The 72,089-nt window shown below is 39.3% G+C and overlaps 1 long non-coding RNA gene across 1 annotated transcript; it reads right to left on the minus strand.

Moving 5' to 3' along the window:
* Positions 1–6,993: 6,993 nt before the first annotated feature.
* On the minus strand, positions 6,994–35,342 carry LOC124277750. Its single transcript, XR_006898915.1, has 2 exons — positions 35,200–35,342; positions 6,994–7,493 (listed from the first exon to the last, which is right to left on the minus strand). It is a non-coding gene; the product is annotated as an uncharacterized LOC124277750 (long non-coding RNA).
* Positions 35,343–72,089: the final 36,747 nt, after the last annotated feature.

Here is a 72,089-nt window from a genome sequence, read left to right on the forward strand (position 1 = left end):
GCGATTAGGTGCCTGACTCTGAGGGTGAGGGTTCGAATCCCGGATGGGACTCAACCCAAAAAGTACTTCTTACTAAGAAAGTGTAATCCCAAATATAACATATGTTACATTTGACTACTTTCTAAATGACATTGTGTAATCACATGACATTAATTCCGCTTATCCCAAAACTTTCTGCGAATGTTGAGAAAGTCCTTCCTTGAGAGTATTAAGGCTTATGGTTAATCCTTGAGACAGGGATTTGGTGGTGCAGCAATCTAACTCTCCTTGTACGGATTTTATGTAGTTTTGGAATCCAGTACAAAATAGGAATGGACATGGCTTCAGGTTTTAGAGTCAAGACAAACGTCGATTGCACCTTTGAATGGTTTGGGCAGATTTCTTCCACAGTTAACATACTGACCTTGGCATTATTTGATATGTCAAGTATACCAAGCGCTTTGATCAAACCGTTTATGTAATTATGTTTACATGTAATGGTTATGTTATTTGAGGCCTTGTCAGTGAGAATAAGTACAAACGTATTATGCAGGGCAACCAGACACTGGATGACAGCTGGCTGGTACAGAATGAGTTTATTCAAAGTCTGTTTCCTCTTTTTTGTAGTTTGTGCATGTTACCAGTGACAACATCACATTGTGTGATTATATCTATGACATAACCAGGTGATTATAAATCATGTTTTTTAATACCTTCCAGTAAAGTTCTGAAATTTACACTCCAACAGATGGAGCTGAGTGAGTGAGTGAGTATGTACATTGTACCCATGTGGGGAATCGATCCCGGATCTTCAGCGTGACGCACTACAAAAATGACTTGGTTTCCTGAAACCTGGAAACATCCGTATAGTGGGTAATTGGGGAATCCAGTTGGTTTCCATTCACTGAAACTGAGTAACTGAGTTTCCAACTAGATTCCATTTTGGATTCTTTGATTTTTGTATTTCTGTAAATGGAAACCAACAAGAAACTAAGGTTATAGGTTTCTTGTTGGTTTCCATTCCTGGAATTTGCAATTGAAGTTTAATTTTTGCATTAAATGGAATCCAACATAAAACCAGAATATGTAGTTTCATGTTGGTTTCCTGTGCACTGTTTTGAACTAAGTAACTTCAAATGAGCAAGTACTTGGCATGTAGTTGACCATCATGGCATCCAGTTGGTATCCTTTCATTGAAACTGGGTAACCTAGTTTTCTAATAGAATCCATAATGGATACTGTAAACGTATAGTTCCGGTAATGGAAACCAACAAGAAACTACGGTCATGTGTCTACTGTTGGTTTCCATTCCTGAAACTTAGTTTCGAAGATGAACTACTTTCATATGACATTATATTATCAGTTATTGCGTACTAGAATAATTATGAGGTCTTAAAATTCAAAATGAATATGCCTGGGGAAGGAATAGCAGATTAACATTTGAAAGAGTACGTAATTTGAAAGATTGCTTAGATGAACAAGAAGAAAGGTTACCGCAAATAGTTGTTGACGCATCATTCGGCGGATAATAGCATAATTTTATAATGTGTCTTTAAACTGATGATACAAATAAAACCAAAAGACACATTTCATTTCTTCACATTCTTTTTATTCACTATCAACTCATACATGTGATAGGCAGAGAAATGAAGCAGTATCATGTTCCGCTGCCATACACACAAACTTCACAATAATCATACTGAACATACAAATGGTGGGATAACGGAACAACGACTATAAAATGGCCTTTGTCCAGCGCCGGACACACTTCTCAGTTTTTTGTTGTTGTTTTTTGTAGTAACACCACTCTTTCAACAGTTCTATTTCTTCTATTTTTCCCCCCTCATTTCTTAATAAGTGTACTACCCCGTCGCCGAAATATCTTAGGTCCAGGGTTCAATTGTCTGCTTTGCCGAACTGAGGATGAGACACTTTCTTTATCTAAAAATAAAAATTTAAATAAAACAATTATAATATATACAAGAATAACACTTTGAAAGATGAATTGACTCAGCATTTAAAAAGGTACATTGGTCAAACTTTATATTTACATGTACATGTTTTTGTTGAACCAAGATGTTGAGTGTGTGGAAAGAACTGATATTGTGGGACACCAAATCACTATACTGTTATAAGTTTGATATATATGACACATGAAGTGTTTCACGTGTGTACGACAATAACTATGAAGTCTGACAAGCTTAGATGAACAATAATCAGTTATCAAATTTTATCATTTATTTCAATCTTAATTGTTATTAAATACCAATTATTTATCGTCATTATTATGGGGAATTTTGAAAATCTAAATAGATGGATGATATTCTACGATGAGTAACAATTTTCACTGTAGTAAGGAAAAATCTTAAACGTCAAAAAGTGAAATTTGAGGGAAAAATCGGTTTAATTATGTTTGCTTTAGAATGTGAAAGAGTATAAGCATTTAGAAAGTTTAGTATAATGTGATTCAAACAATTGTCAATCCGGTACATACATTACGGATTACGAAGTTCAATTTTAAAGTTTGTTATTGAAAATTGCTTTTGATATTTGTATTTATTCTTCTAATGTCATGCCTTGTTGATATCAAGAGTACAATATCACTTAGAAAGTTCCTGATTTTCCCCTTAATTTCTACATTTCCAGCATTCCATTGGGGCAGTGTTGGAAAAACTGAAGATGACTAACTGATCTTGACCTGCAACAGGTATGTGTAATCGAAACCCTTCAGTAAATGATGTACATAAAATTATCCAAATAACTTAAATCCTATGAATCAGAAAAATACATACAAATTACACAACCACTATTTTTGTAACTTCCAACTGGAAATATTTTCCGCTTAAACACATCTCCTTTCAGAAGCAGTTTGGCGGTTTTGGACGAACAAGAAGGTTCGTTCACCTAGAAGACAAAGAAGTGGGAAAGCAGAGGCCTTTGTCCGCAAAGAACAACAAAAGATTCAGATGTGTAAGTAAGCAAATTCTAATCGTTCTCAATTCTAATCTTAACAATTTATTAACAACACCCCACTAATTAGTAGCTGCAAACACATTGTCAATAGCAGTATGAGATATTAGTTATGGAGGTCCGCCTATGGCCCCATTCAATTTCTTGTCTGCCAAAATTACCCCACATTATTGAAAAAAATTAAAAATCTTTTCACATTATTTTCAAAACAATGGATACTTCGTAGTTCTATACATATAATATCAAAGCATAATGTATGTAACATTCAGAAAATAAGTTATAGCTTTCACATGAGAATTTCTCAGAAAAATAGGCAATGACAGTATGAAGTTAGTGTGCATGTCAATGTTTTCTATAAGTCACAACTATTATTTTAGTGAAAGAAAATCTTCTTTCTCAGTCATCAAATGTCAAACCTAAGCTAAGGAAATATGTCCTTCTCTCGCTTGGGTGTCCTCCCAAAAGTTAGACGTCCCAATAGTTAGACGCGTTAAAACAATAAAGGTTATGGTTGGTTGCACTAAGGTTCTCTACACTGTTACCTTCGTTAATTAATGGACTAGTCCAAATGTACTAATCCAAACACAAAGAGACGAGATTTTGGATAATGACAATAACTGTGTTTTATATTGTTTATGTTGGAAAAACAATGTTAGGAAGGAAGTAACTCCATTAGGTTAATGAAACTCATAAACAAAATCTAAGGACAACTAACTTCACAACTTCTAAAATGCCTCTCAAAGAATACAAAATCTATAATCCTGTTTTGATCAAAGTGAACATCGTAACAACAAGCATGCAAAATCTCTGATCCTAGTAAGAATATTTCTGTGTTTCTTATTTGTTAACATAGTTAAATATTTTTCTGGCTCTAAAAGGCTTTTAAATTGTCTATATAGCTTACACCTTGAACTTTCTTCAATTGTACTATTCCATGACTGTATATACATGTCAACTGCAATTTGTTTAAACATTTGAAGAAACTGAGATTCATTACCAACACCTTGAAATAACCAAACATAACTAAATCCATTTGAAAACAATAAATTACGCACATATGAAACATAGTTATCATAACCACAATTATCGAAATGCATTTATTTAGCATATCATAAGCTTTTCTTGGAATTCTTTGTTGATGCATATTTAGAAGTTTAAGCCAGTATTTTATGAAACGTCGTTGTGCATTTATATACATTGGGTAACGTCCACATTCACCATAAACAATTACATTTGGTGTTTGGGGACCAACATTTAAGAACTTCTTACATGCAGTTAAATGTACATTTATTAATACCCCATACTTCGGCACCATACATTTCATTAAGTTTTTCTGCGATTGAAACTTTTGTCACTTTTCAGGTCAAATGATCAGTTTTGCTTTATTGAACTTCGTGCTTATGTGACAGTGGTTTCAGTTTATTTTTCCTCAAGTTTAAGGAACATTGGACAGTTTTCCTTTCTCTAGCTAGCGATATTGTTGACGAATGCTTGTTTGTACTGATTGTTTTATTGTTTTCTAACCTCCAGAAGCTGGAAAGCAGGAAGAAAGTCCTGACAACGATTGACTGGCCGGAGAAGAAGAAGCAGAAAGTTCTTCCTCTCTTGGGGAAAGAGTTCACATTTCTCAAACTGGAAAACCAAATAACATGGATTCATCTACATTGATGAAGAAAACATCCCATACTCACTCCTTTTTATTCCCTTATTGCTTTTAATTATTTATGCATTTTGAAAATTCAGTTTTTATTAATGTGAACATTCCAAATATCATTTGTTTATCAGCAAATTGTTGAATGTAAATAAACCTATCATGACTTTGTGTTCTATTCTGTTATTGGTCATCCTGACGGTTTTACCATTGTACAGTTGTATAAAATAACTGATTTGGTATGTGTGTTGCATGAAACACAACCTCTCTTCTGGAGGAGCGGGTAAGGGGCCGGCACAACAGATTCAGTTTCATGGAAACCACGTTATAAGCTGGGAACTAGGTTGGAAACAACAATAAACTAAGCAACAGCAGGAGCCTTCATGGACGAGAAGGTAAAGTCCCGACATGGATACCATCCAGATACTGGTGCAAAATGTAGTTTGGAAACCAGGTTGAAACCTACAATAAAAGGAAACATGGAAACCAGGTTGAAACCTACAATAAACGAAAACATGGAAACCAGGTTGAAACCTACAATAAACGAAAACACGGAAACCAGGTTGAAACCTACAATAAACGAAAACATGGAAACCAGCTGGATCCTGCTTGGAGGAGTGGGTAATGAATCGCACTGGAAACCAACCGGAAATGGTGCAAAATTCAGTTTCAGTTTATATGGAAACCACAATGAAACTATAGGAAACTACATGGAAACCAACTGTAAATGGTGGTTTCCATGTCGTTTCTTCTCATTTTCAGTGTTCCGGAAACCAACTTACGTTTTTTTTGAAATTTGTAGTCAGTCTCTTGTAGGGTGATCGTATTGACAAGTATGTGGCAAACTTCCAGTTTTAACTCAGTTGTAGGCTGTATTGAAACCTGTATTTTGAACAACGTTCATTTTAAACCTCTTGTTTTCACAATGTCCGATAAGAAACAAAATGTCCAGTAAAGGCCGAAGTCAGATTTGTATTATTTTCTCAAGAAATTTGAGGAATCTTTTGCTTTCATTTTAAATACAATGTCCTACATGTCCAGAGGCCGAGATGTATCTGTATATATGGTCACCACGGTAATTGCTAAATGACCCATGGATCAAGGACTGAAGTTTTTCCTGAGGTCAGATGTGTAAAAAGTTGAAAATCAAATGTTTTGAGTGAGTGAGTGAATTTGTACGCCGCTTTTAGCAATATTCCAGCAATATCACGGCGGGGGACACCAGAAATGGGCTTCACAGATTTTACCCATGCATGTAGGGAATCAAACCAAGGTCTTCGGCACGCAAATGTTTTGAGATAATTGAACTGTTCGAACCATCAATCCATGTTATATGTCTTCTGATTGTTTCGTACAGAGTTGGATTTGCGGGAACCATCAATATGTTCATGTCTCTCTTCGTAGAGAGTTTAATATAGTAAGTAATTACAGAACACTACTTACTCTATTGATAAACCCCCGAAAGCTTAATATATTCAGCACATACACATTTACTGCAGTGCCCTACATCCATGTATATTCATGACTTGCAATTATTCTTCTGACATATTTTGAACAATTAAACTCCTTTACAAAGTATTAGTATATATCACACGCTTGTGTTTATGAATCAGTGATAAATAGTGATGGTACCATGTATATGTTACAGTAAATATATATAATCAGTAAATATGTATATTTACTAATAATTTTCAGTGATTGTGTATATTTACCGATTCCGTCAGGCATTATGTATATTTACAGAAATTTTCAGGAAATATACATATATACTGAAATCTGCATGTACATGTAAAGAAGCTGATCAGACGGAGAATGGCAGACGCAAATTCGACTTACTTAGTTTCAATGGAGGAAACATTTGATGTTATCAAGAGAACTCGGAGGTCGTGGAAGTCCAACATATATTTGTTCATGGAGAGGTGAGGTGCAATTGGGTTTAACGTCGTGCTTGAGAATATTTCGCTCATATGACGACGTGCATGCGTGTGTATGTGTATGTGCGGCTGCTTGTACTAGCCCAGACTTAAGCTGGTTTTATAGTGCTAGCCCACTGAGATACCATGCCGCAGTGAAGCATGAATACCCCACTCAGACACATTATACTGACTCCGAGCCGACCAGTCCTTGTTGTACCCATTAATGCCGAGCGCCAGGCAGGGACCAACAAGAACCATATTTTAACGTATTTTGGTATGACGCGGTCGGGGATCGAACCCGCGACCTTCCGCTCTCCGGGTGGACGCTCTAACCACGACACCACGGAAGCGGTCGTTTGTTCATGGAGAACAAACAAGGGGATATATGGTAAAATAAGGATATCACATTGGTGACACGAGTGTTTTGTTTAGAAATCCTTTCCATTGTGCATCTGAACCCGACAAAACAAGAAATCATTAGATGAATAGTCGATTTATTTCACGATTGATTTGAGATAGTACAAAACAAATTGATTCACATTAACTGTTTCGAATGCTCATGATACATCTTTGTGTGGTGCATTTGGTCTAAAGTCATTATTTGTCTCGACAGAAGAAAACAACAACCTAACAACACTTCCAGCAACACAATAGCAAGTTTCTTGGAGATGCTCCAGAAAGGCCATATTGTCTTTAGAACACATTGAGAGCCTCTCTACCTCCTCCTCCTTCTTTCATTGGCAACTTTGCACAAACGCAAGAACTCATCGTTACACAGGCAGCAGTGTTCTACGATCGGGCCGTACATATGACCACAACCAATGCAGGTGCCCATTCTCGCCATAGCCTTCGTATCAGAAAAGTCCTCTATCACGCATGCCTCGCACGGGTATAGAGGAATGTGCTGTGCTGTTGCCGCCGTTGCCATCATCACCATCACTACCAGCAGGGTTGCTTTCATTGTCTGCATGTTCTTTCTGGGGAAAAATAAAAGATTTAGTCATTATAAATGTATTTTATGAATAGAATTATTAAACATAGTCATTGAATAGTCCGTGCAGCGTTACCTCCATTACTCATTGCAGGATCCGCTATCAGAGTCGAAGATATGACCTGTGCTCTTTTAGCACCACCCTTGTGAGTTTCAGCATTCTGGTAAACGGTGAGGACGTGTTGTATGTTTGCATTCAGCATGTGGGTTGGTCATTCAATATGGGGGTTGGTCATTCAGCATGTGGGTTGGTCATTCAGCATGGGGGTTGGTCATTCAGCATGGGGGGTTCAGCATGGGGGTCATTCAGCATGTGGGTTGGTCATTCAGCATGGGGGTTGGTCTTTCAGCATGTGGGTTGGTCATTCAGCATGTGGGTTTGTCATTCAGCATGGGGGTTGGTCATTCAGCATGGGGTTTGGTCACTCAGTACAGGGGTTGGTTAGGGTTTGGTCATTCAGCATGGGGGTCGGTCATTCAGCATGGGGGTCGGTCACACAGCCGAGGGGTTGGCCTGGGTTGGTCATTCAGCATTGGGTTTGGTCACTCAGCACAGGGGTTGGTTGGGGTTGGTAATTAAGTATGGGGGTTGGTCATTCAGAATGGGGGTCAGTCATTCAGCATGGGGGTTAGTCATCCAGCATGATGTTGGTCACTCAGCATGTGAGTTGGTCATTCAACATGTGGGCTGGTCATTCTGCATGTGGGCTGGGCATTCTGCATGGGGGTTAGTCATTCAGCATGGGGGCTAGTCATTCAGCATGGGGTTTGGTCATTCAGCATAGAGGTTGGTCATTGAGTATAGGGGTTGGTCATTGAGTATGGGGGTTAGTCATTCAGCATAGGGGTTGGTCATTGAGTATGGGGGTTGGTCATTCTGCATGGGGGTTGATCATTCGGCATGGGGTTTGGTCACTCAGCATAGGGGTTGGTCATTCATCATGGGGCTAGTCATTCTGCATGTGGGCTGGTTATTCAGCATTGGGGTTGGTTGGGTTTGGGCCATTCAGCATGGGGTTTGGTCATTCTGCATGTGCGCTGGTTTTTAAAAAACATTGGGTTGGTCATTCAGCATGTGAGTTAGGCATTTAGCATGTGGGTTGGGCATTTAGCATGGATGTTGGTCATTCTATGGTTACAGCGTTCAGCCTTTATGCCTGAGCCATGTGTACAGATTATCAAGCTCGAGAAACGTCTACCCTCACTCACAGGCAAGGCAGTAATATATCTCGACCACTATTACAAAGGTAAACCTGTATCAATATGTGTGATACTGTTTCCTATCGGTTGCTGGTTGACTCTTGTGTTATTGAACTAAATGTTTGAGCTAGTTTTTTATACTCTAAATTTCAAAGTAATCCGTGTAAAACCAACTTTCTCGTGATTGTCTAGCAACTTACATTCATTTACTGTTGGGACTCAAGTTACTCTTTTGTTCAAGTACCTTAGTGAATGACTGTCGGAAAGTTTAGAATTTCCTTGCCAGTCAAATTTGCTCAGTCGTTAGTCTATAAGACATGTTTGAGATCCAGGCGTTTTCCGTCTATATCATTACCGAAGAGGTTTATTTTAGGGTCAGGCCATCAGTGTTTATTTCCCGCTATTTAACACACCGAGTTTATTCTCTCATTGATGTGTTGAATTAATTAACTTGCCGTCAATCCATCTTGTCAATATCTACTTCTGTTATCCAGTTACCTAGCTAATCAGTTAGCGCAATCAGTGATCATTGTCGGGGTTAAATGGGGTTTTGATCTTTTATATTGACGCTCTTTGATGGGAACTATGAACGTTTGCCACGTTTTCAATTGCTACGTTTTTCTTATTTAAGGACACCCGGTGTCAGGAGCAGACACTAATAACGTCATCTGTGGACAAGTCAGCTTGTGAATGTGACTGTGTTTTGGGAAGTGTGTACTGAACGACGGTTTACTAAAACGGTATCTCCCTCGATATATGCGTTATTCCCAGGGTTTTTTATTTCTCAAAAGAAGGAATCAATGCTAATTGGTTTTAATGCTAATTCTCATTCTCATGACTCAATGACTCATTCTCTACACATCAGCCACAGTGTTCACGTCCAGTATTTACGCGCAGTATTCACACTGTCCATTCTTTATACATCAGCCACAGTGTTCTCGTCGAGTATTCACGCGCAGTATTCACACTGACTCATTCTTTACACACCAGCCACAGTGTTCACGTCCAGTATTTACGCGCAGTATTCACACTGAGTCATTCTTTACTCATCAGTCACAGTGTTCTCGTCGAGTATTCACGCGCAGTATTCACACGGACTCATTCTTTACACATCAGCCACAGTGTTCTCGTCGAGTATTCACGCGCAGTATTCACACGGACTCATTCTTTACACATCAGCCACAGTGTTCTCGTCGAGTATTCACGCGCAGTATTCACACGGACTCATTCTTTACACATCAGCCACAGTGTTCTCGTCGAGTATTCACGCGCAGTATTCACACGGACTCATTCTTTACATCAGCCACAGTGTTCTCGTCGAGTATTCACGCGCAGTATTCACACGGACTCATTCTTTACACATCAGCCACAGTGTTCTCGTCGAGTATTCACGCGCAGTATTCACACGGACTCATTCTTTACACATCAGCCACAGTGTTCTCGTCGAGTATTCACGCGCAGTATTCACACGGACCCATTCTTTACACATCAGCCACAGTGTTCCCGTCGAGTATTCACGCGCAGTATTCACACGGACTCATTCTTTACACATCAGCCACAGTGTTCTCGTCGAGTATTCACGCGCAGTATTCACACTGACCCATTCTTTACACATCAGCCACAGTGTTCACGTCCAGTATTCACGCGCAGTATTCACACGGACCCATTCTTTACAGCCACCTGAAATATGGTTAATTCGGTAGGAGATGATACATTAGATAGGGTAATTAGCATCGAAGCAATGATCTTGGTGGCTTTAGATCAGGAGTGTCAGAGTGATGAAGCTCGGCTCATACGATTATGGCACATCATTAATTACTTTCGACTGTCGAGTTGGATGTGATCTTCTGTGTGTTCAACAGTTAGTTGAATTAGACTGACAGTGAACCCTACATTTGAATGAACCAACCGTCTGAAGCACTTACGATGACTGATTGGCCTCGTCTCGCCATCGTGCTCTTCCTACAGAGCTTCACGTACATGCCATTTTGATGGAGAACTTTGAATGTATGGGAGTGATTGTTAAACCCTGCAGTTATTAACGACTGGGGCGGTGGGGTAGCCTAATGGTTAAAGCGTTCGCTCGTCACGCTGAAGACTCGGGTTCGATTCCCCACATTGGTACAATGTGAAGGCCATTTCTGGTGTCCACCGCTGGAATATTGCTAAAGGCGGCGTAAAAACATAATCACTCACTCACCCATTTACCCCTGTGTATGTTGCACATAAACGTAAAAGATATGTTTATGTATTTCTTAACGGGAAATGCCCACACGCCACTAGATAGTAATATTTCTTATTATTTACGCGTCAGTTTCACAAGGTATGGTAAGAATCAATGGTACAGATTGCCATTTTGACTGACGTGTAACCTCTGTATATCATGTCATTCATTCCAAGACGGATACACTGGAGGTGTAAATAATTTGCATTGTAGCCCTGGATCCTGCGTTAACTTCTGAATGAAATAGTTACTTTAATAAGGTTGAACATTGCATTTTTCTTTTATGCGTGATTATACTTGAAACTTAACGACAGAGTGGTTTTAAATTGAATAAGTTGCCTACAGCTCGTGATTTTGCATTGCAAATTGTGTATTACTTTTGACTTTAACGTCCGACGAGCATTTCAGTTCCATGACATCGGTGGCTATTTGCGAAGCTCGTATTGCAATTTAATTTATTTTACTCACCAAGCAATCTTTTCATGCCTACGCTCTGTCAGGTATGATGGAAACTACTTGCATTGGTAATCCAAAATGTATGTAATTCAATAGCCATCTTAGAAAATGGAAGGAAAAGGAGTAAACACAATTATAGATGGACATGTTTCATATTTATGACGTTACATTTCGAATCACACAAATATCATGAAAAGATGGAAGCTGTTGCGAGCCTGCCTCGAGCTGGGCGTTAGAGATGAGACAAGGTCTGGTCGACGAGGAGTCAGTATGTTGTGTCTAAATCGGGTATTTCTGTTTAAGCCCGACATGGTATATCAGTACAAAACACTCATGACATATTAGCAAAGTTTTGTTGTTTTATATATACAACTCCTCTGCCATGATAAGAGGTTCTGCAGTCGTATTGTAGCCTTGTCACACCCAAGGAATGAGTTCGATTCCCAACACGGTACACGTGAACCCACATTATTGGTATCTGTGGAGTCAAATGCTTCACAAATTGTCAAAAGCTTCAAATTTGCATATTCTATCTATCTGCCAAAAGTAGAGACGATTGTATGATTCCTGGTATACATAATTATGTGTTTCTGAATAAAATGTCAGTTGATGATGACACCTTGTGTTCGTGAAGATATGAGCGCACCCTGCATGCTACTACCGTAAATAAATGGAACTTACAGATTTAACGGAGTTGTGTCGGGGACACATAGACTAACAACTAGTCTCTGAAATGAACATATTTTACTGAAAAAAAGTTCATAGTAAAAAAAAATATATAATGAAAAGGAGCCCTGAGACTTTCTTCATTTTCAGAAGCTGAGGAAATCTAGACTTGCCACATTTTCTAGACTTGTGTGGGCTTTCTTGGATGTATTTGCTTCAGGGTCTGTATGACAGACTAGGGGACACAGAGCCATCCGCGTTACATGAAGCCCATTTCTAGTGTCGCTGTCGCGATGTTTGCTGGACTAGTTCTAAAAGCGGCGTAAACCACACTGACTCGCTCACTAAATATACAGTAATTACAGCTTCCCATTAACTTCACATTAAGGAACATATACGTTACATGATGGATATATGTTGTTATGTCTGTGGACAATTTCGATGAGACTCCGCTGAATGACACGTTATGTATTCTCAGATGTGTATTGTTATCAATAACGGTAACCAATTATGGACAATTTCCGCTAAGGCGGATATAGTGTTTTTAATATACATGCGTATGAAGATGCCCTTTGCGAGACGCTTTTTATTAGTTTGCAAAAATAAGTATTTTATTATCTGTGCTCAGCACGCTACAGTTTCCGGGGTCCGTATATCGAGTAACATTGCCGTAATGGAGACTAACGAGGTTAAATGGCCCGTCGTGTGTCGGCTTCCAGGGGAATACAGCGTTACAGACCGTTGACAAGGAGAACACAGACATAATGTTGTTAACCAGCGTTCATAACAACAGATGGGAGAGTAAAGTCTGGAATAACGAGAACGATCTGTGTGTAAAACACACACTGTCACACCCATGAGATACCGGGCCAGCGGTACTATTGTTTACGCTTGTTTAGGCGGGCACACATCGACGTGGACAGAGGAAACGTGGTGCAAATACCGAACCAAGAAACTGGTAAATCACTCGTCACCTCATACCAGCGTACACTACTGGATATAGATTACGTTGTAGCACTCATGCATGGTATATACTAAACGGTTTGAGAGTCTTTAGCCTAATTAGACTTTATTTACATCATATAAGACGTTTTTTTGTTTTTTTCTAGTATATATTTATCCAATTATCAAACATCAACCTATCATTCCTGGCTGGTATCATGAACTTATGTTGAACCTATATATAGATCTGTTTTCCGCTTATCTAGTGAATGAACTCCAAAATTCAAGCAGAGTGTGTATTTTTTATGCAACTTTCAGCAATATTCCAGCAGTATCACGGCGGGGGACATCATATATAGTCATCTTTATTTCAGTACTTAACAAGGCCACAGGGCTATAGTACATTACAATACAAAATATACAATTAGACATAGTATAGAAATATAGATAGAATTGTAAAAGCTCACCCAGCTATATTGCAGACTCTCATTTTGCATTTATGTTAAATCTGTACATGGAGGCATGGTAAATGAACTTACCATTTGTATTTGATAACAATAAATAAATTTAGTTAAATTTTGGTATGTAAAGTAATAGGGTTGCAGGTATCCTTCTCTCAGTTGTAAGTAAACAGGACATACAAGTAGAGAATGATACTCATCTTCAACTCAACTTCAGTTACAAACGTTGCAAATTCTTTGGTCCCGAGTAATGTTTATATAACGTCTCGTTTCAATAAAATATCATGAGAGGAACATATAAAACGTGAAAGAGCTGTTCGAAACTTTTAACAGTAATCTTATAAAGGTAATCTTCCTGGATTATTTGTGATTTAAATTGTAATAGAAACACTTATTTGATAAAGTCATTGAAGCAGTCCATGTCTGTATATAAATATATTTAGCTTTATTGTTTGTGACAATACAAAATTTGATTTTGAATACACATTCTGATTTTGCCAAACTTGTCCATAACCACAACTAAAAAGTAACTCTCTAACTCCAGTACCCCAGTTTTTCTTTCCATTTTTATCAATAGCTAATTAATTTATGGAAAAGGGTAAATAGAAACGGACTAAAAATGCACCCTTATCTAAATCCTAACTGGCTGATAAAAGTTTTTGAAATTGCATTATTGTTACGTACACACACCTTTACATTCTCATAAATACTACATAAACGTTTTAATTCATTTTATTTAGAGTATTTGCCCAGAAAACTAACCTTTTGTTGATTATGTAGGTAAATATTTTGCCAATTAAACTAATGCTTCTATAATTGTTTATGTTACTCAGATTTCCTTGTTTATGTATTGGAACATTTATTCCTACTGACCATGATTCTGAAAATGTTCCATTTTCTAGAATGACATTGAATATAAGCTCAAGATAAGTCACAATAATATCTGATGAGTGTTTGAAAAACCCTGGAATAATCTGGTCTAAACCTGGTGATTTGTTATTTTTAAGATGGTAAATACTCTCCAGAATCTCCTCTCTACTAATAGGGGAATCAAGTACATCATTTACAAACTGAGTACCTGGATGTGGTTGAGTATCACCTTGTGTCTCTTGAGTCTGATTAGCACACGGAAATTAAGTATCAGTGAATGAAACTAAATCTTTAAAATAATGGTACCAGTCGTTAATGTTGATATTATTCACCTTCTGATCTTTACATAGACTGTTAAGTTCTGACCAACATTTTTTCGAACCATGAACAGTGTTTTGCAATAGTTGATTTTTCTCTTGAAAGTACTTTTGCCTTTTTTCTTTGCAAGTAGCAGTATATTTGTTTCTTATGTTGTGATAATATCTGAGAGATTCTTTATCTTTACATCTTCTAAAATGATTAAGTGCCCTGCATCTTTTCTTCTTTAAGAGACCACATTCAGCATCATACCATTTACACAATTGCAGAGTGAGTATGGTTTTAGGCCGCTTTTAGCAATATTCCAGCAATATCAGGACAGGGGACATCAGAAATGGGCTTCACACATTGTACCCATGTGGGGAATCGAACCCGGGTCTTTGGCGTGACGAGCGAACGCTTTAACCACTAGGCTACCCCACGGCCCTTCAAGCAGAGACACATTTTAATATATGTTATTTGTAACAAACAACTGTAATTTACGCACCGACAAGGCAACTTTCATGAAACTTTCATTGTTGTTCATCTTTTATTATTTCTGATAAAAGGAAAGAATTCTATCGACACGGTGACTCGATAGGGTTGCTTAACAATCAACAGACAGTCAGCCATATTTGACTTCCTCTTGAAGACAACATGCATTCTTTATTCATTCAAGGAAGCAAATATCTGACATGTGTTATTGATCGGAATCCTCCCTGAATCAGAGGTCTCGATTATACAGCCAATATTCAATTCTTTATCAGAATAGATTGATGTGTTACAAGGGCTTGAAGTATTCACTTGAATACAGAACTAATCAGAAGGGGGGACGCGATAGAGCTGACGTGGTCTTGCTCTGTGCCAGGATTATTTTCTACATCAGACATAGTTTTTGCCCGGCAAGTAATTGTTTTAAGCGTTGTTACTGCATGAACTTTTACAGTTTGAGTTGAAAACCCAATTTGTGATGTGTGAATGGTTTTGCTTATATATGAGTGTTTCTTGTACCTACCGTTAAATTGAGTTTAACATTTGGTTTATATACTTTTAGGTAAAGGGTGTCATACGTTCAGTCGTTAGCTATATGTGTATGTCAACGTTAAAATATTTTTCCACTTTTCACAAACTTCTATGCTGTTAACCCCATACAGATGCAAACATATATATTCAAGCAAATGTCTGCACTGAAGATGCCATGTTTATTTTTTTTATGTGAATTGAGAAACTTTGATAATAAAGTCCATATATAATTTGATAAGAAATACAATCCTTCACATTACAGAGCATCAGCCTTGAAATCACCTTATTTATTATACAGAGATACAATATCGGGACTTTATGACTTTATGACTTGGTAACCCGTGATGGTCCGGGTTAGAATACTGGCCTTCAGTAACTCATCCTTGTCGTAAGAGGCGACTAACGGGATCGGGTGGTCAGGCTCGCTGACTTGGTTGACACATGTCATCGGTTCCCAATTGTGCAGATCGATGCTCATGCAGTTGATCACTGGATTGTCGGGTCCAGACTCGATTATTTACAGACCACTGCCATATAGCTGGAATATTGCTGAGTGCGGCGTAAAACTAAACTCACTCACTCACTCACCTTATGACTTGGTCATCATAATAGGAAAATGATATACACATCATTAATGTTATTACATGAAAACGGAGAAACAACTGTGATAGTCAGTGATGGATTTGTTAACGTTAACGTTAAAACTCCTTTTGGCGTCATATTCCATAGAGACTGATTCACGTTCGACCATATATATATTGTCTCTTCATATCAATCACCATTTCGAGCTGTTATTATTGTCTACATATGTATCCTCCTTCCAAAAATACTACCGTTTTGTACGAATGTATTTGATTGCAATGTTGTACAGTTACTTTTGATGATGTTAGTAAAAACGTTAAAAGGCACTTAACGGTTAACACAAACGAAGTGGTTTAAATAAACTGTAAAGGGAACTGATCTTTGAACAGGTGAGTTTTGAATAAGCACAGTCCTACAAACATAAATATATATTGTTCGACAATAACAACGTTTATCCTTGTAAGGAACAATAAAATTTATCTCGTCGGTTTAATCTTCTCTCCGCTTACATAGATGCCTAAACATTCTACATTTCTTTTACACGGAAAAGAATAATTGGGGGCCTAGAGGAAAGAAACAATGAAATTTATGTTCTTTATTTGCAAACCTTATACTTGTGCCTAAAGCAGCCGTCTGTAATTTCAAAACTGCCTGTTATCCTTTCGGACAGGGACTCATTATTGTAAATGTCACAACAATAAACATACTTTGTTTAAACTATTTCTGTGAGTAAGAGAAACTCTCTCAGTAGGTCATCCTTTCTTTACAAAGCTTGATTGTGAATACTGAAAACGTAAACTGAATCTGCAACGTCTTTGTTTACGCAAATCGTGGATGAGTGAGATTGAACGCCTCTTTGAACAGTGTCTCAGTTAGATCACGGAGTGTCACCTTGATAAGAGGAAGGGATGAAGTGATTCAGGTCGCAGACGTGTACCTCTTAGAGTGAGTGAGTGATTTAACGCCACTTTTAGCAATATCACGACGGGGGACACCAGAAATGGGCTTCACATATTGTACCCATGTGGGGAATCGAACCCGGGTCTTTGGCGTGTCGAGCCATCGCTTTAACCACTAGGCTACCCCACCGCCCCTGTACCTCTCAGAAGATACCAATGTTTCGGGTATTGTGACAGCAAACCTTCAAACATATTCAGGTCAAGACGGAATTGCAATCAACGACCTTAGGTTGCCGTTACACGTAAGGGGCGCTGGATACAGAAGTGTAGCGTCTTAGAAGATGGATGGTCCAGTGTGTAGACCGAGCCATCATGCGTGTACTCCACGACACACACACACACACACACACACACACACACACACACACACACACACACACACACACACACACACACACACACACACACACACACACACACACACACACGTATATTACACGTCACGCCAACAGACACCGCATTCACAGTTCTGCCAACTTCAGAAATACGTCTTTTCTGTTAACTTGTGTGCGACAGCCAAACAGAAAACGCTTTTATTATGTCAGTAATAACATCAAACATCAGAAACTGAAAATGTCTAGATATCATTTTGTTTCATATCAGACCTTCATATAAATGGCACTATGATAGTGAGTGGTTATGAACTCTTTAGATCATGTGCAAGGACGATTGGGAGACACGCATCTCACTGAACCTAATTTGCCTATTACACAACTAGCTTCATCTAATAGTGAGACAACCAGGCAGGAATCAATAACCTTCCTAATGTAAACCAGCAGTGTGACATACCTACTCAAGACATAAAGAGATCGTTATGCGACGATGTCATATTGGCCACAGTCGGTTTACTCAAGAATATTTGCTTAAAACAGGTGCCCCTGGTGATGAAAGGCTGAAAATGCCAAGAATATGTTGCTTAACTGCGTGGACTTGTAAGGGACTGACATTTTCAAGCAGCAAGTCAGAGCTGGTAACTCATAATAACTTGCTTGAAAAAAATGGTCTTTATCATACACTATGAATATGTATGCGTATAACTAAATGCTTGTCCGTAAATTTGAGCTTATCAATTGGAAATTGTATCGTTATAGCCTATGTAGTAAAGTATAAATAATATTATAATGGTTTATATCGTGATGGATAGTGTGATAATGTGCTTTCGTGTGTTTTTAATAGATTTGTGTATACGTGTGAACTTGGCCGCATCTCTACATAGCTGAAATATAGCTAACGCGACGTTAAATGTTAGTTTACTCACTCACTCACTAACAGTTACAAAAGATCAAATAACAATGAGTTTCGACATTAGTGTCACAATTAATAGAACAAGTAAATGTATCTAGAAAAGTGCGACTAACCCCAGTAATAAGAGATCTCTCATATAAGTAATCGACGGTACGTTCTGCGTTAGAAGGAGTGATTTGCAACCCACTTCTAAATTCCGGGTCGAGAGACCCATTCAATGTACTTTTCACGATCGTGTAAAAAGAATTAACGTTAGAGAAACACGTGAAAACAACAAGACGCTCGAAACCCATCACGTTCACCCACGTTTGGCTTCGAAATGTACTGGAAAAGGTACAAGGCTTAGATACGAGGCTTAGATACTTGACGCTGACAGCCTCATCACCGATGTGAGTGATGCTCCTTCACCGCCATCGCTCGCACAGCCCAACGTGTGAAGTACATGGGAAATGTTGGAGTTATCTTAATGAGAGTCCGGTACCATTAATGTAGATCTGCAGTTTTCAGGATTTTGTGGGAGGGAGGTATTAGACATGGTGATGAAGGTACATACATTTGATGGTAAGTTTAACCAAGTTCAAATGACACTCTCAGACACTGCTTGGTCAGCGAATCTCATTGATCCCAAAACCCCACTTTACGATCGAATTCTGTTGCTGTTGTCGATGAATGCATGCACGATTAAAGTAACGGAGTTTGTAGATCTGATACACTTCAGTCAATACGGTGTCATTAGGATTGGCGAAATGTACTTTCTCATATTTTGTTTGCCGTTCGATGCGACATAGTCAGTCAAGTGATTGACTTCGTGAGCATTGAATTAGGTTATTTGGATATGAAGACAGGCATCAAACAAGCGAGCCTGAAAGCTCCTTCCTCAAGCCGCCTCTGACAACGTCTAACAACGGGAAACAAAACTCTGATCAATAAGCAAAAGTGGCTGGTTTCCTAACCCTACAAGGGATCAATATTTCGGTGTAAAACAATGAAGGATCTTTTAACCTGGTCAATTATCATTAATTTATTATGATTTAAAAAAAAAAGATATTAAATTGTTTGCAACATTTTGATGAATATATTTTCTAAATATATAAATGGCACAAATCGCCAGCGGCTGAAGTGATGGTGTAAATCCAGCGAGGGTCCATGCAGGAAGCAAACGCACCGTAAGACCCCAAGGTCCTTAGTATGGTGATCTACATTCAGTGGTTGATGATCTGCAGCTTGTTGTATGTGTTGTATTGTCTGTACCTCTAGATTTACATGCTGGTATGGTGATCTACATTCAGTTGTTGATGATCTGCAGCTTGTTGTATGTGTTGTATGGCCTGTACCTTCACATGCTGGTATGGTGATATACATTCAGTGGTTGATGATCTGCAGCTTGTTGTATGTGTTGTATTGTCTGTACCTCTAGATTTACATGCTGGTATGGTGATATACATTCAGTTGTTGATGATCTGCAGCTTGATGTATGTGTTGTATGGTCTGTACCTCTAGATTTACATGCTGTTATGGTGATCTACATTCAGTGGTTGATGATCTGCAGCTTGTTGTATGTGTTGAATTTTTTCCTTCCCTGTAGATTTACATGCTGGTATGGTGATCTACATTCAGTGGTTGATGATCTGCAGCTTGTTGTATGTGTTGTATTGTCTGTACCTCTAGATTTACATGCTGGTATGGTGATCTACATTCAGTTGTTGATGATCTGCAGCTTGTTGTATGTGTTGTATTGTCTGTACCTTTACATGCTGGTACGGTGATCTACATTCAGTTATTGATGATCTGCAGCTTGTTGTATGTGTTGTATTGTCTGTACCTCTAGATTTACATGCTGGTATGGTGATCTACATTCAGTTGTTGATGATCTGCAGCTTGTTGTAGGTGTTGTATTGTTTGTACCTTTACATGCTGGTATGGTGATCTACATTCAGTGGTTGATGATCTGCAGCTTGTTGTATGTGTTGTATTGTCTGTACCCCTAGATTTACATGCTGGTATGGTGATCTACATTCAGTGGTTGATGATCTGCAGCTTGTTGTATGTGTTGTGTTGTCTGTACCTCTAGATTTACATGCTGGTATGGTGATCTACATTCAGTGGTTGATGATCTGCAGCTTGTTGTATGTGTTGTGTTGTCTGTACCTCTAGATTTACATGCTGGTATGGTGATCTACATTCAGTTGTTGATGATCTGCAGCTTGTTGTATGTGTTGTATTGTCTGTACCTTTACATGCTGGTATGGTGATCTACATTCAGTTGTTGATGATCTGCAGCTTGTTGTATGTGTTGTTTTGTCATGCTGGTTTTACTACTGTATCTGTTATGTTCTTGTTGTTTTAATGTAGTTCTTCAACATGTTTATATATTCTCGATTTATATGTCATGAATGTATAACTTGATTTTGTCCCTGTATGGCTGAAATACTGCCGATGTAACTAGAAATCTTAACTCGCTCACTCACCTAAGGTCACAAAAGAAAATATATGTGTTCAGTGATAAAACAACTGCAAAGAAGACATTCAGAAAATAGACAGAATTCCATTCGTTTTACTCCGCTTTAAATCATACGTGTTACTAGCACTGAATTGTAGCCTGCACTTGTGTGAAATGAGAAAACTCGAACCATGTATATTGTGAAGAGGCAATACAGTGACAACTGATGTTACATTAGTGTTTCGGCAATAGAACAAAAACCACCGCTCCTAAGCCACTGTTACATACGTCCGTTAGGTTGCGTGTTACACAAGAAGGAGGATTAAGGACAAGACAATATGAAGTGTGTTCACAATGTATGTGTGTCACGATCCCGAGAGATCTAGAGTGTTCTTCATGTCACATTCTACTGTGTTTCTAGGAAGTTCTTGGACTGTTTGGCGCCCGCGGTTGTATTTCTCACCATATGTAACCTGTGCCCGGGCCTTAACATAGCACTGTAGGTGTACTGAACTGTTTAGCTTTGATTGCATACGGAATGTTAAGTATGATATGTAACATTTGTTTTACACTTTGCAATCGTTTAGAAATACGTCTGGGATCAGTTTCAGAGCAGCATTTTATGATGGGGTCACTCCAGGCTACCCAGATGATCGCAAGTCGAGGACAAAAAGATGCAAGGGTAGTCAGATACCTATCGTGGGTGAGTGAGTGAGTGTTAGTTTAACGCTCTACGGACAGTTTTGCAGTTATATGCTGGCACGTCAGTTAACTATCACTGGGTACAGTGCTGACAGGGAGAGAAACATAATCTGGATAAAGCGTGATTCGAAGTCTAGATCACAGGTTTCGGGCATTCCAAAGGGATGCAACTCTGCTCAGCAAATTGTGGCACCTCAGACGACTGGACCAATCATGCCCCTAAATCAGTACATACAGATTTCAATATGAATGTTGCATTTATAAATGTCTATGCAAGAAAAATTAATTGTGTTTCTTCATAACATGAAAATGGATATACACTAAACGCCAAAGGAAACATTACCCTCCTTCCTTAATGATGGAGGTACCTATCTTCAGCTGGCGTTGTGATGCGTGGACGTCCACTTCTTGGTCTGTCTACGGTGACCCCAGTCTGTCTGAAGCTCTAAATAAGTCTTATAACCGTGATACGGTGGCATCCGAGGGCGTTGACAACAGCATTGTATGTCGACCCCATCTGCACCGTTCCAATGGTTCTTTCTCTCCCTTCAGCTGTTAATCGTGGCATATTTCTCGTACTTGTGTATCAGATCATGTATTCTAGGGTCTCTTTATACCCTATAGAATCATTCCACATGTGAGACGGATGTAAATACCGCTTGAATATTGCTGCGTTTTGGCGATTGATATTGCTACGTGTAAACAGAAAATGGAAAAGGGTTTACTTTGCAAGCAAAAATATTAACAAAGATAATTTTAGATGTTCCTAAACATTTTTTCACAATATCAAAGATACGTTTTACTTGTTTCCACTAATGCAAATCAGCAGAAAATGTTTTAAAAGACTGAAATCATAGGAATGATTATTTTGCAATTTTACACACTCTACAACAGTTGTTTCTTGTTATAGTAGTTGAAAAATGGTGACTGGAAATGGTTTATCTTTGTCTCAAAGCAGAATTTTATTTCAACCTATCTTTTGGACATAAAAATTACTATTATTTGTTTATTTCGGCATGGACGAGTATAGGACAATTTAACTCTTCTGAAAAAAATGCATTCTACCTAAATATGAATGCATTTTAGAATTTGTTTTCGTGATTTGCATAAAGCTGTGTTGTTAAGCTTTCTTGTAAACTAAAACCTTCTAACATATCTTTGATAGTTTTTCAGTATTTCATAAAGGTGGGAGGGTAACGTTTCTTTTGTCGTCTAGAGTATAATGAATCACTTTTATTGTACTTGCGTAAATTAAAAAGTAGTTAACTTTATTCTTATTGTTTGTATGAACACCTTGTACAGTATATGATTTTGGTGCATTGGTTCGGTTACATAATACTCTACAACACCACTTTCTATTTGTGATGGAACTGCAAGAACCATGATTCAGACCATGAACCAGAGAGGACAAAAGGAAGTATGCACTGTGATGGGATAAATATAACAAGAAATGTGTTTCCATGATGACGTGACACGTGGTCACAGTTGTGCTCTGGACTTTAACAGGTTTGTAATGTTAGGACAAATCTTTCAGCCGAGGAACGGTTTGATAACGTTTGTAATTTTCATTTATTGAAATCCTGTGTCCAGGATCTCTTGTTGTTGCGAACAAGTCATGATGCCTGTCTGGTGTCAAATTAAAAACTCAAAGACATTGCCGGCAATTTGAATAATTTATATCCAGGCAATTAATGTCATGAAAATACAAGCATACTGTCTTATTAGTCTAACGACGCAAGCATCAGATGACATTAAACAATGCGAACATTACCTTAACGTGACAGAGATCTTGTATAACTGGCAACAGTGATACGATGTAGAGTATAGTGCATGAATAACCATGAACACCTATGGTGCTTACGGATACGTATTGTGAGTGGGTCTGGGTTTATTCCGCTTGAACATGTGTTTCTTGAACATATCCTGTGCATGACCATACCACTATGGGTCAGGCCCTTTGTTATTTGAAACCCTCAAGACTGCCCTGCCATGCTCGAGGTGAAACAACAGTGCAGCAGCTGTCAACCAACATTCTAGTTCTGCATAGGAAGTGCTAATGGCGTCAGAGACCATTGAGCCACCCAAGCATCTAGAAATAGATGATGAATTGAACATAATACCTGCTTACAAGTCACATGAGACTCCACGATTCGCAATAAAGGATGACCTTGAAGTGCGGTTGATGAGTACATATACAAATCATCTGACGCCGGCTGTTCCGTTACGAAATGAATCAAACATTGGAATTCAATAGCTTTTATTTGATTTCTATAATTTATTGCTGTGGGGAAATCAAACAAGGGGCTATTGCGACATCATCGTCCGTAATGTTGATTTAACCGAGTGGTTTACAGGATTTTCAGTGCTCATAAGTTTTAATCTCCCCTCGTATGGCATCCAAGTTGGATGTATATCAAATAACAGTGTTAATACGTGTAAGGCATAGGACTCAGTGTTTTCAATATGGGCAGAGGATGCTCAGAGTACATGTCCTCAAAACACATGAGTGACACCGAATAAACAACATGGCATTCTGTCTTGGATTGTCAAACTGCTCATAGTGGTGTAGAGAAACGAGTGACCTTGACAAACGTTTGACCTTGTTGAGGCATGACCTTGACACACACGGCCAGTATGACCTGTCTGACCTCAGAGGCCCGCACGACCCGTATTACCTGTACAACCTTTGTATCGTGCGTGGACATCCAATTCGTGAACACTTCTCTACACCCGAGGGGCGAGCTGAACGGGTCGAAACATGCCTGAATGGATAGAATACTTATTCCGTATTGTACGCACTAGGGGGATATATTTCAGAATGAAAACATAATCTGTAGCAAAAAGGGTTTTTGAATTAAAATAAACAGAGTTAGATTTTACTAATGTGTAAACTTTGCGAATTGTCATTTTAGGATGAAGACATGATGATGTAACCCGATGACTTGGCATGAAGTAGCATTGAAGCATCGCTGTGAAGTGCTATCTACATACAGTTTCTTTTTCTGTCGTTTCTAAATGCAGACCAGACGTATTTTCCATGTACCAAATACGAAATAAGATCAGTATGTTCTGGAGTCTTTGCATTCGCAGCTCAGAAGGAATAACCAGGGTAATAGTAAACAGTTATTGTAACATTGTTTCCTTGAATATTACACATCAACGCCAGATAATCAGTTACCAGCCGTTACAGATTCCACGAGGAGTACAAGGTAAACAGAGGCGAAGATTACGTGAAGGATCACTGAATATCAGTGGTAACTCTAGGTGGTCTCGGGAAAGGGAAGCATGTCCCACCCTGTGAGAAGCACCTTCTCTGCCTACAAACTAGTTAATCACCGATGGACCTGGGAATCCAATCCAATCAAGTATTGGTTTTAAAAATTATTTTTCAAAACATAACCAGAACACATTATGTAGTAGTTTCTCATAAGGGTGTTATTTAAAAAGAGAATATCATCCTCATGTCCAACTGACGAGTGTTCTTCACTCATTGTGTGCTTGTGTCTAAATATTAAGTTTCATTGAAACTGACAATAACACTCGCCAGATGACACGTATAGAACGCGGTGACGTCGAGCATTAATCAATTGCAACTCTTTCAATCATCATTTGGAGTAAATGACACTGCCAAGATCCTCTGTCGTGGATAAATATCGTTAAACATCTTGGACAATTCAAATCCGAAGATCTGCCTCGATCGGCATGTTTTTTTACAGAGAAAAAAGTTTTTATGAAGCCTAATTCACATGTGTTTTCTGTCTCCATTTGCCTCTTACACATTCATCGGACCAAGGTACATTGTCATGCCGAGCTTTATTATTGCAGTGCCTATCATGAGCAGATACAGGGGGTTGTATTGTGGACAGATACGATGGATACATCACACCGCTCTACACGTGCACCTGCTTCTTCACAGCTGGGTGGAGGATGCTGCCGCTAAAAGGAGACAGGGCATGCTTACCTTTCGCGTTTACTAATTTTTATTGAACCATTCAAATCGGTTATCGTTTACACCCAATGGAATCTGTTTCCCCAGACAACCGAGACTCGTTATCCTAAGGCCTTGACGTTTTATAGCTAAAAGACTTGTACTTTCAAAAGTTACTCGTGGAATAAAAAAACCTTCCAAAAGCACTTGCTCGGATCATATGCCGTATATATCTCGTAAATAATATTAATACACACATGGGAATGTCTAGAGTGTAATATTCCTTGTTTCCTACAAAGCTTTTCCTGTTTTTCCGTATAAAACAGAACACCGTCATTATATTGTGTAACAGACAGCGTGTTCAAGGTTAAAATCTATTAGTTTTCATAGTTGATGAAATGTCCACTTCAATTATAATCTATTTTTACAGCGCCGAGTTCCAGCATTGCTACTCACAAGCGCTTAAACTGTGCGAGCTTAAGAAAAACTGGCAACACTCAAATGTTCTTATAAATACCTAGAAAGATAGCTTGTAATCTGCCATTACACATCTTAAAGTCTCGTCAAGTCGCGGATCCTCGACCACAGCCACTTGATACGTGGAAGACAAGACCCTCAGTGTTGTGTGTCCAGCTGGACATTGATACATCACCACGAGCTACACACACACCGACAACAGGAACAACGGGGCGACGAATTTTGCCGACACGTAGTTGTCAACAGATGAAACGGAGAGAATGAGTTTCATCCTGGAGGTTAGGGAAGGGGAGACTTGATCACAGAACAGCGTATCGTCGGCATGTCCACGGGCATATATTAAGTCTTCTTCCTATGTTTGATTTATCATATTTCACACAATGCAGTCCACCTCAAGCTGGAAACCACGGTAGGGTAATGTCTTCCAAAGTAAGTGAGGTTTGGTGTCGAAGGGTGGGTTAGCATCATTGAAACAAAGGGTAAAGCCCATCCCCAGTTATCCCCGCGGCCATACGCCTTGGGTAACACTCAGTGTAAATACAAGCGACAAAACCCCTTTCCACATCCATAAGAAATCTCTGCCAACACATTTGTGACTATATCATGAGCAGATATTTGTTTCAGCAGGATTACTGCTGTACGATGTCGTAAACAAATCGAGTCTGGACCAGACAATCCAGTGATTGTCTCCATGCGATACGATGACAGAGCATGTGTTTATGAATTACTATGAAATAGTGATGATACCAGGTGTTCGCGAAAAGGTGAGCGTATCCTGCCCCGCCGGTGGCACCCGTCATAAACATATGCTATGTCTAGTTACTTCTTCACCTGAAATAATTCGGGAACGTATGGTACAAGTCAAACTAGGGAACCGCATCGGACAATTTTTAAATGTCATCCACATGTCTACCATGAAACGTCTTGAAAGCTTTATTGAGGCATTGAATGTTGTAACCTTGATCAAACATTTTCTGAGCAAGTGTGGCATGGCGCACTTTGCATGTTGTAACCTTGATCAAACATTTTCTGAGCAAGTGTGGCATGGCGCTCTTTGAATGTTGTAACCTTGATCAAACATTTTCTGAGCAAGTGTGGCATGGCGCTCTTTGAATGTTATAACCTTGATCAAACATTTTCGGAGCAAGTGTGGCATGGTGCTTTTTGAATGTTGTAACCTTGATCAAACATTTTCTGAGCAAGTGTGGCATGGTGCTTTTTGAAATCGTGGTAAAAACAGCATGCACGATTGTATCTCAAAAGTTGTGAAATGTGAACACCAAAGAATGGAGTTGTTGGAATAAATTGCTCAACATGAAAGTAAAGTTGACTGTTGTGAAGTTGTAATCATCCCTTTTGTCAGAGAGTTTTTATCACTCTGAAGCCTTATGCATATATCTAAATATGAACAGTCTCACTCGTCTCCTTAATTAAGCAAGATTCACTCAATCACTGATAAGAAAGGAATATTGAATCTTTGTGTCATGTTAGCCACCGGTGAGGCAGCACAAGCTAACCATTCCATGAACACCCGCTATCATCCCTGTTTGATAATGTTCCGTACGCACACACTAATAATATTTTCAGAATCGTACAACGGACTGATTTTAGCAGAGATCTATTACTATTGTGGAAAAGGTTTTGTCACGTTTTACATGGGTTAAAAGGAAATTGATGATTAATGACAGTCAGCATTATATTGTCTACATAGTGACTGCCTGTAAGTACTCAAATCTGAAACCAACTTATCAGTGGTAAGTCACTCGCCGTCGATTACACGCATTGCAGACAGTCACTTTGTCTGATCCTTCAAACCATGTACGACACCTCTTAATGGAAGTATAGTTCACGACAGGTGCTACAGACAAACGGAACAAAATCATCCCGATACGATGGCCATGCGCACACTGATGGTTTAATGAAATTTCAAAATCAAGTAATTCATAATCAAATACATAAAGAAGCCAAACAGTTTTAATGCACAAACAACTTTCAAAAACGCCAAAAAGGTTTATCATCTTTTTGAATTCGAAAAGAAATTGAGGAAATATATAATTTGTGTTGGTGCTGAGAGTTGTTTACCTCAGATACGTTTTCTGTGGGCAAATGTTACTTGGCGTTCTGACATCACCAAACATATGAGGAGTAGTATTTGTCATAAACAGGAACATTACTGCAAAGAAAACGTCTCATTTGAAGACATATTTAGACAAAATGTGACTGTTCTATCGTAAACTATACTTTATGACTAAAATGACACACACTTGAAAACTAATTGGACAAGAATTGTCATGTAAGTTGCCGGTACTTCCTAAATGACCGAAGATGAACGTGAATGTGGATATGATGAGAGCAATCAGTGTCAGGTTTCTCAGATGTTGTATTTGCCTGATCAAATATCACTTACTTCATGTTGTTATGTTGTTCTAGTCAGATCACATCCAAGTGAGGTTTAAACGACTTCCCACCACAGTTCCCAGGGAGAGTTAATTCCTATCTCAGAGGACTATGTGCGGACATTCTTTTCTGGTATGTTAAAATTAATGATGCGTCAAACAATTTAACAACGATGTAAAACATAATATTTTCTAGCACTCTAATGGTTAACTAGACTTGCGTGGAAACTTCTTAAAACATTCTTGACATGTAACCATTATGGAGGGATGTGCCAACGCAGCAATTATACCAAAACCGTACCGCATAATAAAAGGTTGTTTTGCATAATGCCGTTTAGATTTGTATTGTACATTGAATGGCAATGGATTCTCGGGGGCTGGGTAAAGTGTATTAGCAGTTTCTGTCCGGCTTGTTCTGGATTGTAGTTTGGCGGCATGTAACCATGTGTCTTCATCATGACCCGTAGTGCAGAGCCAGTATGGTCTGATCAAGATGCCCCTGCTGTTTATTATGGAGGGAACAAAGCCAGGTTAAGATTCAAACACACACTTTAGGAAGTAGCGTCTCATTAGTGATATGCTTGCTACATGCTACAAATATTGATTAGTACAGATGCTGCAGTGCTGATGATGCTGGGGACATTTGTTAGGGTTGCCCACTAATCAGAACAGATGAGGTGAGGTGAAATGGGGTCTTTTGATCTTTTGACCATGATAAGGTGTTAATTCTACTTAATCTCTAGAAATTGATATCAGTCTGTGTCTGTGTCGTTTGATAAAGTACAGTAACTTGAAAGGTCAAATTAATGAACGAGAAACAGAGATTAAGTATATCTTTAATCCGATCTGAAATTGTAACATACAGAGAATAAGGAATAAGTTTGTCTATCTATCTATCTTTAAGTTTGTCATCAATTACCTTGACTTAGAACTCTTTCCGGGTCATCTTAATGGGAGCTTCACACAACCAACTTGCAATCAAATCTTTACGTTATCAGAAATCCCGGCCGTATATGTCTGGAGTGAGTGAGTGAGTATAGTTTTACGAAGCAATATTCCAGCCATATAGCGGAGATCTGAATATAATTGAGTCTGGACCAGACAATCCAGTGATCAACAGGACGAGCATCGATTCACACAATTTGGATACGGTGACATGTGTCAACCAAGTCAGCGAGCCTGACCACCCGATCCCGTTAGTCGCCTCTTACGACAAGGATGGGTTACTGAAGATCAATTCTGACCTGGATCTTCACGGATCGCATACATGCCTGGGACATTAGAATGTTCTCAATAACACGAAAGTCCCAAAGGAGGAAAAGAAGGTGGCACTGAAGGCATTAACATTCTGACATCACCGTCAAATGGGACTGGACATTGAGCATATCAGATTTAAATGTTGTACATCCTACTGCACATTAAACAGGGCTCGGGGCAATTGACCGATAATGCAAATCTGATTCAAAACCTTCGTTCTTTGCCTGTAACCTACATGTTTTTAAGTAGCAGTTAATGATTATCCGGACCACACAGGCAAATTCTAATGTCTCAGTTAAATTACAAATTACAACGTCCCGACATTGATTGAAAATAGAGTCAGGGTTATGAAACATAGTCCTTCAGACGCTTTCAAAACGCTTGACGTCAATAGAAACTGTGAGAATGTCAATGTCATTGACATATATTGTTATTTTGTTGAAAACATTGCCATGCCATTAATGATAGGGTAGATCTGAGATATACCATCCCTCCACTAACACAGTGAACCTTTCACAGATTGTCTCTGGTGGCAGTGATATGTCACTTCAGAGAAGACCATATCTGGAAGTGACGGACACCTCAGGCTCGGTGACAAAGCGATGAGGTTATTGTGTGTAACACGACAGTGTGTCAAGTCGGTACAGCCTCTAATGTGTCACGTGTTGAAGACGCCACATCAGTGGATGTAACTGTAACTTTAAGACTCCACGTGTGAGTTAATGACACCACCCTGGTCATTTACTACAATATAACACGGTAGGAAATGGATGAATGAGGAACTATGCTCTTTATGTCTGGATGTCATTTCGCAAAGTGTTGTAATTCAGGTCCTAAGATAGTTTCAGTGTAATCAGGTAAAAAATACCCAGATTTCGATAATCATGAGAAATTAATCATCATAAAGATTCCAGCTATACCATGATTACTCGTATATGATATATTTCATGGATCACTGTCAGTGATGAGAACAGATGTTAGTAAAACGGTAAGCGTACCCTGCTCCTTCCTGGGAATCATGAGTGAGTGATTGTGTTTAGTTTTACGCCACAATCAGCAATATTCCAGCTATATGGTGGATGTCTGTAAATAATCAAGTCTGGACCAGACAATCCAGTGATCAACAGTATGAGTATCGATCTACGGAATTGGGAACCGAGGACATGTGTCAACCAAGTCAGCGAACCTGACCACCCGATCCCGTTAGTCGCCTCTTACGACAAGCATGGGTTACTGAAGATCAGTTCTTACCGGATCTTCACGTGTTCGGGGAATCATGGCCTGCTAGATATATGTGCATTTAGTTTACAGAAGCATGATAAAGTCTGCGGAACGGTGGAGCAGGATACTCTAGCCTGTCACGAACACGTTTACCATTACTTTTGGATACTGATTCATACACACAATCTCGAAAATCGAATCGTAGAGAAGACTCTGCTCTTGGCAGATATTTCTTGTCATTAAGCAATAATTTGCTAACACATCTTAATCATATTTCTAATGATCGTCCATAGGCCAGAACCTATAGTCCCCCTTTCACACATGGATAAATATATAGACGACCAAACGTTCTCCATATCATAGGGAACCTGCTAAAAGCACGTATTGTCTTATGAGGCCGACAATATGATAAGAATGTGTTAATGAAACACTCAATAACAAAGATAATACTGCCTGAGCGTATCCCGCCGAACTGTCTCCACCCGTTACAAACACGTGCAAAGGCAAGGCAAGTGTTTTCCTGAACAAACACCTGAAACTTGATACACATAAACACATGGACTTGCACTCGACATGTATTGTGGAGCTCATTACCCCAGAAAGACTTCATTACTGCACCAAGGCCAGCAGCCACACTAGTATCAAATTATGTTCAGTACAAAAATCCACGTCTGGTTAGTCCATGTTTACCGTTAATTTGGATAATTGAGAAGGGGGCCGCGACTTCCGGATCAACATGTCACTGCGTATCTAGAAATGTGTACGGACCATGGGCCCTGGGGACTGAAGGCACACGAGCTCAGTAGCAGGTGGCTTCTAATGAACTACATCAGTGACTCGCCTGGTGCAACTTCAGGTCAAATGATGAGGTTATGTGTTTATGTTTGTTTATCATATTTAATTATTTACGATTCAATGTTACTTTGGAGTTTTTAAAAATCTTAACATGAAATAAAACGTCAAACTGGTGCGTGTAAACATTTCAACCATATCATAAGGATGGAGATTAAAAGATGGGATGTACACATTGTTTCCATGAATTTGGGGATGAGCTAAATGTGCATCTTGAGTGAGTGAGTAATGAATGAATGAATGAATGAATGAATGAGTTGGTTTTTACGCAATATCACTACGGACAAACCAGAAATACTCCTTACGACATGAGCCCCAAAAGAGAATTGAACCTGAACGTGATCAGCGCATGTATTAAAAAGAAAATAACGAGGCCCAAATCCAAGTCCAACCTAGCACGACTCGACAAAGTAAAGCAGGCTGTACGTCTGCAAGTTGGTACACACTGTTCCCATGTTAGAATCGAACCCTGACGAGCGAGCCCTCCTAATCGTGCCTATGTGGCTTTGAGAAAGATAGGCTTTAACGGAGATGTTGAGTCCCTGGACACTTGACGTCACGTGGCCGGTATGATTCTCTATCAATATTGTCAGCGAGGCCACATGAACACATTCATCACACATGATCGTTACTGTCATCTTCAATATTGTGCTGACAATGCACTCATATCCACATAATACGTTCAATACAATGTCACTGTTTCCTGCAGCGCGTCACTTAACAAACATTACGTTTCATTCCAGTAGCAAATGTTATGGAAACGATTACAAATAACACAAAATAATTTTAAGTATTTACGTGTTCTAAATGTGTTTGAAATATTTAATTGATAATATTAATTATTTCAACACTATTTAAATGTTTTAGTGAACTATAGGAATCACTTCAGAGTGAGTGAGTTTAGTATTACGCCGCACTCAGCAATATTCCAGCTATATTGCGGCGGTCTGTAAATAATCGAGTCTTCACCAGACAATCCAGTGATCAACAGCATGAACATCGATCTGCACAATTGGGAAACGAGGACATGTGTCACCCACGTCAGCGAGCTTGACCACCCGATCCCGTTAGTCTCCTCTTACGACAAGCATGGGTTACTGAAGATCAATATTCTAACCCGGACCTTCACGGGTCGAATCACTTCAGAACAAGTGCTGGTACTAGTTTAAGGTAATATTTTGCTTATAATTATTTCCTGAAGAATAATATATATAATAACAATATATTACTTTGTCCAAACTCGTTACCCTGTTTACAGCATTCCTCAAAGCATTAATGGGGAGCTTTGTTTCCCTCACCATTTCACTATTTATACTTCATGCCAGCTTATTGCGGAAAGCGAAAACAGGATTTTTGTAATGACCAACCAATATCATAATCTCCATCCAATAATCATACAGTATATCTGAATAAAAGAAAAGACCAATAAGGTACTCCCAAGATCAGCTGCTTGTGTTTGTTAAATACACTTACATGATAGCATTGTATTATGGACATGATATAGTAGCCAGTCTCGCCAGTATGCTGCTATTATACAATTGTCTTGTATTCAGCTCAACGTAATCATGAGAATAACGGTGCAATCGTTGCAGAATGAGATTCCACAGAGAAGAGTCTGTGTCCTGCTGTCTCGTGAGAACAGAATGTCAGGATGTAGGTGATGTTGTATTCAGACGACCCAAAGACCCCACTGGATTATTGACTATCAATGAGATCCTACATTCGCCAACAGACATGAATGTCAGTTCGTGTATACGATAGATTCAAGCAGCCTGCACTGAATGTATGTTCTCCAACACCTGCCGACCTTCATAACTATAAAACATCTCTAATTTCAGATTTTGAGAAAATATTTTTTCGAGGGAAATATTTGAAACTTAAAGAAGACATGTGTGTAGCCTGTATTACTCTGTGTGAGGTGAGGTGAGGTGAGGTGAGGTGAGGTGAGGTGAGGTGAGGTGAAATTGGGTTTATCGTCGTGCTTGAGAATATTTCGCTCATATGACGACGTGCATGCGTGTGTATGTGTATGTGCGGCTGCTTGTACTAGCCCAGACTGAAGCTGGTTTTATAGTGCAAGCTCACTGAGATACCATGCCGCAGTGAAGCATGAATACCCCACTCAGACACATTATACTGACTTCGAGCCTTGTTGTACCCATTAATGCCGAGCGCCAGGCAGGGACCAACAAGTACCATATTTTAACGTCTTTTTGTATGACGCGTTCGGGGATCGAACCCACGACCTTCCGCTCTCCGGGCGGACGCTCTAACCACTACACCACGGAGGCGGTCTACTCTGTGTGAGGCACATTGTGTACGTTTTCAGCAGTGGATACACGTGTGTCAAAATGCATCTCAGGTTGTTCTGATCGATATATGGTATAACTCTGTGGCCATCAAAACTAATATAATTGCTAATCAATCGCTTGCACGTTATGGAAACATGCTGAATGTCCCTGAACAATGGACTGAATTTCATTCTTGATCGTTCAAGAGCTACCGAATTACTTCACTATTAACACCGTTATCGCAAAACAGTCTACATACATGTTCCCTAAGCTAAAAAAATCATACAGGTATTTGAAACTAATCAGCTAATTCCATACCATTCTGTCATACGTCACCCTACCTGAGGTCTCTATTACCTACTACAGTCATAAGACGCGGGTTCCAGTCCTGCTGGCGACTAATGCTTCCCACCAAATTAAAATCATTCACATTGGCGTAACAATATATAAAAAGTTTATTTTAAGTGTATATTTATGGGAATGATGCGCTTGTCCATTAATGATGATGGGATGAATATAGGCTGGTCATAACAATAGAGTGACGTTTTTGACGTTGATATGTTGTTTTAACCTTTGCTATGATACGTACATCGACCAAAATACTCCACAAGTGTTATCGACATTTAAACGTTAACTGTGTTTACATACAGTAGCATTTATGCTGTCACTGGACACGAGGCTAGAGTTGTACAAACATTAAGTGATCATTTCATACTTTCTGTCCAATAAACGTACTGATGAAAACACTGAGGAAAGTTACTTTTACAATAAGAAGTCAACACGCTATATGAAAGGCTTAAGACGGGAACATTGTCTCAAATTACACATTGATCAATAAGTAATAATTATCTGATACGGCCTTAGATATAAAACATCCATATCTCCATTATCTGCCACTATAAATTCCACTAACCGTAAAATGCCAAAATTTCTAAACTGCCTGCTAAAAATCAATTAGGACACCAGGTAAATATACAAAAACACAAAGCAACATTGGATCTAAGTATTTTTTCCTATCAAACATTTCTATATAAAAAATAATCCGCTAAAAGTTTACTTTTAATGGCTCTATAAAAAGAAAACTAGCAAAATAAAGAACAAATTGGGAGAAAAGCATGTGATGGGTATCCATCAGCTGCAACCTGCATTACTCTGATGAGAAAGTTGTAGTAGAATGCATTGAAGAGAAGAGTAACATCTTACCTTAGCGACGAGGCAGCTTTCCAGTGGGCACAGAAGGACCTCGTCTCAATGCAGTCCTTTAATATAGTCTATTCTACAACGAGTGGGGGGACTGAATGAGAAATAATAAGTGCTTGCAAAATCATGAGTGACAGTATCTTGCAATCACGTGACCAATGTATGTAGGTGGGAGTTCATTATCATAGCGATGGCGTGTTTGAATATGTTGATGTATGCATGAAGTGTTTACGCTGGTCGGTGTTGTCGCTACACATTGCGTGGAGGTGTCAACGTTCATTCCATCGCCGATGACGGAGTAGAATTTACACTTGGGTCGGACCGTATCGGTGATGAAAATATAATACAAGAAGACAGTGCATAATTTGAATTACAGATGAACAGAAAAACACAACGTATCTTCTTTCTTTTTGGATTGTTGTGTCTGCTTAATTACCTAGTATGTTTAGGGAATGTTCCAATATTTACGTGTGTGTGTGTGTCGAGGTGTCTTTTCCAACTGCCCTGGTATAACATTTCTTAGCGAGACGATGTACGAAAAACTGAAATCGTCAATATAGTTCTTGAAAGATTTGGATGACCTTTCGCTGGTCTTATTTATGTATTTACAAAATATGACCTTGCCGAGGTATTATTATTATAGGATATTTATATAGCGCATATATCCAAGCAACTAGTACATGCTCAAGGCGAGGTACTGTATCTATTACATATGAATGACTGTAAGCTGGGTTAGTGAGTGACTGACGCCACTTTGAATTGAATCTAAGTTATCACACCGAGTGTCAGTTGAATGTAGGAGAAATGAAACAAGTGGTGGCCAACACCTGGTGTCATCACTTAAGTGGCGGTTCATATAACCTTCACTGTTATTTTGTCCGTCCACGACGAATGGATTCTGATTCGTCTGATAGGCGAGACTGGTTGTTTCTGGCATTGACTATCATGTCTACCACTTTGAAGGTCATTTGTTACAACATACCAACGATCGCGGGTATGGTGCTGACAACTAGGTGCCATTACCAGGGCGGGGATTATGTGTGGCACCGTTACAAACCGCTATGGATCGGATCAGTATTATATCCACAGGCAAGAATCTTTAACAATTACACTGTCCTATATCTTCCGAAGCATCATCCTTCTTGTGACCATATCGATATTCTTGATAGTTACAAACAGCCGGGGGAGGTGTGTTAGGACGGGTGGCCCAGTCGTCTAACGTAGTCTCATTGTAGAGTTGTGTCCCTTACGCATGCCAGAATCCGCTTGTCGATGCTTGTAGGAGCTTTGTATTGGTGGCGACTACTTCTGTGGCGTCTTAAAATTTAAAGTTTGTTGAAACCTGAAAACCAACATTTTGCAGAGAATCGTTGATCGTGTCAATGGCGGTAGGTTGCAAGTCTGTTGTTATAAATTGAACTTTAGTTAATATAAACAATATGTTTATGGTATCCTTTTGTTGATATCGACGGATGAGGATCGCGAGTACAAATGGTCTTCAGCAACCCATGCAGGTCGTCAGGGGCGACTGACGGGATCGGTTTGTCACAGGCTTACTGACACTGACGCATGTCATTGTAACCCAGCGCGTATCATATGATAATTATGTCAGTCACTGGATTGTCTGGTTCTGACTTGATCATCCATAGAACCCACAACAACAAACAACAGACACTAAACAATAACAGAAAACAGACGATAAACAAAAACAGAAAACAGACGATAAACAAGAAACAAACATAAAAGGATATTCGTTCTGAACGCAGGATGATCGTTGATTCAGGAAAATATGGCATCCCGAATAAGACTTTTTTCAGCAACGATAGTATATAACTTTAGAAATGAGGCGAGTTTTAAAATACGTGATATTTTTTTTATCTTTTATAATATTTCCATCTATCATCATTGTAAGCGCCTTGAATGTCTGAGAACACATCCAACGCGTGTCTGTTTGAAATGGCTAATTTAAACACAGAGATGCTAATGAACAAACACACCGATAAACTGGTATTACTACAGAAATCGACTTTAATGCCATTCGTGTGATTAAACTTTTACGATTATATACACTAGGATTACTGAAACTGAATATAGCGGTCAAAGTGAAAGCAACGTTTACCCGAGGAGATTGATAATAATGAAATCTCATATTGAATCGTATCTCATATCACAAGGTTTACGTTTCTCCAACCGTACTGACATATGAGAAGGTAAAGTTGCATATTAATCATTAACCTATTTTAAAACGCCTTTGTACTCTTCAGTAAAGAACACGTTGCATTTATTCGCCGACAGTGAGTACAGGCTAGCGTGACCGTTATGAGGTGTGAAATCAACCATCCCAAACAGAAGGTCTGACGGCGGTCTCCGCGAAGTAAATATTTATGGACAAGTCTATGCATTGTTAACCATTGTTGTCAGGCATTTGAAATTTGAATTTCAAAATTGGCGATGTTTTTTTTTTTGCCTACTGTAATGTTTTATGTTATGCTTCAGACGCCTCATTAGTGTTGAACGGAACCAAGCAAGGCTATTCCAATCGTTCAGGCGATGCACATTTCATGATGACTTACGAAGCAGCTGTACTACCGGTAAGTTATGTCAGGTTGGCTTACGAAGCAGATGTGCTAATGGTAAACTATATGTCATGGTGGCTTACTAAGTAGCTGTACTATGGGTAAGCTATATCATTGTGGCTTACGAAGCAGCTGTGCTACCGGTAAGCTATGTTATGTTGCCGTACGAAGCAGCTGTGCTACTGCTATACTATACTAAGCAGCAAAAGAAACGTCAGTTTGGAATTTTCCTTCGCAGAAACGGATAACTGTAAACTCATTTAATGTTTTGATTGTATATTTTTGACAACATCTCCAACTTTACCTGAGCAAAGGCATTACTTCACAAACTCAGAATGGAATCCAGGAAATGGTCTAAAAAACGCAACCTGATATCGGAGATGGTACGGTGTTCTCCATGTTTGTCATGCAACTCATGCTGCACGTGCTGTTCACAAGGACCAGCCGTATAAAAGGCACCCTAAACCTGGTTGAAACATTCATATTACAAGTTCAGCAGGATCCCGCGACTCACGACAGCTCAGAGGAACCAGGCGCTAGGAAGACTTGAAGCTGGCCACACTTCACAAGCCGTTGCCAATCACTTCCAGGTCAACGTTCGGACCATCTACAGGCTGCACCAACGTTTCCGGGCTACCAACACCACAAATGATCGCCCCCGTTCTGGCAGACCAAGGGTGACCACAAGACGACAAGACCGCCATGTTGTGCGACAGCATGTACAGATTCCCTTCATGCAGGCATCCGAAACAGCACGCCAGACAGTGGGAACACACGGAAGATCCATCAGTACTGATACAGTACGCCGACGTCTTAACCTTGGGAACCTCCATTGCCGTAGACCTTAGCGTGGACCTATCCTCACCCTTCGTCATCGGCGTGAACGTCTACAGTTTGCCCTACAACACCAAAACTGGCGATACAGGCAATGGAGTTCTGTTCACAGATGTCGGTACTGCGTATCAACTGCAGATGGCAGAACAAGAATATGGCGACGACATGGCCAGCGTTACTCAGACCAATGTGTTATGGAAAGAGACTCATGGGGAGATGCAAGCATCATGGTATGGGGTGGAATAGGCCTGAACCAGAGAGTCGGTCCTGTGGTGTTCCAGAACCTTGGTCCAGGGAGAGGAGGCGGCATAACAGCGGTGCGCTACATCGACCAGGGTCTCAGACCCCACGTCATACCACATTTCGCACGTCACCGGAACAACGTTTTCCAACATGTTAACGCCCGGGCCCATACTGCCAGAGCTACACGGGACTTCCTACAGCTGTACGGTGTCAACATTATGCAGTGGCCAGTCCTTAGTCTTTGGGATGAAATTCAGAGGAGACTAACTGAATAATGTCATACCAAGGCCGAACACAGCCGATTTATTACGCCTGGCCTTTCTCAGAGTGTGGTTCCAGGTGCCCATGGCCTTCATCAATCGATTGGTGCACTCTATGCATAGACGCTGTGCTGCAATTATTGCCGTTCGTGATGGTCACACTAGATACTGAAGTCAAGAGTCTGAATGGACTGCAAACGTTCACGTAATGTCTTGAAATGAGTTATTCATTGATGTGTCAAGATATTGTACACAGAAATGTTTTTGATCCGCTTATTATGTCCATTTCAGTAATGATTTGATTACAGTGCCTATCTAATTTTGAATTCGTACTGATGTTTTTTTTTCGCTGCTGAGTATATGTCATGTTGGCTTACGAAGCGGTTGTGCTACCGGTAAGCTATGTAATGTCGGCTTACGAAGCACTTGTGCCACTGGTAACCTATGTCATGGTGGCTTACGAAGCGGCTGTGCTACCGGTAAGCTATGCTATGTTGGCGTACGAAGTAGTTGTACCACCAATTTCAAATGAAATGCGAACTGGTACGTGTTAGATATTAAGCTGTTAAGTCAAGTGGTCCAGTGAATTGGAAGTTGATCTGAAAGAAAGAAACATCGATTATAGCCGTTACACATAGGTAAGCCAATGTTTAGTAGCATAGTATATAAAAGTGCAGTGATGTGATGATGCAGTGGTTTGACCCTCAATTCAGCGGTTACAATAGGAGGGAATTATTGCGATTTGAAATCTCTGAATGAACGATGTGTTGTCCTGGGAGGCATAGTTCCCTGAACCCGTGAGGATCAGGGTTATAATTGATCTTCAGCAACCCATGCTTGTCGTAGAGGCGACTAACGGGATTGGGTGGTCAGGCTCGCTGACTTGGTTGACACATGTCATCGTATCCCATTTGCGGAGAACGATGCTCATGATGTTGATCATTGGATTGTCTGGTCCAGACTCAATTATTTACAGACCGCCGCCGTAAAGCTGGATTATTTCTGAGTACGGAGTTAAACTACAAACCAACCATAGTTCTCCGAGTAACGAGTACCAGACACACAAGGATCTCGGATTGACACACAGGGCCCCGGGTTAGTTCCTGACATACACGGTTTTAGTAATTCTGATATATTATTGTAAAGATTCTTTCATCATTACGAATGGGCAGCAGAATTATCCGATATCTCTGTCAAACACATCTACGTTAAAATGATCCCAGGGAATCAATATCTAGCATCATCGACAAATAAATGCGCTCACAGAAACACCACACATGAATACCAAACACAATAAAATATATTGGTATCTGTTTCAATAATGAAGAAATAGTATATAGGAAATAGATCACCGTGATCAGTGAATACAACACATAGGTCAGGCACATGGAAGCCCTAGTAGTAACTGTTTTACAGAACTCATCACGCTCGTCATCCTTCCACTCCTGTAATATAGGTTTAGAGCTTATATAGACGACTTAAAGAGGCGGTCTTCACACGCTTCATACTTCACTAACAATTACTACTGCTCCGGTATTCCCCTTGGGCATCCATAACAAACGTAATTGAAAAACGCACGATTTGCAAATAGACTATAGTCGGATTGGAAATACTATCAACATTATTTCTTATGTTGGTTTCACACATAGATGACGAGTTTAATACTATGAGTATGTTATTGCAGTCAAGGAAAGTGCCTCATTGCCATTATGTGCTGGACTTCATACAGAACTGTAGCAGAATACACAATAAGATAAAATAAATAATCATTATACAATTACATCGTTGTTTTGTATTTCCAAATACAAATTGTGAGTGACAAACTAGCATATTCACAATAGACATTAATAGTATATGTTTGTATGATGACATCAATTGATGCTGACAAATGCAGAGATTGTTTTTCTTCACATGATTTTCGATTACGCCCATAGTTCAATTTACGGGTTTGCAATAAGTGAACCGAATGATATATCTATACCAACATAATGAGAACGTGAGGAGGGTCACACCCACGCCCTTGTTGTTTCCAGACCGTTATTCAAAGATTTCTGAATCGGTGTATAAGAGCTTTATATTGCAGTCAATTAACTGTTAAAAGGAATACTGCTTGATGACCACATTTGCATATTTATTGGATAGATTACCAGGTTTATCAGATCATATCACAGCATCGAAAACACGACCAACAACAGGCTTTGACAGACTGTATAAAGGCTGCGCGTCCCTGGAAATGGTTCAATGCACGACATACGTTATGAATATGAGTTATTGTCTTATATAATAGATGTTATCAGAAGTAAAATGTATATATCTTTTGTTGTATACCTAGGATGTTTTGATCAATGTTACATTTAATAGCAAGTCTGGTATGTTTTACTTAGGGGACACATAGACTTAAATATACATGATTACGACCTGATACGTCTTTGTTTATGAATACCGCTACATTCAAAATCAGTTTCCTTCCTTCCCCGCGAGCATACATGTATATGTTACAGGGAATGTGTGAAACCATCGATTTCACGTAATTCCTGAAAGAGTCAGTGATTTTATGAAATCCCTGTGACCCCCTGGGATTTCATGTATTCCCTAAAATTTCAAGGGATTTCATGAAATTACTGAAATATTACTGTAAGCCTTTATTGAAATAGTGAACACCAAATTTATAATGCGAGTACAGAGTTTATCCTGATAAAATTCATTTGTTGGGAGAAGATAGACTATTATCATACAAGCTATTACACTTCAGTAGCACTTTAAAACATTTACAGCGTATCAATTTATATTGGTTAGGACCACAGTTACATTTCTGGAAACCCTGACCACCACAATTCCACACAGCTGTGTGGAGAAACAGTTCTTTGTCCATTGTCACCTCGTTCGTAGAAAGAAGACGCTGAGGACAAACATGAAATATGTGCTTTGAAAAATACCTTTTTCCTTCCCAAACCCATATCCCAAAGCGGGATGATGTATATTCAAAGTTATTTCTATGAATGGCCTAGTCTGTTTAAACTTAAACGTCTATATTCAATAAAATTTTGAGCCATTCCGTACGGAATTATGAGAGACACTTGTGCCACAATATACAGAGTATAATATATGGCAGATAAAAACGATACACCTGGACAAGCTAGAAAAAAACTAACTTTTTCAACATACCCAGATTTAAAAAAACCCAAACATCTAAAAGACTTAGATAAAAGTTGCAATCGCTCATCAGCATACTAAGGACAATGCAATAAAACATGACACTCATCTTCAATAAAATCTTTACAGTTTCGATTCTAAGCGGCGCTACCACACATCTAAACACAGCTAGTGCTTTTCTCATAGAGCGAGACATTACAATTAACATAAAAATCACTGCAAAGATCCAAATTTAAAGTACAGTACGTGTGTAACTTATTACCTCCCCTACCAGGTAAACAAACTTGTAAAAGGTCCTGTTTCCATTTATAAAGGAAATTGCTAAAAACAACCTCTGTCACTTTTGAAACTACCACAGGAATATTGATACACAACATTGATATCGTTATATCAACACCCAACGACAAATTATTAATCATAACAATAAGATGCACTAGTGTGATGCCGCGATAAGACTTTGGGTCTCTCGGGTTGTCCGCTCCAGACTTAGGGGTAGGGGTAATGATCCCCTGGGCCGAGTTGGAGGGTACATGACCAGTCTCATAACATGTAGAAAACAGTTTATGAAGATAATCTATACAGATGTCATTTGTCAAAACATCAACTGGAATATTATCGAAACCAAGTGATTTCCTCTTAGCTTGACTTAGTGTCATCAGTAAACAGTCAAAGTTTTCAACTCCTAAGACCTAAGGGATGAAATGAGACTAAACAGTAAAGCCGTGAGAAAATTAATTTGGTACCCCGACTCAAGGTAGTAATTAGCCAAAAGTGTCCTCGGTAAACTGTCAAAGTTTTCAACTCCTAAGAACTAAGGGATGAAGCGAGACTCAACAGTAAAGTTTTAAGCTACAAACATTAATTTCACACATTCACTGATATCCTAACAGGGAATTTGTGTAATGGAACACCATGAAAATCAGTAATTTCATGAAATCCCTTGAAATTTTAGGGAATACATGAAATCCCTGGGGGTCACAGGGATTTCATGAAATCACTGACTGTTTTAGGGATTACGTGAAATCCCTGGTTTTACACATTCCCTGTAACATATATATCTTACAGTTGCCAACATTATTCACATTTAAGTATCTAAGCCAGAGAAGGACAGTAGAAACCGTTTGATGGTCAAAGACCCTGGTTTGATTAAACACATTTGTTCTACTGTCCCCAGCAGGCATTGATATCAGAGCTAACCAGTCATATGACAAAAGCTAATTCGACTTGAGAGACGCCATGCCTGTTTTTGTCTTATCTGAAGTTTGCTGAATAAATACATTGCTGTTCTCTACACCATTCCCGGTTAACTTGTCAAGGTGAATAGAGGCGAGTCATACAACTGAGTAGAAAGTTTATAGTTATAGTTTATATAGTTATAGCTATGTTTAATAAAGTATGTTATTATTCTCGCTGCATGGAGTACTGATGTAGGAATGGAAAAAGCTCTGATATGGTAAGCCGTGATAATGCCCCGTTTTGGCTTTGGTTGTCAAGTGATTAAATCATCTTTCCGAACATACACATGTGTGTACAATGTATGACAGTCTTACCTTACATCCTTGCCACGTGGTAATACTGAGTAAAAGCTATAATTGCAATTGGGAATTACAATTTTATTTTTTGTGTATTTATTTTTTATTTCAACCTGCATCTGCATGTACCCAGACGCCTTATTGAGATGGAGTAATGCCACCGATCCCAGTAGATTTGTTTGTTTGTTCCAACACTCAGCAATAGTCCAGCTGGTCGACGGTGGTGGGTCAATAATCGAATCTGATCCAGACAACCCAGATGTTTACTACACGAGCATCGATCTACACTTCTCGTACACGATGACATATGTCAATCTCGTCAGCGATCCCGCACCGCTTCCTTTAAAAACCTTCTTAGAAAAACGTCTGGAGCTAATGGGTTATTGCTAGATATACAAGGAAAGCTGACTATTTGAAACATGAAGCCATCCTGTTTGCCATACAATCTTTTATTCATTATAATGATTTATACTTCCTGGATGTCTTTTACATGTGATTACCGATCAGAAAACAAACTTATTTTCTTCCTGAGCAAAACGTTTCTTTGTATATAGAATTACATACAGCTTTATGTCCCCTATAAATCGATACAGAACGAAATGTGACAATCGCACAGTCGGGAGTTGATATTTACTGCCAGTCTTTGTTTTGGAGGATCGTCCAAAAAGCACATTATTTTCTTATAACACACACGACCACGAACAGCTCCTTAAATCGGGGACACAGAGAGGGACTCGTATGAAACATACTGTCAAGATCTGGTGAGGGAATATTCAACGTAAAACGATCTGCTCTCTAGTATACAAGTCACACAGATAACTGGTTGTAAATGAACTCTGCAATCCGTATCAACACGATTTGATTTCTGTTTGACTCGAATGTATATTTCGTACTCAGCAATATCCCAGGTACATGTTTGCGGTCTGTAAATAATCGAGTCTGGAGAAGGAAATACAGTGATCAACAGCATGAGCGTCGATCTACGCATTAGCATACGATAACATGTGTCAAGCAAATCAGCGAGCGTGTCAACCAAGTCCCGTTAGTCGCCTCTTACAAGCATTGTTGCTGAAGACCAATTCTAACCCGGAGAAATATGGAAGAATAGGCTGTTATTGCATTTGCTTTAAGACGTATATTATACGGTGTAGCTTTGTCCTTATCGAACTAAATATTTACCGACAAGCTGTTACAAATAGGGGTTCAATTCATAAGGTAAATAACTGGTTTAATTAGGTGAATGATTTCCGAAGCATAATGAGACATAAAAACATATCAAACTAAACACAAAAACAATTCCCTGACAAGTTTGAAAGTAAGTAAGTAAAAAGTAAAAGTAAGTAAATATTTTATTTGCGTGTCACGCAGTATACATACATATAGACATACAAACAGGACAGATTAACATATATACCACCGGCCAGTAGGCCTATGAGACACGAGGTGTCATTAGGTTCATAAAATATACTAATATACTAACCATATCATGTTACGATGTGAATGTATCTTAACAGGCTGTGTGTAGTAAAAACAAAAACAAAAAAACAGAAACAGTCATTAACAAGCGTCAGAAGTGCAGTAATTACAATGCAAGATGAAGCTTTCTTCTTTTATACATAGCAGTAACAACTGCGGCTAGGGGAATTACTAAACTATCATTTTGCATAATGTTTTTAAATTGACCCACTGTGGTGAGATTTCTTAGGGAATTAAATGCTGGAAAAGCGAAATATAAGATCAGTGTGTGTTCAAACACCTATTACAAAATGACCAAATGTCAGAGGCTAATCTCTATAGCATTTATTGTTTTTCCGTGTCGACCTGTAAACGTTACCGTTCAAACGTGGCCCTCATTCACACATTCAGCAACCACATATTGTTCATTTAAACAGACAATTACAAGATGTATGCATGAATAGCTACTCGGTGCAGTGTGTTGATGTTAGCTTACATTTGAGTATTCAGATATTTCGTGTGGGTTTATCAAAACTATACATTTAACCGGCATCCTACACAAAACACATCACAAGTGTGAAAATGAATCAGCAACTTTTACAATAAAGTGAGTCATATATTTATATTTAGCGGTTGTGATGTCTTCTAAGAATAGCACAAGCTCACTACATAATAGCTTCATTAGGTGTCGACATTTCTCTATTCACCGTCTTCATTAACGCCTGTTCCCGATCACTTTTGACATAAATAGCATCTGGGAGGGTGAGCGTGGAGAGTAATATTGACATAGAATCTGACATATTTTCAATCTGTGTGGTGTCCGAGATTCCCATATATTCATATGCTTCATGACAGTTGAAGCCATGTCTCCTATGTGATTGCAGTCCAACCTAATCCCATGTATTAATTCATCCTACCTATCAGTCTGATCTTCTCATATCATATCATATTTGCAAGTATATGAGTTCATTGTCTTCGGGCACAGTTATTATTTACTGAGAACGTGAGATATTAAAGATGACTTACCTCCAGCAAAGTATCAACGTTCAACAGATACTGTTATACTTGTTCATATTTCCCACGTTTTCACAACGATACCAATAATGTCGAATGCAACATATGCAAACTTTGGAATTACACTTTATCAGTAAAGTACAGATTCTAGTACATATTTTGTGTTCACACTCTCAGAGCGAGGCGATTGCCAGCACACAAAGTCAGCTACCTAACACACTCAGCCACCAGACTCTGAGAGTGTAGGTTTGAATCAAGGATAGGGCTCAATACAAAAGGTACTAAAATCTCTTACTAAATACTAAATTTGTTATCCCAAATATAACATTTGTTACATTTGATCACTTTCTGAATGATATTGTCTGTGTAAGTGGAAGCCGCTGTGTCTGAGTGGATGAAATCGTTATATTTACATGCTGGCGAGAAGGAGCTTCACTCTGAAAGCGTAAGTTCGAATACAACCCTGTTCCATCCCTAAAAAGTACTACAATCTGTGCCTGATGAGAAAGTGTAATCACAAATATAAGGTATGTTACTTTTTACACCTTTCTAAATAGCAAATACTGGTTTTTAGATATAATTCCCACCTCTGGTAAGAGTTACTTTCTTCTTGTTGTACAGCAGTAAAACGATGACAGTCTGTAAACAATAACGACAATCAGAAAACGAAGTGATCAACCATGCAATCCAGCGACTGTGTTGCACATTTACCGCTAGTGGTAAAAAAAGCCATACCTTTAGTTTGAATTACATCTGTAGTGTACAGGTGCACAGATCTTGCTGCTTATAGTAAAAGAATTGTGTTCATTTTGCAACTCGGAGATGGCAGATTTAAGGTCTCGGCCCAAATGATTGTTTTGTAGTTGACTCAACATTACTGACAACTGCTACCGAGTTCATGGTGAAACCTCGGCGACTTCCATCAGCGAAACATCGACCACGTTCACGTAAAGATAACACGGCAACGCCAGAAAATGACCGGTCTCGACTATCTGGTAAAACAGATTCCACTGGACGTGAAAGACCAAATAGCTTTTTGAAACCCGGCGCATTTTTAGTGACGGTATTGTTCTGGTGAGCACATAAGAAAATTACTACTTTGAGAGATTTTGAATACACATAAAAAAGGATGGAGAAAACATATACTCTTCAAAAAAAGAAACGTGACATGCTGTTTTTGGAGTTTACTTACTAAGTGCATATAACTGATTTAAAAATGACATCATTGCTGTTACAGTAAAATCATCACTTTACAAATTTATAAAAAACATGATTATCCAGAAAGTGTTTTGGTAAAACCACAAAGGGCTATTAAAGCCACTTGGTCAGAGTAAAATGTCAGTATCTGGTGTGACCATCATGAGAATCGATAACAGCTTGGCAGGGGTGACCCATAGAAGAAAGGAGATGCCGAATGCTGTCTTGAGGAATGTTTTGATACACTTGCTGAAGTGCTGTGTGCAGGTCTTGTAGTGTCTGAGGTGGCGGATTACGCTTGCGCAAATGTCGATCAAAACTATCCCATAGATGTTTAATGGGGGATAAATCCAACAAACTGAACATTGTTTTGCTGGAGGAAGACCTGTCAAACACGTGCAACGTGAGGTCTAGCATTGTCATGCTCCAAAGATCACGTTGATGTAGGGAACGACGTGTCGTTGAACTGGTCTTCTGGCAAAAAGTCTGGCTTTCCATAGCCAATTGCGCACTGTCTGGTCGGAGATTCGGAGCACCCAGGATTTGGATTGTTGTGGATGATGCGGCCGTGGTGTTTGAACGAAAATGTCTCCGTCGGATGTAGCGATCCTGGGCGGCGGTGGTAACTTCAGGTCGACCTGACCTGGGTCTGTCATTAACATTCCCAGTATTTTTGTATCGGGTCCATAGGTTTGAGATGGTCTGCCTGGACACGCTGAAGTGCCTTGCCACATCACGCTGCGTTGTCCGATGGCGTTGTGTCGTTGAGCTTCTGTCAGGAGTACCAGTCTTTTTCATCAAAGGCTCTCTTGTCATGTAGGATGTTTAACGATTCACGTTTTTGTTCAACGTTTCTTTTTTCAAACGGTTTGTCGTCGGCAACCATTCCCCCACATGCTGGGATTCAGCATGGATTGGTTTGTGCCAAATATTTTCCTAAAATTCAAAGTCCTGTCAAGTTTCTTTTTTTTTGAAGAGTATATTTTATGTCTTACTTGATAAAATTTGGGTTTTGGATAACACTCTCAAGACTGTCCCACAATACCTTTCCTATCCTTAAATCCGAAAAGTTTCGAACCATTTCCTTAAATGAACAGATTTGTAACAAAAAAAATTCTTTTCAAAAACTTCATGAAGTCCTTCGTTTAAGGTTAAGTGTTGCAGATCAGCAAACTGACAGAAACAGCTAACAAACAAACTTTGTCACATAATCGCATCCTTCATCACATATTTGTAAGATAAGGTTATATTTGTATTCCTTTTGAGGAATAATACTATATATATATTATGGAGCATTGTTCAAACATGTACTCATGGGCGCTTAGTCTAAGGCTCTGCTGAAGAGAATTGTTAAAATGTGTCTTGAAAGCTGTGCGTTCATTGTGACGTCAAAATACCAGTTGAGGTCCAACTTTGGCTGATGAAGTTCAGTCCAGAATCATGGTCCAGCGTTGGCGAAAGATAGACTCGGTGTGCCATGCGGGGTAATGGTAGACAGACGTGTAATGTTGACAACCTCAGAGCTTGATGGTACCATGATAGAAGATGAGTGATGTAGACTGGTGATATGGGGTCTTGAGTACAAATATGAGCGTTTTGTAAATAACTCGTCTCGCTAGTGAATAAACATGCTAAATTATAATGCTTGTAACATTGACCGTTCAGCAAAATAGGAAACGTCATACAATAAGGATGTTGTAGCATATGTTAGATTTGAGATGACATTTTCTCAGTTAAGTAAAGATTTTAGTTGGTGGGAATAAGGATACTGAATATTTAAGAGAAAACATGCATAGCGTCGGATGATGAATGCTGCATTTAGCATTTAGCAAACAAATGATACAGTACTAAAATATGAAAAAGGTTTTATAACATATTAAATGTATTCAGTGTCTGGCTCTCGATGATCGTGAGGACATGTGCACACAGCAGATACTTATTTACAAACAGCTTGTTTCTCATTGGCGATCTAAACATATTTACCGCTCAACCAATTTGAATTATATAAGGTCCGATTTGTGTGGAAAGATGACAGATTAACAGTCATTTTGCAATAAAACGTACAGGTGTGTATGGACATGTTTTTGACCCACTGAATAAAACAGGGGGCAGTGATGTCCTTACACCACCCAATGGTATTTACAGTATTATATGAATTACCAGCGGGTCCTCGTTGGTATCGCCAACGTATGAATCTCTGCTTAAATATTCCCTTTTACGTAATTATATTGCTTTTTGAAAGAAATGCTCTTGTGAAAGTAATTTTCCTTAATCCTGAATGTCTGCCCATGCAAACGTGGTCATCAAGTGGTTTCTAATCCCTGCCTTGTCATATGTACAGAGAAATCACATGCCCGGCACATAGCCTGACTTGACAAGACCCATACTTTATGTACCTTAACTTTTGCCTGTTTATTCTTACAACACATCAATGTCCTGTTTAGGTTACTAATATCACAAACATCTTCTGTAGGCTGGCGGTAAACGCCACTGCTTCCAGGCCTAAACATATGGTATGTTTTTGTCGAACCAACACATATTTTGAAAATAATACCGAGAGCAGCTGTATAATGCCAGTCTTTAGTCAAGTGGAACTTTGAAGAGTAGTCTCCAGTTACAATAAGACATAAGAGGAGACAAATGCAGTTTTAGTATCATGTATATTGACACATTCGAGATTTAGACGTTCCTGGCATGGGTATGACTCATTCAAAGTGTACAATATGCTTTCTCATCTCCTTAATTAACAAGCAGACAGCTACAATTGGCAGAGTAACATGATATACAGTTGGAGGTATCATAAAGCCCCACAAGAACGCTTAGGAGATGATGAAAAAGATGCTTATATTTATTCATGGAGCATTCAATCCAAACTTCTGACATGATGTTGTGGCGCAAACACCACTTTACACTTTGTACTGCTTTTTTTACAAAATGAACATGACTGCACGATAATGAAAAGAAAGTAAATGCAAAATGCACGTGCATGTTGTGACATTTATGTACAGTGAAGATGTCTTCAAAGGCACCATTGCGCCAAATGTGTGTCGACTTATTGAAAGTGGGAAGATGCCGAGACTCTATGCAGCACAAGGCAACATCGCCATATGACATCTTGAAGCCAGCGAGTCCCCGTCCCAGTTACATGTCATTTCAATGTGCACCAGAGCACTATATCTCTTTTATTGTATCGGCATATCGGCTGTGATTCAACCCAAGAACGGGAAAGTCAACGTCAACATACACCATACCTGCATCACTGGCCAACTCGGCGCAGGACAAATGAAAGAGAATTACACAGATTCCGAAGACATATGCAGGGAATGTAGAGAAGTGATACCAGCATACGGCGATGACACCAGATACTGATCGTAACTCCTTCTGTGTGAACGTATGCGTTTCATGTTTGTAGTAATTGATTTAAGCGAAATATACTCATATAACTGAACACGTGTTCAAAGTTAGCCGATGGTAATCAAGGCAATCAACAAGGTCACGTGATGTGTGTTGATTCAGTTGAATGTGGTAAAATGCATGTGTCCGTATACCATTATGTCTCTTATATGGTGACTGGAAAGTCGACCATATAGGCATAATTGTCAGATGTATTTCGAACCGAATTATCGCTTCGTTCATGTGACGAAAAGGAAATTGGTATTGAAGAGAAAAGAATGACATTTGCAGTAATTTGTCATAGTACAACATTTAAATGTCAAATGAAACTAAAAACGTTCGATTGAACTGTTGATGGATTTCGTCACGTGACACAGACTGTAATAATCCTGTTCTTTATGGCGATAAATACCGGTAAGACTTTATTATGCAACGGAAATTAATATTTCATAGCTGATTAGGACTACAATATGAAAACGAGAATGTATGACATTAACATGTATGACATATACACAAGAAAATAAGACACTTGCTAATATAACCACAATTTAAAACATATTGGACATTCATTAACATTCACTTGTCTCTGCTCATTTAAACACTTAATCCAAAATCACAACTTAAATCTCGTAAGCCCAGACCTTGTTAATCAGGAAACACCATCGTCCACACAATTCCTAAATGTGTTCACATATAGTAAAGATTTATAACTTCACACTTGTTCATCCCGTTGAATTTAAATCAAGTCAGCGTCCAGATTAACAGGGTACCGGTGAAGAATACTTTTATTGGCCGATGGAAACCCTATTTCCATTTGTATCATAATGTTATGCTTTTGTTCTCTTTAAATGAACAATTGATTTGCCTTTGCAGGTATCAATGACTGACTCGACTGGTAGTACAGGATACGCCGCATTTACACGGAAACCTCGTTTTCATTTATGTATTTCAGTACGGATGTGGGCCAGCGGCCCCTAGTACAACGTTGGTTGGTTCATTACACATCAGTATATAGGTATAGGTGTTACAGAGCGGCCCCTAGTACAACATTGGTTGGTCCATTACACATAGGTATATAGGTATAGGTGTTACAGAGCGGCCCCTAGTACAACATTGGTTGGTCCATTACACATAAGTATATAGGTAAAGGTGTTACAGATCGGCCCCTAGTACAACATTGGTTGGTCCATTACACATAGGTATATAGGTATAGGTGTTACAGAGCGGCCCCCCATTGGTTGGTCCATTACACATAAGTATATAGGTATAACATTGGCCCCTAGTACAACATTGGTTGGTCCATTACACATAAGTATATAGGTAAAGGTGTTACAGAGTGGTTGGTCCATTACACATAGGTATAGGTATAGGTGTTACAGAGCGGCCCCTAGTACAACATTGGTTGGTCCATTACACATAGGTATATAGGTATAGGTGTTACAGAGCGGCCCCTAGTACAACATTGGTTGGTCCATTACATATAGGTATATAGGTATAGGTGTTACAGAGCGGCCCCTAGTACAACATTGGTTGGTCCATTACATATAAGTATATAGGTATAGGTGTTACAGAGCGGCCCCTAGTACAACATTGGTTGGTCCATTACATATACAGTATATAGGTATAGGTGTTACACAGAGCGGCCATTACACTACAGATCGGCCCCTAGTACAACATTGGTTGGTCCATTACATATAGGTTATAGGTATAGGTGTTACAGAGCGGCCCCTAGTACAACATTGGTTGGTCCATTACACAGTATATAGGTATATACAGAGGTAGTATTGGGTGTTACAGAGCGGCCCCTAGTACAACATTGGTTGGTCCATTACACATAAGTATATAGGTATAGGTGTTACAGAGCGGCCCCTAGTACAACATTGGTTGGTCCATTACCTAGTAGGTGTTACAGAGCGGCCAACAAGTATGGTTGGTCCATTACACATAGGTATAGGTGTATGTGTTGCCCCCTAGTCAACATTGGCACATACAGGTATTTAGGTATAGGTGTTACAGAGCGGCCCCCTAGTACAACATTGGTTGGTACATTACACATCAGTATATAAGTATATTGGTTGGTCCATCGGTGTTACAGATATAGGATGCACATAAGGTACAACATTGGTTGGTCCATTACACATAGGTATATAGGTATAGGTGTTGCGGCCCCTAGTAATTACAATGGTTGGTACACGTGTTAAGCCCCTAGTACAACAATGGTTGGGTTACACATAAGTATATAGGTATACATGGTAGTTCATAATAAGAAACAAATGAAACAGGCTAAATTTCTAGCAATAGATGTCGTCCATTATCGAAGTCTGTACAGATACAAAAGGCGTACACGAGTTAAACTTACTACTTTTAACCAAACATGTACGCCATTCTTGTTTCATGTGAACATAGGTATATAGATATAGGTATTACAGAGATGTACATGAGGTAGGTCACATTACTATAGGATGTCTAAGCTGCGAGGCATGGTAAATGAAACAGGCTAAATTTCTAACAACAGATGTTTGGTTAGAAGACACGAGCATGTTATATGTTGTCACCTCGTATCATTACCAACAGCTGAAGACATGGTGTAAATCCAGCAGGAGTCCATGCAGGTAGCAAAAGTACTCAGTCTGTAAGTCCCCATGGTCCCTAGCATGGTGATCTACCTTCAGGTGCTGTGATCTATAGCACGTTTTTATATTAAATTGTCTTGCATTATAGTATACGTTTTTAGCTACATGCTAGTTTTATATATCTCTCTGTGATACACTTGTAGTTTGACTGTTCATCGTAAGCAGTTTTATAGCTTCTAATGATATTGATCTTTTCTTTAAGATAATTGATTGTTCTCGTCACGATATGGCCGAAATATTGCCGATGTGGCGATAAATATTAACTCACTCACTCATTATCACCTCGTATCACCACAATGCGAAAGTGATTCAAAGGTTAAAATCGGAATTACCTGTTAGAAGCCATTTCGTATCATTGTTGAATTGATTTTGTGGCTGTCATTATAAAGCTGTAATTGCTTCTCGGTGTCGGGTGTAAACCACAAAATTTACTACGGAATCAATACGGAATACGATTTTCGATGATCGACGTAGCGTTGTCATCACATGGACGTATATTTCTACGTATAACAATCCATCTTGTCTGTCAATATGTAATTATCATCCTTGAAAAACTAAATATTACGTCAATGCATACAAAGAAAAGGAAACAACATTAATGTTACACAGTGGTTTTGTCTAACGCTCACTTCAATATGAGGGATGCCATTTCTCAAGTTACTGTCTTCATGAACCTTCATCAATTCTGGGGGCGGTGGGGTAGCTTAGTGGTTAAAGCGTTGGCTCGTCACGCCGAAGACCCGGGTTCGATTCCCCACATGGGTACAATGTGTGAAGCCCATTTCTGGTGTCCCCCGCCGTGATGTTGCTTGAATATTGCTAAAAGCGGCGTAAAACCAAACTCAGTCAGTCAGTCATCAATTCTGAGTTTCCCTTACACTCATATCCGTCATGACAGTTGAAGCCATGTCTCCCGGGTGAATACAGTGGAACTTAATTTCATGTATTAATTCATCTAAACTATTAGTCCCAACCTCTGACATGCAAACATGTTTACAAATATAAATAGTCATGTATTCATGCAAGATCCGTGAACGTTCAGTTGATTCAGGAAGATTCGTCTCATGAGTACCGAGATGCCTATGTCACATACCGACATGCACATTGTGTAAATAGAGATTATTACACGAACAAGTGTGTCATACGACTTACACGAAACTAGTGAGGAATTTTATGCATGTACATTTGTGCAGTAAAACACGGTAAGCAAGTGTGACGACCCGCTTTAATGAAGTCACAGACGACGAAATACAGCACTAATGGTTCCTAGGCAAAGGTGATATGTGCACATGTGCACATATGATATATATGACACTGATGATGTTTCACCGTACGGGTAATAATGATCTTTATTACCCATATGGTTAAACATAATCAGTGTCGGACAATACAAAGTTTACACTCGCTTCGTTTTAGTCATATGACACACTTGATCGTGTGTGATAATCTCTATATATATGATAAGACTGTATCGTTGATAGAACCCAGTGTGTTAAAATTTAACGAATTGTTTAACTGTACAAGAACTAGTGTTTTAATAAAACTATGTATATTATGTAATGCCATCAAGAAAACTGTACAAGCTTCCATGTGAACCATCCCTTCATCCCATTTACTCTTAACTTTATGTTTCTATCTCTTATGTCGAGTATCCCGGCCTGAGAGTAATAAAAGTTTTGTTCTGTTCTGTTTTGATGATTTATACGACAGTTATGTGAAATAAACAATTATCCTGTTTACAGTGAGACGCTTCAAACGTTAACTGCAACATTTATGACATTGTCGGCTTTGAAACAAAGCATAATACACTTGAAAAACTAAAAACTAATGTTTTGACAGAAATTGAATCGTGAGTTATAGTCTGTCAAAGTTTATAAAAAGTATACTTAATAAAAGTCTGTCAAATATGATTGTGAATCAGGTTTTTCCCTCTCTAGGGTTTCTCACAATGACTGCCGTTTTAAAATTTTAAACGTGTTACGCTTTTGTTGTTGTAAAAATGACATATTTATCTTATGAAAAGTTATATTTCAAAACTTAACAACACATACCTACAAACTGAGAGCTTCCAGCAGTTGACATAATGATCGCTAAGTTGGACATTTGTCTTGTTGACGCCTGAATATTGCAAGATAAATTGTCATCTTTTTTTAAACCCCCCATACGATGTGAGAATTGCAACTTATGGCACTTATGGTAGCAAATCAGCAAATGATGACTCGTTGCTTCTTTTCTGAACACTTTAAATCGAACGTTCTGACGTCAAAATGTACCAACGTGTTAAGTTTGTCAAGAAAAATATTTTCCACAATTTATTCTGTCGGCGCTGATGGTTTCTGGTTTATAACTGAAGCAGTGGCAGTATAAAGTATGCTTTGCACTTTGAAGTGCGTACATGATACTTACAAGCACGTATTATCAAGGGAAGATTTTGATGTGGAACATATACTCAAAGGCAAAAGTTAGTGTGATCACCACATTTGTTTTTATAAAGGAAAAACAAAATTATAACGGATTTTAATATTCTTTACAATACACTTAATCCATAACCCAATCAGGGCGCTGCCGGTAGTTTTTGTTTTGCATGTGTTTTTCGTGATTTCAAGAAGTCCATGTAAAAAAGGCATTAAACGTGTCCTTTTTAAAACGTGGCTCTAAACTTCGAATCATTGTCACCAAAATCATTGCTTAGACGTCGACGGGTCCGAAAAAACACAAATTTGGAAGAATCTGCTTGCATTTTTCTATTCCATGGCTAACTAAAAATGAAAGATGACGAGCCATTGGAATGCTTGAAACCGAAACACCCCAGTGCAACGTTGCCCATCAGTTTAACGTGTACAGAAACACCATATGCCGCTTGTGAAGACGTTATCAACAAAACGCCGTCGTTGCAGACCGTCCCCGAAGTGGCCGTCCACCTGTAACCACGCCATGCAACGTTCGTTGGATTCGAACCACCCATCTGCGCCAAAGATTCCAATCAGACACACTGACAGCCCGAACAGTTCCTGGTGTCAAAAGGATATCGCATGGCGTCTGGCTGCACACGGGATACGTGCTAGACATTCTGCCAGACGGCACATTTTGACATTACGTCACCAACGTCTACGACAGCAGTTGTGCAGACAACATCTGCGGTGGAGAGCACGCGAGTGGAGACATGTTTTCTTCACTGGCGTGTCCAGATTCCTCTTGCACCGTGCTGATGGCCGAACCCGAGTTTACCGGCGACGTGGTGAGCGTTATACTAGGAACTGTGTCCTTGAGGCCGACCGTTTTGGCGGCGGCGGAGTGATGGTTTGGAGCGAGGTAACGAGTGTTGGACGCACACCTTGACGTACCATGTGTGAAGCCCATTTCTGGTGTCCCCCGCCGTCATATTGCTGGAATATTGCTAAAAGCTAAAACCAAAGTAACTCACTCATCACGTTTTGATACCGATTCTTTCTGACAGACTTTAATCCCGTGCATGTGTGTGTGTGTGCGTGTGCGTGCGTGCGTGCGTGCGTGCGTGCGTGCGCGTGCGCGTGTGTGTGTGTGTGGATAACAGTAGTTCGTGTAATATATAAAAAGTAAACTACGCTTGTAACGAACACACGTATGACGAACTGGTGGATACAGAGAACTGGTCTTTTTATCCTGAACACTTGCTGTATGTTAAAGCTGAGAAGCGCGAAAGGAACTAGTGTGTGAGTTTTACGCCGCACTCAGCAATATTCCAGCTTTATGGTGGCGGTCTGTAAATAATCGAGTTTGGATCAGACAATCCAGTGATCAACATCATGAACATCGTTCCCCGCAACTGGGATACAATGGCATGTGTCAAGCAAGTCAGAAACCTGACCACCCGATCCCGTTAGTCGCCTCTACGACAAGCATGGATTATTGAAGACCAATTCTAACCCTGATCTTCACGGGTTCAGGGAACTATGCCCCCAGGACAACATATCGTTCTATCAGAATCGCAATAATTCCCTCCTATTGTAACAGCTGAATTGACCATGAGCATCGATCTACGCAATTAAGACATTTGTCAACCAAGTCAGCGAGCCTGACCAACCGATCCCGTTAGTCGCCTCTTACGACAAGCATGGGTTACAGAAAAGGAAATAAGGTTGTATGAAACTAGAACTGATGGTCAATTTGAGTTCGCTATTACACACAGAAAGATCAACCTTGCTCTCACATATGGATAATCCCTACTCTCAGAATGTAAACACATAGATACATACAAATCCCTTCCTCAGATCCACCTCAATGTCACACATGGATAATTCCTACTACCAGAATGTACACACATAGATACATACAAATCCCTTCCACAGATCCACCTCAATGTCAATTCAATTCAATTCAATATTTTATTGTATGAAAGGCCATAGGCCCATATACAAAAGAGATACATCTTGACAATGGCATATATAATCAATTTTCTAAATAATCAATTCTTTTCTTAACAAAAATGCATTGTAGATAAATAGAGCAACTTTGTGTTGTTTTGGAGGTTCTTTGCTGGAAAGTAAGGAAGACAATAGATTAACGTTGATTTGAGATAAAGACAGTTGCGGTAGATACTTATTTCTTAGATTTTCATATACAGGACAAATAAACATAAAATGGAATTCGTCTTCAATAATAAAACAGAATGGACATAATCTTGGTTTTTTTCCATAGAAACATATCTTCCACGGTTAATTAATAAATCATTAAGGCCTAATCTAAACCGTATAAAAGCATTGCGAATATTTCTGTATTGAAGGTGAGCAAGATAACACTCTGGCTCAAGCAACGACTTAAACTGACGATATGAATCGTATCTAGAACTTTCATTAATAGTTGAATGCCATTCCTGCTTAAACATATCAATAGCCCGCATACGAAACTGTTTAATAAACATATTTGCATTGCCAACTGTCTGTGATAACCAAATACAACCAAAACCATATCTAAATAGTAAGGTGCGAATATGAGATGTCCAGTTATTCTTTCCAAGATAATCAAGATGTAAAAGCATATTGAAAGCTTTTTTAGGTAAACGATGTTCAGGCATATTAATTATTTTACACCAATATTTTAAACAACGACAATAAGATGATATGTACAATGGGAACCTCCCACATTCACCATAAACCATAACATTTGGTGTTGACAAACCAACATTTAGAAACTTTTACAGGCAAGCAAATGAATTTTTTTCTATAGTATAATACTCTTTAAAACCCCACATTTCAGATCCATACAGTAAAATCGGTTGTATCTGAGAGTCAAATAATTTGAAATAAATAGTCGGTGGAACAAGACCGAGCATAGGAACAACAGAGTGAAGTTGTAAAAGAGCTTTCTTTGCTCTCCTCGCCAGGTTAAGTACGGACTTATTCAGATTCAGCGTATGGGTAAACAATATGCCAAGGTATTTATAATCATTCACAACATTCATACGTTTATCTTTAAAAAACCATTTCTCTCTAGCCGACAAAGGACCACCTCTTCGGAATATAACGATGTTTGTTTTATCTAGATTCACACTCAACTGCCATTTATCTGTATACGCTGAGAGTATATCTATTTGATTTTGAAGACCAATTACAGAGCTGGACATAAGAATGACATCATCAGCAAATAATAACATAAAAGTTCGATTACATCGGGAGAGAGTTGGATGCCATGTTTACCAGACTTCATGATATCTAAATATAATTCGTTAATGAAAAGGAGAAAAGTAAAGGACTTAAAATACATCCTTGACGCAGACCGACAGGACAATCGAAAAGTCACTTACACCATAGCCACAGCGGACACATGACTTTACATTGGAATACATCGATCTTATGATACCATACATTTTACCTCTCAAACCTATATTTCTTAAGCATTTCCACATTCTACCTCTATCTACAGAATCAAACGCCTTTTTGAAATCTACAAAAGCTACATACAACTTTCGCTTGCTAAAGGATAAATATCTCTCAATAATAGCATACAAGGTAAATATATGATCAAATGTTGAGTAGTCCTTTCTAAATCCAGCTTGAGGTTCCGGTATTAAATCTCTCATATTAGACCACTGTGTTAACCTACTGTTGATAATAGATGTAAAAGTTTTACCTAGAATACTAGTCAGAGAAATACCCCTATAATTGTCACACATGGATAATCCCTACTCCCAGAATGTAAACACATAGATACATACAAATCCCTTCCACAGATCCACCTCAATGTCATACATGGATAAACCCTACTCCCTGAATGTACACACATAGATACATACAAATCCCTTCCACAGATCCACCTCAATGTCACACATGGATAATCCCTACTCCCAGAATGTACACACATAGATACATACAAATCCCTTCCACAGATCCACCTCAATGTCACACATAGATAATCCCTACTCCCAGAATGTACACACATAGATACATACAAATCCCTTCCTCAGATCCACCTCAATGTCACACATAGATAATCCCTACTACCAGAATGTACACACATAGATACATACAAATCCCTTCTACAGATCCACCTCAATGTCACACATGGATAATCCCTACTCCCAGAATGTACACACATAGATACATACAAATCCCTTCCACAGATCCACCTCAATCTCACACATGGATAATCCCTACTCCCAGAATGTACACACATAGATACATACAAATCCCTTCCTCACATCCACCTCAATGTCACACATAGATAATCCCTACTGCCAGAATGTACACACATAGATACATACAAATCCCTTCCTCTGTTTTACCTCATTGTCACACATAGATAATCCCTACTCCCAGAATGTAAACACATAGATACATACAAATCCCTTCCTCACATCCACCTCAATGACACACATGGATAATCCCTACTCCCAGAATGTAAACACATAGATACATACAAATCCCTTCTACAGATCCACCTCAATGTCACACATAGATAATCCCTACTCCCAGAAAGTACACACATAGATACATACAAAGTCGGTACAGGTTGTTTATACACTTTTGCTTCCAGTATCCAGAAATATATCCCCAGTAATGATCACCATATCCACCGCCTCCTGTTACACTCGTGGTGTTTATGAAGAACTAGGCTCGTATCAGATAGAACTGACTCGCAGGGAGTAGATAGACACCCCCAAGTCAAAGACAAAGTGTGTAATTAGACACCTGACTCACCTTGTAACTTTTAACTAAATCATGTTTTTACTATCTACAATTCAGTGGCTATCGATAATTATATATATTAACATAGACCCGGTATGTAACACTGACAATACTAAATGATCCAAAAATACTTCATAGCGTGGATAATCGCGGATGGATATTTTGAAGAAACACTGTCTCTTTATAATTTATCCCTTACAACTATTGATATAATGTTGGTATTTTCTTTCTGGTGGTGAATGTTAGAATCATTGATGGCGATATTCCAACATGTGATGTAGCCAGTTCTATCTGATACGAGCCTAGTTCTTCATAAACACCACGAGTGTAACAGGAGGCGGTGGATATGGTGATCATTACTGGGGATTTATTTCTGGATACTGGAAGCAATAGTGTATAAACAACCTGTACCGACTTTGTTACCTGACCGTTTCAGGTGGACATTGAAACCTAGTAATATCACTATTTTACAGTGGTTCATATTCACACGACGTATCATTTGTGTTTTAATGATGAATATGAATTGTGGGAAGAGGATTGGATAATGTCTTCTATGTGCAACAAAGTCACCGAATCATAGGCAATATTTAATATTGGGTTGTGTTGTAGGTAAATGTCGTTGTTTGAATGTGTAAGGTCCCCTCTCCTTGTTCTATCCTCTCTTTAACGTCACTGATCTGATGAAAACCATAATTGTTTGGTATCAAGTTCTGGACCAATATGAAGTTACCTTGAAGGCGTTTTAAATTCATTTATTGTCACTGCACCTGACCATACACCGTAAAGTAACCTAATATGATGTTCGACACGTGACATGGAAAATAGTCGACGTACATCTAGTATTTCGATTCACAGAGCAGCTTGGCACGTACTTCGTAAACATAAAAATGACAATGCATTGAGAATGACAGGAATGTGTGCAAATCAAATGCATCCGCGTTTTGAGAAACATGTCCCTGTCATGCTTAAATCTCTCAGGACAGTGTTTCTGTTAGCTCAATGTACTTCAGTATTACCACAAGTAAAATGTTCAATATATGTGTGTGGCAACGTACGTATGTATCTATGTGTGTACATTCTGGGAGTAGGGATTATCCATGTGTGACATTGAGGTGGATCTGAGGAAGGGATTTGTATGTATCTATGTGTTTACATTCTGAGAGTAGGGATTATCCATATGTGAGAGCAAGGTTGATCTTTCTGTGAGTAATAGCGAACTCAAAATGACCATCATTTCTAGTTTCATACGACCTTATTTCCTTTTCTGTAACCCATGCTTGTCGTAAGAGGCGACTAACGGGATCGGTTGGTCAGGCTCGCTGACTTGGTTGACACATGTCTAATTGCGTAGAGTTGTTACAATAGGAGGGAATTATTGCGATTTAAAATCTCTGATAGAACGATATGTTGTCCTGGGAGGCATAGTTCCCTGAACCCGTGAAGATCAGGGTTAGAATTGGTCTTCAGTAACCCATGCTTGTCGTAGAGGCGACTAACGGGATCGGGTGGTCAGGTTTCTGACTTGCTTGACACATGCCATCGTATCCCAGTTGCGGGGAACGATGTTCATGATGTTGATCACTGTATTGTCTGATCCAAACTCGATTATTTACAGACCGCCACCATATAGCTGGAATATTGCTGAGTGCGGCGTAAAACTCACACACTATAGTACTGTCGGAAATGCTAGAAAAAATGCTTTTTGACCTATATTTAAAATTCAGATGTATTACAGTTACTTAAATAACAAATATCACTTCAAGAAACATCTACCTAATGTAGACCGAGGGAATAAATTTTGAGACATGCTCTAAAATGTGTTTTTACTTATGAAAATACCAAAAACTTAGAAAAATAAGGGGTAGTGGGACGTTATTTGATACAAACATTAACTGCCTGTGTTACGTCATCAGCATCCACGGTATCGACAGGTGAAATTGACACCTGAGCACACGCTCGGGCGAGGGGGTCATCTCAATAGGTGCTTTCTGCAAAATGTTGAATATGTGTACGTATAGTATACGTATCGGTTATGTAAGGGATCATTTGTGTATGTGTGTTTGTTTTGAAATAAACATACGAATTACTGTACATTGGAAAGAATCCTATCCTATCAAACGCTGGAGAGACACCAAGGCCACTCAACATGTGTATCAAAGAGTAAAGCAGATGCACTTACAAAGTCATATTAATTCCTAAAAGTAACATTATCTTAAAGAAATGTCGCACAGTGAAACAGGAGAAGAATTTGATTCGTGAATCCTGTGCCATCCGTGTTTGTTCAACTTCGTTGCATTTCAATTTAATATCATGACAATATAAACACTCTATATTAACAACTGACAATTAATTTCGTTTTCGGTATTAACACATGCTAACTTATGCACTACAAACTATGATTAATTCAATATTCACGTTTTTCCACATCTTTGACAAAAAAGGTGCATATACTATATATGTTCAATACCCACCCAACTGCCCAACCACCGCACCCCACCCCCATCAGTCCTTAAAATGTAAATCCACCTATATCAAAACATAATTTGCTCGACCTAATATTTGTTTGATAGTAAGTTTGTTGAAATACATCGACCCTTTGTAAACAGCTGCAGCCTGTTATTCTTTGTACATCCTTCCGTACATGACGCTGCACATCTCATTGCCCTCCTTGTCACTGAGGATATAGGCGAATACAAATTGGGAAGGACATCCTAAATTGATCTTATGTGTAACATGTTCATGATGAAGGCTTGGATCCTGAAAAAAGTTGGATGTATCACTCAAGTGCCCATAATTGCAAGACACCTTGCCTAATTCAATGTATTTTGTTTTCACTATCGCACAATCAACAGAGTGATTTCTGATTACAACGATCGATCTTCAGAGAAATCTATGCTGATTGATGGTTATCAACGTTGCAAGTGATGCAAAACTGTCGTTGTGAACATTATATATATTTCAGCAAGGCGCGTATATAAAAGATTCCACTCAGCAAAGTAAGAACCTTTTTAAAAGGTAAAAAGAATTATGTCCCAATTATTCGTTTAAGAATACTCTTTGTACAATGAAGACTATGTAGGCTACGTCTGTGATGACGGTGCTTGTCGCTATCTTCTTCGTCCCGCGGTCCCGGTGGGGTAGTGTAGTGGTTGAGGTGTTCGCTCGTCGCGCCGAAGACCCGGGTTCAATTTCCCACATGGTTTCAATGTATTCAGCCCAATTCTGGTACCCCCGCCGTGATATAGCTGGAATATTTCTAAAATGTGGCGTAAAACTAAAATCAGTCACTCACTTGCCCCACTGCCCGTCATTGTCGCTGTCCTAGTCGCTGTCCTAGTCGCTGTCCTCGTCTTTTCTTCTCGCGTTGTCGTCCAAGCCATCGGCCTTATTGTTTCCATCCTTGTCCCCGTCTCCGAAATTCTTCTCACCCTGCTTCCTATTAACTGCCGTCGTGGTCGTTGTAGTCAACACGAGTTTGCCATGCTGTTACGTGTAACATGGTGGGTTTCTGCCCGATCATATAAACATGCTTCTTCTTTTTGCAAAGATAATATCTAACATTGTTACAGAGCACACTCAATGGAAAATGATGTATGTTGTAATAATAATAATAATAAGTGCATTTTATATTGCGCTATTTTCCATCCGTTGCGGTTGCTCAAAGCGCAGGTATCAAGGATAGTACTTAGAGAAGAGATGGGTTTTAAGTTTGGACTTGAAGACAGCTAAAGATGGGGAGGTTTTGATATCAAAAGGAAGACAGTTCCAGAGAGGAGGAGCACAGAATGAGAATGATCTCTGGCCGAAGGATTTGAGATTGGTCCTGGGGATGGTAAATAAAAGTTGATCATTGGATCTCAGGTTTTTGCATGAAGTATATTTCTGGAGAAGTTCTTTCAGATATTCTGGTGCAACATCATGGTAACAGCTGTAGGTCAGGGATAATACTTTGAACACGATTCTAGCTTATACTGGGAGCCAGTGGAGATTCATCAATATTGGTGTTACATTGGATGTTTTCTTGCAGCGATGAATTAGCCGAGCTGAGGCATTTTGTACTCTCCGAAGCTTCATGAGTAGATCTTGCCTTATGTTGATAAGCAAACTGTTGCCATAGTCAATCCTGGACAGAAACCTGACTAACTGGCTAGTGGCTTCCTGAGTCAACAAATGTCTAATCTGGCCAATACTTCTATAAACGTTATACTTCTATAAACGTCAAAAGGTATCAATTATTATGGCTATCTCTATCGTCATTATCCATTTTCAGAAGCTTTAGTAAAATCAACCCTTAATAACATACCTGGAATATTTAGCGATACTGTAAAAACTGAAGTATCATAAACAATTCTTAAGTCATCACCAACATATTTATTGGACATAAAGCCAGTTTGGTCATTATTAATTATAATTATGAGGATCTTATTAAACCTTTCTGCAATACAAAAAGAAGCCATTTTGTAAACTACATCAAGCAAGTAAATGGGCCCCCAATTTGTAAGAAAACGCTTAGGATTATTGTAAAAATAATAGCCGAAGTGGGGATTTTTTGTTTTAACGGACTGCGACCTGTGGCCTGTGGTGTGACCTGGGGCGCAGAGAGATACACACTTGAAACGGCCCGTGAGACCCCCCAGTCAGCGCATAGCATCTGTACCGGGACTTCATAGTTTTGCTGACAAATTTTCTGTTTTCTAAGTTAAAAAAATAACTGGTAACTTTCTCTCCCTTATTGGGAAAATATTACTTGTACAAATGCAAGCTCAATTCTGCTTTACCAAATATTACTCAGTTCAGAAGTGAGTTGAGATTGAGATATTGTATTGAAAAATGTATTTTCTTTAGCAAAAGCTGTAACGCAGAATTTTATTCTAAATGGCTCTTATATCATGGCTTATTTAAAGACGACTGAATTAATTATATTCTTAATTAATTTGTTTGATAATTAAAAACAACTGTGTGTTTGTGTGAATGGTGAATGAATGGTTTGTCTTGTTTCGTAAAAATTTACACCTGTGTCCCATGAGATTGCTGCAAATCTTCTGACTGAGCGGTTCCCTGGCTACTTTGTCTTCACTGTAACAGGGATTCAGAAATAAAATTTAAACCACAAAAAATCTAAAAAAATGCGATACGTTGACATTCATTGGACCAAGTCAGCGAGTCAGACAATCCGATCCATTTGGCTGCCTATTACGACAAGCAAAGTTCTCAGAACCTATGGTCTTATCCAGACTCCCCCAAAATACGCATGACTGCCTCCACCCCTACCCCCCACGCACACGCATGACATAGACAAGGAAAGGTATCATCTTACACTGATTCTATATCTAAAGACGTGTCTGCTCGTAACAGGACTTAAAGGTCGACCCATGGTCCATCTTCGATATGACATTGAACTCTGAAGCAAAAACGTGGGAGTAAATCTTTCTCCGAAGTGTTTTCAGAGTGCATGCGATGCTGCCATTGTTTGGCATCGTGTGCTTATCAGATGGCCACTCCTGTCTGCGGCTCTATTCAGGCATGGTAGCATAATTCACGTCAATGAGAGATATGTCCCTTGCCTCTCTTTGCGCTGTCAGCCCACGTCGTGGTAGATTCACAATAACAAGCATCTCAAATTCATAGGTCACGCGAGACGATTGTTGAGCGCCTATTGTAGTATATATGAATAGATATAACATATCAATGAATGAACGGAAGACTTCTAGAATAACAAGTTATATTAGGAAGCTAAAGACACCTAACACTGTCAATTATATAACAATGAGTGGAGAGCATGAGTGAACAGTTGTTTTAGTCCAATTTATATCATTATTCAAGTTGTATTTTTACCGAGACTTTTGTTGATTAAACAGTTATTGTGCCAAATGTCAAATGTCTGTAAACGCATCAGTACAAACCAGTAACTGATATCATGAGCAATGTTTCACTGTGACTTGGTGCAGTGGCGCACAATCAACTAAATCACCAAGCCTGGCCACAACCAACCTATTCTTAATATTGCTTAAAGACCAAAGCCAATCACCGAGCCTGACCACAACCAACCTATTTAATATCGTTTAAAGACCAACGCCAATCACCAAGCTTGACCACAACCAACCTATTTAACATTGTTTAAAGACCAACGCCAATCACCAAGCTTGACCACAACCAACCTATTTAATATTGTTTAAAGACCAACGCCAATCACCGAGCCTGACCACAACCAACCTATTTAATATTGTTTAAAGACCAACGCCAATCACCGAGCCTGACCACAACCAACCTATTTTATATTGTTTAAAGACCAACACCAATCACCGAGCACCAATTCTTAGCGCTGCCCGAAAATTATATTTGCCGATAGATACACTTTTGAAAGCATTTGATACATTAATTTTACCGATTCTCACCTATGAATGTGAAGTTTGGGGTTACGAAAATCTACAAATTGTAGAAAAGATACACCTAAAATTTCTGAAATATGCTACTGGACTCCGTTCGTCTACTCCAAGCTTCATAGTATATAGAGAATTAGGCAGATTACCTATTGAAATATATATCTATGTAAGAATGATAAGATACTGGCATCAGCTGGAACTGTTAGTACTCCACTAAAGCTATCACAACAAATATATCGTTCCATGAGATATCAATACTACCATAATGGCACTGTTCTACCTTGGTTTAAACATATCAAGCAAATTCTCGATACCTCTGGATTATCTTACTTACTTGAAAACCCGTTCACCTGTACAACGCAATATATTTCTCTTACTGTTGAAACGTACTAAAAGATCAGTTTTTACAAAGGTGGCAATGTGACATCAGAAGCAGTCCCAAAGGATTTTATTTTCGTGTTCTGAAAGATTACTCATCATTTGAAAAATGCCTTTTATTACCAAAAGAAATATCTTATCCCTTGCTATTATTTAGAACAAGTAATCATCATCTCCCAATTGAAACTGGCCGTTGGAAACGCATCCCGCAAAATGATAGAACCTGCCATCTCTGTAACTCACCTTCAACAGCTGATGAATTCCGTTATCTATTTAGATGTTCTGCCATCACTCAAACTAGACGTCACTATTTGGAACCATATTATTGTACGTTCTCTAACTTGTATAAGCTGAAATCATTGTTCGCATCCAACAAACTGTCTATTCTTAAGAAATTATCAAAGTTCATATCTATTATCAATAACCGTGTTAAAGCTACGCAAAAACTGTAAATAATGCAACGATCTTCGAACAATGCAATTAAATTTATGTAATACTATATATCCTATGCTCTTGTACCACCGTGGGTGGTTAAAAGAGAATAAAGATTGATTGATTGATTGTGAGTACGAAACAGAATAAGACAATGAAAATGTTGTGTTCGACGACGGAGAAATCGAAATTTGAATGTCTATTTTTGGTTGGTTGGTTTGTTGCTTATCGCCGAACTCAGCAACATTCCAGCTATACGGTTCCGGTATGTAAATAGTGTGGTCTGAACCAGACAGTCCAGTGATCATCAGTATAAGCATCGAGCTACACAACCGGGATACGATGACATGTGTCTGACCACCCGATCCCGTTAGTTGCCTCTCACGGCAAGCCCGGGTTGCTGGAGACCAATTCTAACCCGGATCTACTTTTGAGGAAGAGAAAACCTGAGCGCGTCGACGTCAATATCAATGTAGCAGTGCAACTCGGACGACATTGCAATGAATACTGTATTGTTAACGATGAGAACGCTACTGTTAATCTCATTCTCCAAACAATATGTACGAAGGAGGTACGACTACTCTTCTTTCAGCGGCACCAACACCAACACCGATCGATACTCTCTGTATATGACTACAGCTCCTATTGGGAGGGAGAGAATGTAGGTATTCTTACAAACCATGCAACGATACAAACAGTAATACAATTGGCAATATAGACAGCTGAGATGCTGACAAAATTATATTTACATTGAAAACGATGCTTGAGTTCAGATTTTATTAATTGGGTATAATGTTATAGTTTACAGATGGTTTTACGTGATATACTAGTCGTATATCCCCATGTCTGTCAATATAGCATATGCTTGGTACCCCGGGGGTAGTTCTTGGCAAAAGTACGTGATTTACAATAATTAGTCTAGTCAGACTCGGAATTGGATCACGCAGAAGAAGGGGAAAAACAGGGGTCAAGTTTCAGCATCGACTCCTGATGCATGTTTTTCCTGCTATTAAGAACCCAGGAATTTGAAACTAAAGAATCTCTTGTGTTTAATACTCAGATCTATGCATACAGTGACAAACAAACTGTGTACAAGGCTGTATTGTATGATAAAGGAGATGATTTTAACTTTCCAATAGTCAACTTTCCATCAGCTCCAGCCCATGGTGTTTTCATTTCTGAACTTATGAGGTACAATTGCGCGTGCTCATTTAACCAGGATTCCAAAGAGCGCCATACGACCCTTAGGTTACAACACTCAAGGTCTCAGTAAAGCTTTCAAAAGGTTTCTCTTGGTAGAAATGACAATTACAAATTTGAAGTATCAATGACAAAATGATGATGCAATTCCGTATTATTCCAGAATTTTTCCAGGTAAACAGTTGACTAGCCTTTGCATAATGATGTTATGACTGGTGCCACCGGTGGTGCAGGATACGCTCACCTTTCCGCTAACACCTGGTATCATCACTATTTCATAGTGATTCATAAACACTATCATCGTATCGCCGTCTTACAGCTGTAATATACTGAACATTATTGAAAACGCACCAGTCTAAAATTGTCCATATTTTCATCAAGATTACCATGATTAATGAATATAACTACCATGAAGTCGAAGGGCATGTCCAGTTGAAAAAATGGTTTAGAAACAAATTCCTGTCCACAGTATGACTCTTAATTCCAAAATGCATCAACATGCAGCCACGCCATGAAAAAAACGCGAATTTCATTCTGAAATCATACTGCCTGTGACATTATAAGCAGGTGTATGAGAACCGATTCTCATTGCTTCACTAACGATTGTGAAACGAGGACAGAGATGCCGAGGTTAACACCTCACGAAAGAGAACGTGCACTAGGCATGATTCAGGTTGGCACCAGCAGCAGGGATATTGCTCGACAACTTGGACTGGCCACTCCACCGTCGTTAGGCTTCATAGACGACATCAGTAGACAGGCAGCACCCGTGACCTTCAATGACCTGGGCAACAACGTGTTACGACGCTCCATCAGGATCGCCATATTGACCTTGTCCATATCAGTGATTGAATACTGCCGACTGCCAGGACTGCTGCACTAGTTCAAGGTTGACGTTGGGGTCATCAGCGCTGACTCCATGCGACGCCGTCTACAAGCTACAGGGCTCCATGCTCGACGTCCTTACGTTGGACGTACACAGACATCGTAATGAGCGTATACAATGGGCTAGCAGGCTTTTTCAGTACAGGTTGCAACAATGGCATGGTGTGGTAGTCACTGACGAAACACGCCTTCGTCAAAGTAATGCTGACGGCCGATTACGTGTTTGGCGTAGACGTGGTGAACGTTATGCTGATGAGTGTGTGGTTCAGACAGACCTTTGGGTGGTGGGAGTGTCATGGTCTGGGATGGAATAAATTACAATCACAGGATTGCCTTCATGTCTGTCAAGGGAGAGTTAATGCCCTTTATTACCGTGAGCAGATTCTTCAGAATCACATCGTATCTGTCTTCAATCACCACCAAGATGTCCATACTTTTCAACAGGACAACGCACGGGCACACACAAGAAGACTTTCCATGCAGTATCTGGCCCAGCAACAAATCCAGGTTATTCACTGGCCAGCACAGTCGCCAGATTTATCCCCCATGGAGCACTTGTGGGACGAAATTGGTCGAAGTCTTTCGCGGCGACAACAGATGCGAAACATCCGGGAACTTGAGGCTGCACTACTGCAGAATCGGATTTACATCCTCAAGAACTCTATTCGGACGCTTATTGACTCAATGAGGAGACGTTGAACTGCATGTGTCAATGCAAATGGCGGTCACACGCGATATTGACTTTTCGAATTGACCCCACATGTGTTTGATCCTTTCTGACTGTGGAACATTTCAATTACTGAGCGTCTTTTCTGTGTTGCTGTTTTTGTCAGTCGTCCATCTGTTATTATCCACTAAAAAAATATCAATTCCGTACACGTGCTTTTAATATAATCTGAACTTTTATAAGTGGTGCGTTTTCAATGATGTTCAGTATATAACTGAGTGTGGCGTTAAACATACAAACAAACAAACCCATGCTCAAAATAAAGTCCGATTTGTTCAAACGACACTGCCTTTTATGAAATATTTCTTTGGGGTATGGGAAGGGTTAAGATGATGTTTAGAACATACTTTGTCTCTTACGTAAGAAATGGTAGAACAGCCCGTCAGTTGGCCCTGTCAGAGGATTACAATTTGCGTTAATCGGTGAGACTCTAACTATCGGCGATGCACAGTGTGGTGTTATTCCTGTTACAAACTTAACTGGCATAACATATACTCGAAATATCTCAAAAGAAAACTCGTGCCTCAGGTTACATGCGTGAAGGAGAAAGTTGTGAGTAACGTCACTTTGAATGGTATTTTAGCCGATCTTCTTGGAAGTCACGAAATCGGACATGACGAAATTAAAGACGAAGCACCTGATTTACAAAGCAGTTATCACAATGACTGCTAACTTCACTAGATCCTGGCACACTTGAGGGCGCAACTCTGTATGCGTTCTATGTCTAGTCATCACATCCATGGAGGACTAAGACGTTATTGATTCTGACCGCGTATTTAAGCGTTCGCCGGGGTCGATGTTCCGCAAAATGTGACACTTTGTGTGTAATCCGTAATATTGCTACTTAATTGATGAAACTGTCATCGACAAGCCTTGTCGTTCTCCGGTATGGTACGTATGGTATGATACGCCCTGTGCTTAAGTCGGAACTAGTCAGGACCCTGACGGGCTGGCCCATCTAGGCACGAGGGAGCAGTTTAACATATGTAGCCTACTAACATACACTATACCTACTCCAGATAGAGTGAGTGAGTGAGTTTAGTTTTACACCACACTCAGCAATATTCCAGCTATATGGGGGCGGTCTGTAAATAATCGAGTCTGGACCAGACAATCCAGTGATCAACAGCATGAGCATCGATCTGCGCAATTGGGAACCGATGACATGTGTCAACCAAGCCAGCGAGCCTGACCACCCGTTCCCGTTAGTCGCCTCTTACGACAAGCATGGGTTACTGAAGGCTCATTCTAACCCGGACCTTCACGGGTACTCCGGGTAGAACAGTGCTTGTTTTATCACTGAGTGCTGATCGCAAGGCATGGAGGAAACAACTGACATTATCAACAATCTTCTGTTATGAGGCGGACAGAACAATTTAAAGTTGGTCCATTAGTCGGATATGTTAAATAGGGATCCTATTTGTCACTAAAAACT

This window comes from Haliotis rubra, unplaced genomic scaffold, assembly GCF_003918875.1.
Source record: "Haliotis rubra isolate DU_JTF1 unplaced genomic scaffold, ASM391887v1 Scf227, whole genome shotgun sequence".
NCBI classification, from domain to species: domain Eukaryota; kingdom Metazoa; phylum Mollusca; class Gastropoda; order Lepetellida; family Haliotidae; genus Haliotis; species Haliotis rubra.